This window comes from Malaclemys terrapin, chromosome 13 (genome assembly GCF_027887155.1).
Source record: "Malaclemys terrapin pileata isolate rMalTer1 chromosome 13, rMalTer1.hap1, whole genome shotgun sequence".
NCBI lineage: Eukaryota > Metazoa > Chordata > Testudines > Emydidae > Malaclemys > Malaclemys terrapin.
This window is the reverse complement of record NC_071517.1, coordinates 40,508,810-40,577,804: the sequence shown is the minus strand read 5'-3', so window position 1 is coordinate 40,577,804 and position 68,995 is coordinate 40,508,810. Positions and strand designations below refer to the sequence as shown.

Below are 68,995 nucleotides of genomic sequence, written 5' to 3'. Positions count from 1 at the left end.
CCGCCTTACTTGTGACCCGCAGTCAGAGCCGGCGAGGGGCACTGCGCCCTGGCCTTGGGGGGGGTGCCTTGCCTGAGGCGCAGGACCCTAACCTGGTGGGGAGGGAACGCCCAGGGACACGGCTCAGGGAGGCTGCAGCTTCGGACCCAGCGGGCGAGAAAGAGCAGGTGGCCATCCCTGTCCCAGCTGCTGAGTTCCAGGCCGAGTTACAGAGAGATCCCTCCTTGCGGAAGATAAGGGACCTGGCCGACCTCAATGCGGTACAGACCATGGGACGAGGTGGCCGGAAAAGGTTCCTGTGGGAGAAGGGGTTCCTGTACCGAGAATGGGCTCCCCCAGGGAAAATGGAGTCGGGGGGATCAGGAGGAAGCTGGTGGTACCCGAGAAGTATCGCCGCCAGCTGCTGTGCCGGGCCCATGACATTCCTCTCTCAAGGCACCAGGGAACCTGGCGTACCCAGCAGAGGCTGCTACGGAGCTTTTACTGCCCTGGGGTCTTTGTTACTGTCCGACAGTACTGCGGATCCTGTGACCCCTGTCAGAGGGGGAGGAAGGCCTGGGACAAGGGGAAAACAGCTTTAGGACCCTTGCCCAGCATAGAGGAGCCTTTCCGGAGGGTGGCCAAGGTTAAAAGGGCGGCTCTAAACCAAGAGAGCCCAAAGCACAGACCTCCAGACTGGAGCGCTGGGAGAAGACCACAGCCCAGTTGGAGCCCTCGAGGTATGGGGGTGGGAAAAGGGCACAGGCCGCATAAACCTTCCCACATGCGAACTGCGAGTGCCATCAAGCACCCCCAACCTAAGGGGGGGCATGAAACTGGAGGGGCCTGGTGTAATTCTCACCAAGGAATGGGAGGGATGCGGGGGCATCCATGGGAACGGGGGTAGGTTCGAACTTCCCCAGGTCACTGGCTAAAGTGACCCTGCTCAGTTCGGTCTCGAAGGGGGGAGAGATGTGACGAACTGGGCCTGTTCTTGCTGGGGTGTGTGAATGCTGACAGGCGAGTGTGGCTAGGATGGTCTGCATCGGGGGATGGGAGTCTGCCCGAGGGAACATACCTGAGCTTGTAACATGAGAACCCAGGAAGGGGTTGGAGGCCAGGTGACTCCGGGGCCCGGGAAACTGAACAAAGGCTGTGGGAGGGGTCGCTGAAGGCAGAGTGTGGGAAGCGAGCTGGAGAGATGGCTGGGAGGCAAAGATGGCTCTGACCCCCCAAAGGGGGGTGGGCTGGGATGCCCTGGGACCCCAAGCTGGACCTAACTGAGAGGTATCCTGTTGTCTGTGCCTGCAAGACCTGTCTTGGACTGTATTCCTGTCATCCAAATAAACCTTCTGCTTTACTGGCTGGCTGAGAGTAATGGTGAATCGCAGGAAGCCGGGGGTGCAGGGCCCTGAGTTCCCCAACACTCCGTGACACCAATGCATTGTAGTTTCCTCAGGAAGTCGGTGGTGTCTTGAAGATAGTGTTACCGAAATATCAGGTCCACCTAGCTGAGAGCCAATAACAGCCGGACAGGGATAAGGAAGACTTGCTTTATTCTGCAGAAGAAGAGAGAGCTTTGCACCTTGGTACAAAAACTCTGTCTTACACACATTTTACAGATCCTTTATACACATTCAGACCAAGGTCCTTGCAGTGTTAACACTTGATTGGTGGTGGTCCGACCCGTGCTTTTGCTATCTGGTCGGTGAAAACCAGCTTGGGACCAGCTCCAACTACCTTAAGGCCTTGAAGGGAAAACAGTTGAAAAGTTCAGGCTACTGTGTACTTGAAGTGTCTGCTTCCCCCTAATGGCCACTGGTTGACATAAAGGCTGCTCTGTTAAGGGGGGGTGACTAGTAACTTTCACAGTCCCCCCTTCGAGCCTGACAAATTCAAAAATTGTCAGGCCTGTTACGCAATTTGCAATCAAGCTGGAGGGACAGATACTGGGTTTTCTTACGGACAGCAGAGCTTTTGATCATAGCATTACATAGGCATTTGGCACATTGTATCATTGTCCAAATAACACATAGAAAAAAAGAAAGAAAAGAATCCATTTAACAATTGTTCGAAAGAGCCCCGTAAACCATGACCCAAGGTCTAGAAGCAGATTCTCAAAACTAAAGGTGTGATCAAGAGATACAGCATGGAAAACAACAGCAGCATTCTTAATGGCTTGTAAATCCTGCTCAATTAAGCCAGAATGATTACATAGAAACAATATTTTTCCCCGATGCGAGCACAAGTCCCCCCCTAATTGGTTCATATGCTTGGAAGGAGCATTGAGAATGTTTGCACTTCCACCCAGAAAGTTTCCAAGTATGTCTCCATGGCCACAGATCAGATGGTACTCCTGATGTGTCTGTAAGGGCAGTGGGCCAAGCCTGATGCTCTAGATCATTCCGAATGGCCATTAGCTGGTCATTCAGGAAATCCTGAATTTCTGAACATGCTAGATCCCACTGCAATGCCTTCCCAGCCTCAGTGATATTCAATACCGTTTCTGTCAGCAACTTCTGGGTCATAGAACTAAGGGCGGAGATAATATGTAACTCACCAATTCCAGCCTGTACCTGGGTTAGCTGTGCCCCAATTTCTCATCATGTTTTGGTTCTTAAAAATATTCCAAACTGCTGCTGCACTATTGGCCCCATCTCATAGGGATCCGGTCAAGTCACTTTTCTTTCTAGAGGAAATAACCCAAGCCCTCTGTTGTGCTAATCTAATGGCAGCCCCCTGTGAGCAATTTGGGTATGTAGAGGTGATCTGGAAATTGGATAAGGGTAATGAAAATTTAACAGTCCCTAGTGTAGTGTTAATCACAGTTCATTGATATCCTAATACATTTCTTTTTTGTGTAGTACTATACCACATTCCCAAGCATGGGTTCCACAAGTTTCTTCCTGCCAGTGTATAATTCTTTGTTTCTTCACCAGGGTCAGTTCTTAATGTCTCTTGTAGGCAGGAATCCCTGGACTTTGGTAGTTCCAATGAAGCAAGTGTTCCTTCTTCTCTTTTCCTGAAACAGTCATGGTTCAGCATTATACAGGGGAGAGGTTACTAGCACATCACCCTGTAATGGTTTTGTGTCTTCTAAAAAAATTCAAAGGCACAGTAGGTCTGTCAGTGGATAAGGGAGAGGTTACTAGCACTTCACCTTGTCTTTTTTTCCTTTTTCCTGCTGTCCAGAAGGCACAGCAGAGCTAGAAGGAGAAATAGGCTTATCAGTCGGAGAGCCCTCCCGAGGTGGAGGGGTCTTTTTACAGTGAGAAGCATGGGTCCATTCCAGGTAGGCAGTCCTTGGCACTTCACAGCGGTGTTGGTGGTTAACAGCACTTAGAAAGGGCCTTTCCAGCATGGAGCCAAAGCAGTCTTTTGTTGATGGACTTTACATAGACTCAGTCTCCTTGTTTCAATGAACAGCAGGGCTGCTAGGGTCTTTGGGTAGCACTTCTTTTATCTGTGAGAAAAGAAACCTAACGCATTTCATTAATGCCTGGCAGTGTTTTGCAGATCTCATAGTTGCTTGGGCACATTCAGGCCCCCCTGTTCTTGGCTGTCAGCCAAGTCTTAGCTGTGGGCATTGTCCTGGGATGGGGCCAGCATCTTATCTTTGGACTGAGCTTGCTAGTTATTTTTTTCCAGTTAACTCGTTCTGTTCTTTTTCCTTCTCCCCTTCTTGGGTTCTTTTAACCTACAAAGGAAACTTCCAGTCTTCATTCATACACCTTTTCCCAACAATGAACACATACACATTGCTATTATACAGTACATTAGTCTTATTATTCAATGTATGCCATGTACACCCTTCCAGTAAAAGAACTTTATTACAGAGCTTTGGAGCAACAAACCAGGACAAGCACACCCACTTTTGAGGAGTCCACTCGGTACAACCTCTGGTGTCCAATAGCTTTCCTCCCTCCCCAGCCCTCTGGCTAGAAATCTGAGGTAGCCAGAAGGATCCCATGGGCAATATGGGGAATGGGTTAACCTTCCATGTCCTTGCTTCCAAAGACTGTTGGTATGCAAATTTTAACAACAATTTTGGCCATAGAACACAAAAATAATTCCTATTGTGCCAGTAAATGCATGGTACGTTGAATGCTATTCAGCTGGCATCCATTTTCTCTGATGATCTGAAAGACATAAGAACAGAGGTCTACCCCTTCTGAGCAGTCAGTCAAGGGTATGTCTGTGTAGATTTGTTCCCGTGCTATAGCAGGGAGTTTCTTGAGGAGTTGGTGTAGTTTCTTTTGGTATGTCTCAGTGGGATCGGAGGATAGTGGCCTGTAGAAAGTGGTGTTGGAGAGTTGCTTGGCAGCCTCCTGTTCATAATCCGACCTATTCATGATGACTGCAGCCCCTCCTTTGTCAGCCCCTTTGATTAGAATGTCAGGCTTGTTTCTGAGGCCGTGGAAGGCGTTGCGTTCTGTGCGGCTGAGGTTATGGGGCAAGTGATGCTGTTTGTTCACAATCTGAGCCTGTGCACGTCTGTGGAAGCACTCTGTGTAGAAGTCCACTCTGTCATTTCGACCGTCAGAAGGAGTCCACGTAGAATTCTTCTTCTCGTATTGTTGATAGGAGGGTTCCTTTGGGTCAGTGCGCTGTTCAGTGGTGTGTTGAAAATATTCCTTGAGTCGGAGACGACAAAAGTAGGCTTCCAGATCACCACAGAATTGTATCATGTGCGGGTGGGTGGTGGGGCAGAAAGAGAGTCCCCGAGATAGGACAGACTCTTCTGCTGGGTTAAGGGTGTGTTTGGATAGATTAACAATATTGGTGGGTGAGTTAAGGGTACCCTTGTTGAAGCCCCCTGTGGCGTGTAGGAGTTTAGATCGTTTACTGCCCTAAAGAGGCATCAGAAAATAAACACACGAGAGAGAACCCATAAGTGTTTGGACTGTGGGAAAGGTTTCACAGAGATCAGCACTTCTTACACATCAGACACTTCACACAGGAGAGGGTCCTCGTAAGTTCTTGGACTGTGGGAAAGGTTTCATACTAAGCTCACAACTTATTAGACATCAGAGAATCCACACAAGAGCCAGACCTTATATATGCTTGGAATGTGGGGAAAATTGTAACTGTAGCTCAAAACTCACTCAACATGAGAAAACCCACATGTGAGAAAGACACTATAAATATTTTGAAAGTAGGAAAAGTTTAATTGGAGCTCTCGTCTTATTGCACACCTCACATTCCTTCTTAAGACAAACCTCAGAATTGCCTCGACTGTCGGAAATGTTTCCTGTAGAAGTCAGCCGTTATAACACATCAAAGGATCCACACAGGAGAGAGACCTCATCAGTGCTTGGACTGTGGGGAAAGCTTCATTCAGCGATCACCCCTTATTAAAAGTCAGAGAATCCACAGAGGTACGAGAGAGCCTAGGAATAGCCGGACTGCAGAAAAAGATTCAATTTGACTTCACACCTCAGTGACCCACACAGCAGAGAGGCCTTGAATGCGGGGGAAGCATTAGGTGCTCCCGGAGTATCAAGCATCTAGAAATCTGTACAGGGAAGAAACCGCTGAGATGTTCTCAGTGCGGAAAACGCTTCAAGTGGAGCTAACACCATGTTGGACATCCGAGACTCCCCCACACAGCAGGGAAATTCTCTCAGGGCCCTGACTAGGCCATAGGAATAACCTCATTTCCTCGTTCCCACACACGTCAGGGGCTTTTGGCTCCCAAGCATCCAGCTGCCCATGACTGGGGTGAGGATCCAGCAGCAGCCAAGCATCAGCTGGTCAGTGACCCACTGGCTCTGCCTGGTCTAAGCAAACCCCAGGCAGAGGAGGAGACGCCCCGATCAGCCCCTCCCCCCTGCTGCAGCCCTGGCTGCTGAGCTGATGGGCCACAGGTCGGGGAAGGGAGAGAAAGAAACTCCACCAGCTGCTCCCTCTGCCTGGCTGAAGTTCCCCCCTCTCCCCATCCCTGCCAGCCAGGATCCCCCTGCCATGGAGATGAGGAGAAGGACACTTGGGCCAGACCCCACCTTCACTCTAGACACCTGTCCCCAACCCCCATCTTCCACCAGCCCCTGAGCTGGGCTTCCCCACTGACTTGAGCTGTTCCCTTTTGGGCAAGTGTCCCTGGGGGCTGGTAACTCCTCCCCTCCCCAAATCCCCCAAGGTGCTGGGCTCTGGGGGAATCAAATGTTAAGGGATCAGGACTTCGGGTTCTGAAGATGTCTCTGGGGATTGAATGGCTGGGGCTGGTGCAGCTTGATATCAGGGGGAACTGGGTGCGGGGGTATCACGTGTTTGGGGATCATAGGATAAACGCATTCAGACAGCACCACTGAGAGGCACTGATTCCCACAGGACCTTTTGTCAGAGGCCTGGAGATCCCACCTCTGCCTCCGCAGCATCAGCCTCTGAAGTTCTGGCTAGGCTAGGAGGTGAGGTCGGGATTAGCCAGCAGATCTCTGTGACCCTCCACCAGATTTCCTAGTGTAAACTCACTCTGAGCATCTTATGTGCTGTGACCAGTGTTGCCTCATTTTTTACATCCATGTGTGGAATGAATTTGGTTCTATGCACCCGTATGTGTGTAACCCTTCTGCCCATCTAAGTTGGCAGCAACAAGGGCCGGGTTCTGTATCTAGGGGTTCCGTTTCAATAACGCAATGCAAAACCGGCTCGAGCCCCCACCCAGTGACCTGGGACAATTACATACCACCCCCTGGGCGCCTCTAGGAGGCGATACTTCCCCTTTCGCAAGCACGGAGTCTGAGTGTAACAGAAAATGTTTAATAACATGAGGTAAACAACATCAGCATTAAATTGGAAAAACAACACAAACAGGCTTCATGAGCAAAAAACCCACCCCAGCAAATTGGGCTGTGTCCTTTCCCTTTGGTTCTTGAAACCAGCAACCCAAGAATCACCAAGGTCCCAAAAGTCCAACAACCCCAAAGTCTCTTGGGTCCAGCAACCCAAGGATCACCAAAGTCCCAAAAGTCCAACAACCCCCCAAAGTCTCTGTCCCTGGTCAGTGCAGCCCCAGAGTTCAAATGGGGGGTGGGGGGAGGAGGCACGCAGGGTGTTATGGGGCACCTTACATGATCCGAGACCGACTGGCTGCCTTTCTGTGGGTTTCCGCCGCAGCCTTCTCCACGAGCTGCTCTGCTCCACTCCACCAGCTGTCCTGTGAGCCGCTCCCGCCGTCCACGAACTGCTCTGGCAGCTGCTCCGCTCTGCTCACCGACCTGTGAGCCACTCAGCTCTGCTCCACTTCAGCTGTTCCTTGGGCCGCTCCCACAAGGCTCCGCTCTGCTCCTCCAGCCGCTCCGCTCTGCTCACCGCCCTGTGAGTCGCTCAGCTCCACTCCAACCGTCCCTGTGCGGCTCCAATCTGCTAGCTGCTCCACCAGCCGCTTAGTATCTTCAGGCTCCCCCACTAGTTAACACAGTCTCAGTGATCTCAGCTCTTAATAACTTTAGCTCTTTTGTGATTTCAGCTCTTAGCAATAGTACCCCAGTGCTAGTGCACCATTAAGCCAAAGTGAATTCAGCTGAGCTGCCTGTAACTAGACTCCTAATGGAATCAAAGTTAGCTCTGACATTCAACAGTGGAGAGAGGAGGTAGTGCAATTGGTGTTTCAAACCCTCAAAGAGAGCCCATATCATCAGATATAAATACCTGACCCCATCCTCTCTCAATTCACTGGGTTTGGTAACCCATGCCCCTTGTCAAGCAAGTGCTACTTAGGTAATGGTGAAGGACTCACTCAGTCCTTCTGTCATACAACAGTTCCACTGGCCTTGATTCACAGAATCAGGGTAACAAAACTTTATTCTTCCTGCCCCAATAATAGAGAAACTGGGTATCCCACACCAGCCAAAGTAACCACTTGGAGTTGCTGTTGTTTCAGGCCAGGCGAGTGGCTGTGCCTATGCAAACCAGATCAGCCCCTGGAGTTCTTTTCCACACTCGCCATAATTCACCACCAGATGTCAGGGTAGAGCTCATCCTGACTCTGCTTACATGTGCATCATCTCCATACTAGTTCATATGGGGGTGGGGCCAAGAGGTTTGGAGAGTGGGGGGGGGCTCCGGGCTGGGACAGAGGGATTTAAATTAATGGAGATATCCTATCTCCTGGAACTGGAAGGGACCTTGAAAGGTCATCGAGTCCAGACCCCTGCCTTCACTAGCAGGACCAAGTACTGATTTTGCCCCAGATCCCTAAGTGGCTTCTTCAAGGATTGAACTCACAACCCTGGGTTTAGCAGGCCAATGCTCAAACCACTGAGCTATCCCTCCAGGGGTGAGGGCTCTGGCCAGGTGTGCAGACTGTGGGATGGGGCTGCAGATGAGGAGTTTGGGGTGCAGACTGCGGTGGGGAGAGGACTCCTCCCAGCCCTCTCTCACCACAGCTGCTTGGGACTGGGTGAGAGGCACCTCTCCCCAGCCGTGGCAGCTCCTGTGGCTGGGGCGAGGGAGGAGTTCCTCTCCCCAGCAGCTCCAGTGGACCTGGACCAAGCCTGGGGAGGGGCTCCTCTCCTTGCTTTCCTTCACGGCCCTCGATAGCCAGCTGGTCACGCCCTCCCCCTGTCCCACCGTGTCCTGCGTTGGCATGACAGAGAGTTGCCCCACTCACCCCACACTGATCCCTCTTGTGATAACCTCTGCACCCCATGTTCACCACTTGTGTAGGGTTATGATATTTTGTGTGCAAAGTGTGCCTGGTGAGGGATCATTGGAAAACTCATGATCTGCTGAATATTGTGCCGTTGAAATGCGTGTGACACCAGTGCATGTAGAATGGTGAGATTTTAATGTATGTTTGTTGCTACGCTGACCATATTCCAGGTGCCCCAAAAGAAGACACTGATGGGGGGTGGGAGCTGATGGGGGGTGGGAACTGACGGGGGGTTGTAGAGTTAGAGGTGCTGGAGGGGGTGCGGTGGGGATACTCATGAGGTGAGGGCAGTGTTGGCAGCTGTCACAGTGGCAGAGTGCTGGCAACAGCTGTCAGTCAGCACCGACCTGCGGGACACTCCCCCAGGACTGGGAGTCTGGGCCTGGGTGGGTGGGATCTCGCAGCAATCAATCAGCTGTGGATGCAGGGCAATTGGCTAGTTGGGAAGGTGAATAATCAGGGATGTTTCTGAGTTTCAGCACTTGTGCTCTGCAAACACCCCCGGACATTTGTTGTTATGGCAAAACCCCTCAGCAGGCTCAAACAAGAGGATCTGTCCATAAAGACCAAGACATATGTCAAAGTTTTTGTTACTGAAATATGTCATAGTTCAAGGGATTGTCTCACTCAAAGTCCTGAGAGATGACAAAGGACCGACTATGGGTATTAGAAAACTCTTATCTGGCCGTCCATCACCAAGAGGAAGAAAGGGGTAAACAAAGAAATTTATAATTCACCTGAAGGATGCTTTGGAGCTCACACACACCAGGAAGTTGCCTGACCCCATGACTGTTGGCCCCTTAATGAAACTTAGTGCACAGGGGAGGGGTTGGTTGGCTTCTCCCAGTACCAAAAGACAGGAAGATCCAATGAAAAAAGAAAACCCTGAGGCAGGCAGGCCAATAAGGGAGTCAGGTGCCAGTTCTCTGTGTGAGCTGGAGCTGCCTACCAGAGAAGGGCAGAGCTAAGGGGAGAGGAGCAGCCAGAGCTGGGTTGGAGGCAGAGGAGTAGAAGCATTGATGCAGAGGGAAGCTGCGGCTGGAGCAGTCTGGAGCTGGGTGTGGTGAGCAGCTGGGGAGAGCGAGGGAGGGAACCTGGGCAGCGTGGGATGACATCATGTTTTCCTTTCCTCTTTCCCATTTTTTCCTTAATTTTTTTTTTATTACTTGCTGTTTAATAAATCGTATTTGTTCTGAACTTTACGCAATGCTGAATAGCGGCATTGGGGATGCGTCCGGAGTGAAAAGAGCACCCCAGAGTGCGGATACGACACCCTAGCCTCTGTCCTGAGTGATCGCAATAAAATTGGGGCTGCAGACCCTGCAGGAATCTTGGGGCCAGCCTTGTCGGGGTTTCAGACACCAGAGTGGAAGGGGAGTCCTTGAAGTCAGGCAGGTCTCAAGGTAAAGGGAGTGGGAGCGAGGACTCAGCTCCTTTTGCTATTCGATTCTATCAGCGTGGTGTATAAGCCAGAAGAGTTCCCCACAATACTAAGACCGTTTCCCCTGCTTACCTCTGCATATTTATTGGTTTCTCGTAAAGTGATTTAGGATTACAGGGGAAAGTGTCAGAGCGGCCACCAGTGAAAGTTGCTGGCCACACTCTGAGGCCACCAAATTTGGTCGTGAGAATCCCTGGGCTAGTTGCTCATGATGGGCCCTTCTGACCTTAGAGCCTGTGAGTGGAACAGGAGCCGGACACAGAGATGCTGCAGAGCGATGGGTTGATCGCTAGGACCCAGGAGCAGCTGGGAGGCGGCTCTGGGGGGAGCGATCGCTGGGCTCAGGCCCGGCAGCAGGAAGTGACTCGCAGCCGCTGCGGGGACTCTGGCTCCAGGCTCCTGGCGAGATCCCCGAGCCCCGGCGGCTGGTGCTGGGAGCCCGGAGCCCGGGCTGCAGCCGGGAGAGGGGAATCTCCAGCAGGGCCCTTCCCGCTGCTCCCCAGGAGCCTCTCCCAGGGCAGAGCCCCCAGCCCGGCCAGGCCCCTTCCCGGCCCGGCCCCTGCCCCAGGGGGCCCCGCTCGGAGGGAAGGTGAGAGAGACCCGCCCCCAGAACACCCGAGCTGCAGGGGGAGGAGGATAAAGAGGGGCGGGGGGTGAGGGCAGGTGGGGGGAGCGGGGTGGGGGCAGGAGGCGGGCGCTGGGGATGCGGGGGGCAGGCTGGGATTGGGGCGGGGGTTCAGTGAAGGGAAGATGGGGCGATGCGGGGAGATTGTGGGGCTGAGGGGAGCGAGGCTGGAATTGGGGAAGATGTGAGTGGGGGGCACTGCGAGGGAAGGGGTGTGTGGGGAGACTGGCGGGGGACAGAGGCAAAAACCCAGTCCCCCCACACCCTGCTCCCAGTGTGTTATTGTCAGACACACCCGTGCTGGTGGGGTCTGTGTCTCCTGAGTTTTGCGGTCGCCCAGGGCCCTGGTCTGATTTCTGGGCAGGATTCGCATCTCAGCCACACCGGAGTCACTGCTGCTTTGGGCAGGCAGGGAGTGTGGATGGGCCAATGGGATCAGCCTCTGCCTGCCTGTCCCTGGGGGCTGCTGGGGGAGTCCAGGGCAGCTCATTCTTTAGGTGATGCCACCAGAGGGCTCCTGCTGCTCCTAAGGGAGAGGAGTTTACACGGAAGTGTGTGAAAATCTCCCAAAGTGGCCCCTTTAGTTCTGCTTTTTTTCTAGCATTTGGCTTAGAGATACTGTTACTGGGAGGGTCTGAAGAGTCTGGGAGGGAATCACGGTGTTACATGGACTGAAGCCCCTTCTGTAACCTCCCCCATCACCCTTCTTGCCCTGACAGGCTGAGGAATCACGTCCACGTTTTTCTCCAGATGGGCCCGTCTTCCATGAGACAGGGAACGGAAATGTCTGTGATGGAGCCAGCTCAGGTAGGGGATTATCAGGGAGCTCCTGGGCAGGGGCAGGGAGGAGACAGGGTGTGATAAACCTGCTGATTTTCTGAGTGGGCCCATTGGTGATGGGGGAGGGGAGATGGGACATTCCCCCATTTCTCAAACAGGATATAACACCATTGCACAGGGCTGGGAGTGAGACCCCACTAGCCACAGGCTGCTGTGAAATATGAAGGGAAGCTGTTGGGATTCCTGTCCCTGGCTCAGAGCTCTGCTTCCCGTATCAGCCTGTGTCTCGCAGATGTGTGGGAAATGAGGAGACCCTGCCCTGCTCCGTGTGCTGGGGGGAGACAAGTAGCTCTCACCTTCTCCCCATCCCCTGAAGGCTCCTGGCTGCTCTGAGCAGGGTGGGGGTGGGATTCTGCGACTCTGTCGCTCCCAGAGCTTCCATTTCTTTATCCTTCCTCCTGCATGACTAGTGGGATTGTGGCTGAAGCATCAGGTAATGAGTGGGGGCTTTTGGTGTTCCAGATGCCGGTGACCTTCGAGGAGGTGGCTGTGTATTTCACTCAGGGGCAGGGGGCTCTCCTGGACCCTGCTCAGAGAGCCCTCTACAGGGACGTCATGCAGGAGAACTACGAGACGGTGACCTCACTGGGTAAGGGATTCTTCTCCCCTCAGTTATTCGAAGTCGTGGGGTCTGCATGTCTAACTCTGGTCAGGTTCTTCCCTGGTCAGTTAGCTCAGAGGCGAATGGGTTCCATAATGCACAGCTGCCGTGTGAGAGAGACTTGCATCTCTGTGCCCTCTCCAGTGGGACATGGGTGTCAAAACACAATGGATAAGCTAAACCATCCCCACCCTCCAGCTTTCAAAGGGGCATAAATCCATCATTGTCCTGTCTGTGTTGTTTCACAGCTGCACAAACAATCCCTGTTCACCTCCCTCCTTGGGAATAGCTCCAGCCATGAGGAGGGCTCTGGGCTCGGCAGGTTTAGAAAGAGGCAGGGGTTTAAGTCCAGAGCTGTGTGTGAGTCAGCAAGGCCCCCAGAGTGCACAGATCTTGGGAAAGCCTAGTGAGGGTGTAGTAATCATTCAACTCACCTCCCCAGACAACTTCCTCTGCGCAAGGGACTCCGTGACCATTTTCCCGTCCTCTTGGCTTCCACATTCCTCCAGCAGAGCGCAGGGACAGGTTCCACTCACGGAATGTCCTTTCTGACAAATACTCCACCAGTGCTCCATGCACCCTAATCTGGTCTGATTTCACCCTCTGCACAGGATTCCCCCTTCCCAAACCTGAGCTGATCGCCCGGCTGGAACGAGGGGAGGAGCCCTGGGTGTCCGATCTCCAAGTCTGCGAGGAAAGAAGGCTTCCGAGAAGCACCCGTACAGGTGAGGACTGACACAGAAACCATCTAGGGAATGAAGGAAAAAGCTGAGAATCCCAGAATATGGTGTGAGTAAGCACCCTCAGTTCTTCCTCATCTCAGTCAGGATAGGGCTTCAGTCATCAGATATAGCTCACGCCATTCCACCCAGCCTCTAATCTGCAGGAGTTTGCTTTGCAGCTTTCCTTCTCTGTGAATGTTTGGGTGGGATGTGGAGGCGGAGTCCCGTTGCTCAGTCTTTGTGTTGGGTTTTCCCTTTGTGCTATTCCTCTTTCTCCCCAGCACAATGACTCCTGTCTGGATTGTGTCTCTCCCAGCAGGTGCTGAGCGAGGGAGTGAGAATGAGGCGGGGAATCATCATGAGGAAGTTCCTGGGGAAGTGGAACCGCAGGGGACCTTTGTGGGAAGAGCTGAAGGGAATTTTTCCCAGTGCTTGGAGCAGGCAGAAGCCTGGGGAAGTTGGCATAGGTCAGAGAGGCTTCTGGGACACCTCCCAGGGAAGAAAGTGGATGAATCTGTTTACGGTGGGGGAGGAGAGGAGGATCCCACAGCGCCGCAGACAAATCCCAAGAAAGAGCCACCCTGGCACTACCTTCAGTCTCTCGAGTGCGGGAAATGTTTCATATCAAAGACACAAATAATTAGACATCAGTTAAGCCACACAGGGGAGAGACCCCACAACTGCTTGGACTGTGGGAAAAGTTTCACAGAGAGGGCAAACCTTTTTCAACATCAGGCATTACAAACAGGAGCGAGACCCCACAAGTGCTTGGACTGTGGGAAAAGTTTCATAAGAAGGTCACACCTTGTTTATCATCAGGCAATCCACACAGGAGAGAGACCCCACAAGTGCTTGGATTGTGGGAAAAGTTTCATAGAGCGGTCAAACCTTGTTTATCATCAGGCAATCCACACAGGAGTAAGACCCCACAAGTGCTTGGACTGTGGGAAAAGTTTCATACAGAGGTCAGACCTTGTTAAACATCAGGCATTACACACAGGAGAGAGACCCCACAAGTGCTTGGACTGTGGGAAAAGTTTCATACAGAGGTCACACCTAGTTCACCATCAGGCATTACACACAGGAGCGAGACCCCACAAGTGCTTGGACTGTGGGAAAAGTTTCATACAGAGGTCACACCTAATTCGCCATCAGGCATTACACACAGGAGCGAGACCCCACAAGTGCTTGGACTGTGGGAAAAGTTTCATAGAGCGGTCAAACCTTGTTAAACATCAGGCAATCCACACAGGGGAGAGACCCCACAAGTGCTTGGACTGTGGGAAAAGTTTCATAAGAAGGTCACACCTTGTTTATCATCAGGCAATCCACACAGGAGAGAGATCCCACAAGTGCTTGCACTGTGGGAAAAGTTTCATAGAGCGGTCAGACCTTGTTAAACATCAGGCAATCCACACAGGCGAAAAGCCCCACAAGTGCTTGGACTGTGGGAAAAGTTTCATACAGAGGTCAGACCTTGTTAAACATCAGGCATTACACACAGGAGAGAGACCCCACAAGTGCTTGGACTGTGGGAAAAGTTTCAGACAGAGGTCACACCTAGTTCGCCATCAGGCATTACACACAGGAGAGAGACCCCACAAGTGCTTGGACTGTGGGAAAAGTTTCATAGAGCGGTCAGACCTTGTTAAACATCAGGCAATCCACACAGAAGAGAGACCCCACAAGTGCTTGGACTGTGGGAAAAGTTTCATACAGAGGTCACGCCTAGTTCGCCATCAGGCATTACACACAGGAGAGAGACCCCACAAGTGCTTGGACTGTGGGAAAAGTTTCATAGAGCGGTCAGACCTTGTTAAACATCAGGCAATCCACGCAGGAGAAAAACCCCACAAGTGCTTGGACTGTGGGAAAAGTTATTTACAAAGATCAAGCCTTGTTCAACATCAGGCAATCCACACAGAAGAGAGACCCCACAAGTGCTTGGACTGTGGGAAAAGTTTCATAAGAAGGTCACACCTAATTCGCCATCAGGCATTACACACAGGAGCGAGACCCCACAAGTGCTTGGACTGTGGGAAAAGTTTCATACAGAGGTCACACCTAATTCGCCATCAGGCATTACACACAGGAGCGAGACCCCACAAGTGCTTGGACTGTGGGAAAAGTTTCATAAGAAGGTCACACCTTGTTCAACATCAGGCAATCCATACAGGAGAGAGACCCCACAAGTGCTTGGACTGCGGAAAGTGTTTCATATGGAGGTCTGACCTTATTAAACATGGAAGAATCCACACAGGATCTAAACTTCTGTGACACGTGTCAAGAAAGGTTTAAGCAACTTGCATGTAATTGACTCAGGGTCAACGTTTAGAGAGAGATTTTAAAAGTGTGTCCACCTTAGATAGCTAGAGATTGAAATGTAAATGTGTATTTTCAAAGACTTGGAAGAAGAGGGCAAGTCATGTCTGAGTAACCTAATTGCCTTCTATGACGAGAAAGCTGGCTCTGTGGATGAGGGAAAAGCAGTGGATGTTTTATTCCTTGATTTTAGCAAAGCTTTTATATGATCTCCTACAGAATTCTTGCCAGCAAGTTAAAGAAGTGTGGCCTGGATGAATGGGCCATAAAGTGGATAGAAAGCTGGGTAGATCGACTGGCTCAACTGGTAGTGACCAATGGCTCCATGTCTAGTTGGCAGCTGGTATCAAGAGGAGTGCCCCAAGGGTCGATCCTGTGGCCGGTTTTGTTCAGTATCTTCATTAATCATCTGGAGGATGATGTGGACTGCACCCTCAGCAAGTTTGCCGATGACACTAAACTGGGAGAACTGGTAGATACGCTGGAGGGTAGGGATAGGATACAGAGGGACGTAGACAAATTAGAGGATTGGGCCAAAATAAATCTGATGAGGTTCAACAAGAACAAGTGCAGAGTCCTGCACTTAGGATGAAAGAATCCCATTCACTGCTACAGACTAGGGACCGACTGGCTAGGCAGCATTTCTGCAGAAAAGGACCTAGGAGTTACAGTGGATGAGAAGCTGGATATAAGTCAACAGTGTGCCCTTGTTGCCAAGAAGGCTAACGGCATTTTGGGCTGTATAAGTAGGAACATTGCCAGCAAATCAAGGGACGTGATCGTTCCCCTCTATTCAACATTGGTGAGGCCTCATCTGGAGTATTGTGTTCAGGTTTGGGCCCCACACTAAAAGAAGGATGTGGAAAAATTGGAAAGAGTCCAGCGGAGGGCAACAAAAATGATTAGGGGGCTGGAGCACGTGACTTATGAGGAAAGGCTGAGAGAACGGGGATTGTTTAGTCTACGGAAGAGAAGAATGATGGGATATCTGGTAGCTACTTTCAACTACCTGAAAGTGGGTTCCAAAGAGGATGGATCTAGACTGTTCTCAGTGGTACCAGATGACAGAACAAGGAGCAATGGTCTCCAGTTGCAGTGGGGATAGTTTAGGTTGGATATCAGGAAACACTTTTTCACTAGGAGGGTGGTGAAGCACTGGAATCGGTTACCTGGAGAGGTGGTGCAATCTCCTTTCTTAGAGGTTTTTAAGGTCAGGCTTGACAAAGCCCTGTCTGGGATGGTTTAGTTGGGGAGTGGTCCTGCTTTAAGCAGGGGGTTGGAGTAGATGACCTCCTGAGGTCCCTTCCAACCCTGATATTCTATGATTCTAAGAGGGGTAACTGTAGTAGTCTATGTTTAGCTATCCAAAGTGTTCCTGTATTCTGTTAAATCAGGGATCAATAATTCAGTGATTATGCCCATGTCCCATGCCACTTGCCCAATTCCAGCTCAGTCTCTTTGAATTCGCTGGGGGTAGGGGCTGAAGGATGGAGGGAAAGTTTATAGCTGAAATTTTGCAAGGTTAGTGTTAATCGGATCTGTTCCGCTTTCCTGCTCGGACATTTTCTCTGGGGATCCCAGAGACGGAAAGGAGCAGGTGTTACTATCTTGAGTCCGCATCCCCATGGTGACTCTCTACACTATCAATTATCAAAATGTGGGCAGAGCATCCCAATGGAGGCACAGGAATGTGTCAGGGGAGGCGCGATCAGTGTGGGTTGTTGGGTTTTTTTTTTTAAAGAGCACTGGCTTTCAGCCCCAGTTGGCTGGGGCTCATGAGGAAGGAACAGGCCTATCTGGGAGGTGGGGATAAATGCTCAGGCTCTCAAACCCAGGTGGAGCAGCAGCACAGAAGTCGGGGTGGCAATGGGGTGATAAGTCTGCTGTGAACAGCGATATTGAGGAATATCACTCTTCACGTGGCCACCCTAACTTCTGTGCTGCTGTTGGAGGCCTTCAGAGCTGTGCACATCGCCAATGACTACTCTGCCTTTAGAGCTGGGTGGTGATATATGTGCTTTTCAAGGTGGGGGCGTAAATGACCACAGACACCAAGGTGGGGGTGGCAATGAAACACATCTGAGAACCACTGGTCTACACTCTTATGGGCACCACGTTTATAAAATGATAAATCTTCTGCAAAGTATGGCTTGTGAGGTATCATGGGAAAAGTCATCATCTGCTGAATATTATTGTCCCATTAAAATGTGTCTATCAGCACTGTCCATGGAGCTCTGAGAGTTTGCTGTATGTTTGTTACATGCTGTAAAGCTGGAAAACGCCCACAGACGAGCTCCTCAGAGACAATGTCACCTGCACACCAGCTAGGTGCTACGTGGCCAGTAATTGCTCAGCCGGCCGTTCACCAGCTGTGGAGCTGGGAACAGGAGAGTTACAATTCTCCGGAAGGACGGCTGCACGCTCACTTAGGCCACAGACTGATTGTCGCCTGCCCCCCGGCTGGGGGGTGAACCTCAAAGAGGAGAGTGGTATAAAAGCACAAGGGAGAATTGCCTCCATTTTTACCTCTCCTCTCCCATCTTTACAGAAGGCAACAAGATGGCTTGAAAGGCAACAGGGAGGGTGGATCAAGGCTGGAAGGAAATCCAGCTTGGGTTTAAGAACTGTGAACTGCCTGCAACAGCGGGTGGGATGCGAAAACCTGCTTGCTTCACATTTTCCTTAGTTTGGTATAATTTAGGTTTTAAAATGCATGTTTTAATTTTATAGTTTTAACCGTTTCTGACCTTTAACATCTTTCTCCCTTGTAATCCCTGAAAACCCCCTTGCTCCAGTTACTAAACTGGTTTTAGTGTTTTGTCTGGACCTGTGTGTTTTCATTGAAGCGTTTGGGGGATTTGACTGGAGAGAACAAGGCTATGGCCTAATCCGGCCCCTTTATGGGGGCGACCCACTAATTACTGAGTTTGTCCAGTGCAGTGGACAGACTGAGCAGTCCAAGATGCACATTCCCGGGGTGCAAGGCTGGGAATAGAGAACTGGCTGATGTTGCTGTGTCGTTTGGTACATTCCTGAGTGTCTGGCTGGTCGCACTCAGTGCAGTGCAGCCAGGAGTGACTTTGAAGGCTGGTGGCTGTGTGTGAGCAGAGCGTGGTGGGGGTTGTTGTTCACACAGGGAAGCAGCCGGGTGGATATGATTTAAATCACTAGTCAGGAAGACTCAATTTAATCATGGTTTTCTACGTAAAAATGTATTCTTGTTGGTTGTTATAACCTTAATACATATTCTTCACAACCAGGGCCGGTAGAAGGATGTTTCGCGCCCTATGTGAAACTTCCACTTTGCACCCCCCCGTCCCTGAGCCCCCACCCTGGAACGACCCCCCCTCCCTGCAGCTCTCCCCTTCCGCCCTGAGGCTCCCCGCACAGCAGCTCCGCCCTGAGGCACCCCCCCACCCCAGCTCACCCCTGCCCCACCTCCTCCCTGAGCCCGCCGTGCCTGCTTCACTTCTCAGCTTAGGCTCCACAAGCCTGGGAGGCAGGAGAAGTGAAGAAACCACAGCATGCTTGGGGAGGAGGTGGGGCAGGGGTGAGCTGGGGCGGGGAGTTCCCCTGCGTGTCGCCCCACCCCGCTTGCTGCAGGCGGCCCTCCCCGCTCTCCACTGCCTCAGGTCCCTCCACTTAAATGCCAGCGGCGACTGGGGCTGCTGAAGATGCGTCCGCCGTGGTTGATGTTGAAGGAAATGGTGCCCCCCAAATCCTAGCACACTAGGCGACCACCTACATGGCCTAAACGATTCCACCGGCCCCGTTCACAATGCAGAGATAGATGTAGGTTTCATTTCTAGAAGGTACACACTATACATTTTTAAACAGTGATTTATTTTGAAAACTTTTCAGATTGTCTGATATAGCTGTAAAACTAATGAATGTTTGTTTGGTTATTTCATTACCAAAGGTAATTGAAGCAGATATTTATGAAGTCATTAGGAGGTGAACTATTTAACTAAAACAACAACGTTCAGTATTCTGGATTTGTTTCTTCAACAGCAAACATATAATATTTTAACAGAAAAGTGTATGTCCCTCTCTTCTCACATTTGTCTCCAGACTTCTCCTTCTCCAGATCTATTCTGCCTCCAACAGTCTTGTATTCATTGAACTTTTTGAAACTTTGCAAGTTTGGAGAGCGGTAAGGGATTAACTCTTTGTACACTAATTTGCAGAGGAACAATAGAGGTGAGGTCTGTTATTTCTCACCTCTACATATTAATTTATTTTAAAACATTTTTACTGTTAACAAGTATGTTACCTTTGGAGACACAAAGACAAAGTTTGAGAACTGGCAAACTAAGCATCTCTCATGGTATCTTCTAGACTGAGCACTGAGTCCCATAGGGTAGATAGAAAGATTTACCTAAGTAATCTATACAGAAGCCTGTGGATCCCCATAAGACTGGGTCCTTAATGCATGAACTACAGGAACTCATTTACAAAAGTTTTCTTAAACATGACATGTCTATATTGTCTCATACTATAGAATTAGAATGTATAATCCCTATTCTATGATGAGAGATCTTTGAGCTATAATGTATCTTTTTCTTTAGATAAAATGTTTTTTGAGGAAAAAAATTATCAAAATAATCCGAATTAAATAAAAAAAATCTGATTTTCTTGATTTTTTTTTAAATCATTGATTTTTATTCACTCTGGGAAGCAGTGTAAAACATGCCCTGGGATGGAGAATTAAGTAGTTCAACAGTCCAGATTGTACCCTGGGAAATGTCTCACACCCGCTGTCTCCTGGCACCATTGTGCCTTCATCATCCTGATTCTGAAAGGCAAGTTACGCAGGGCAAACCAGAGAAGAGGAACCAGCCAACATCCTCAACTCCACCGACGTTGGTTTTGGCTAAATCCTGAACTCCCCCTGGCATGGCAGACTTGAGGTTCTGCTGCCAACCTTCCCCTCATGCATCTGTTTCCTTCCCAATGGTCAGGGGTGAAAGTAACTTAAAGGACTTAGCAAAGGGCTGAGCAAACTTTTGGGCTCGAGGGCCACATGAGGGTTGTAAAATTGTATGGAGGACCAGATAGGGAAGGCTGTTCCTCCGCAAACAGCTTGGCCCCGCCCCCTATCCGCCCTCTCCCACTTCCCAGCCCTTGACTGCCCCCCCTCAAAATCCCCAACCCCATCCAACCCACCCCCACTCCTTGTCTCGTAACCACCCTCTCCGGAGACCCCCACCCTAACTGCGCCGCCCAGAAACCTCCCACCCAACCCCCCTTGCTCCCTGTCCAATGACAGCCCTATCCCCGCCCACCCTCTGACAGACTCCCAGGACTCCCACGTGCCATCCAACCCCCCCTGCTCCCTGACCGCCCCCTCCAGAGACCCACCCACCCCTAACCACCACCCCGGAACCCCAACCGCTATGCAACCCACTCTGCTCCCTGTTCCCTGATTACCCCCGGTGAGCTGCTGCCACTTATCCAACCCCACGGCCCTATCTCCCCTACCATGCTACTGAGAGCAGCGTGTCTGGCTCCGCAAGGATCTAGACACACTGCTCCGCGGAAGCGCACAGCCCCACCCCCAGAGCGCTGCCCACACGGTCAGACTTTGTCATCAGGCAATCCACACAGGAGAGAGACCCCACAAGTGCTTGGACTGTGGGAAAAGTTTCATGTGAAGGACAGACCTTGTTTATCATCAGGCAATCCACACAGGAGAGAGACCTCACAAGTGCTTGGACTGTGGGAAAAGTTTTATACAAAAGTTTTTTGGTTGAAGGATGGCTACTTTTAAATCTGTTATTGAATGTTCAGGGATATTGAAAAAAGGAATAGAGGGTCCTGTGGCACCGTTGGGACTAACAGAAGTACTGGGAGCATAAGCTTTTGTGGGCAAACCTTGCATCTGAAGAAGTGAGGTTCTTACCCACGAAAGCTTATGCTCCCAGTACTTCTGTTAGTCCCAAAGGTGCCACAGGACCCTCTGTTGCTTTTTACAGATTCAGACTAACACGGCTACCCCTCTGATACAGGGATATTGAAGTGTTCTCCTACTGGCTTTTGTATGTTACCATTCCTGATTTGTGTCCATTTATTCTTTTACGTAGAGACTGTCCGGTTTGGCCAATGTACATGGCAGAGGGGCATTGCTGGCACATGATGGCATATATTATGTTAGTAGATGTGCACCTGAATGTGCCCCTGATAGTGTGGCTGATATGGCTGGGTCCTATGATGGTGTCGCTAGAGTAGATATGGGGACAGAGTTGGCAACGGGGTTTGTTGCAGGGATTGGTTCCTGGGTTAGTGTTTCTGTGGTGTGGTGTGTAATTGCTGGTGAGTATTTGCTTCAGATTGGGAGCTGTCTGTAAGCGAGGACTGGCTTGCCTCCCAAGGTCTGGAGAGAAGCTGGAGGCAGGTAGGTAAGTATAGCGGTCAATAGGTTTCTGGTATAGGGTGGTGTTTATGTGACCATCACTTATTTGCTGTGGTATCCAGGATCTATTGTGTGGACTGGTCCAGGCTGAGGTCGATGGTGGGGTGGAAATCGTTGAAATCCTGGTGAGGGAGGGTTTCCTCTCCCCAGCAACTCCATTGGATCTGGGCCAAGCCTGCAGAGGGGCTCCTCTCCGTGCCTGCCTTCACAGCCCTCGATAGCCAGCCAGTCATGCCCTCCCCATGTCCTGCAGTGTCCTGCATTGGGATGACAGAGAGTTTCTGTGCCCCACTCGCCCCACATGGATCCCTCTTCTGATAACCTCTGCACCCCATGTTCACCACTTGTGTATAAAGAAGAACAGGAGGACTTGTGGCACCTTAGAGACTAACAAATTTATTAGAGCATAAGCTTTAAGTGGGCTGTAGTCCACGAAAGCTTATGCTCTAATAAATTTGTTAGTCTCTAAGGTGCCACAAGTCCTCCTGTTCTTCTTTTTGCGGATACAGACTAACACGGCTGCTACTCTGAAACCTTTCACTTGTGTATGGTTATGATATTTTGTGTGCAAAGTGTGCCTGGTGAGGGATCATTGGAAAACTCATGATCTGCTGAATATTGTGCCGTTGAAATGCGTGTGACACCAGTGCATGTAGAATGGTGGGGTGGCAGCTGACAGGGGATGTAGAGTTAGGGGTGCTGGGGTGACCGTTCCCACCGCTTACCTCTGTGAATATTTATTGGTTTCTCATAAAGTGAGTTAGGATTATGGGGGAAAGTGTCACAGCTGCCACTAGTAAGAGTTGCTGGCCACAGTCTGAGGTCGTGAGAACCCCTGGGCTAGATGCTCATGATGGACCCTTCTGACCGTAGAGCCTGTGAGTGGAACAGGAGCCGGACACAGAGATGCTGCAGCGCGGTGGGTTGATCGCTAGGACCCAGGAGCAGCTGGGAGGCGGCTCTGGGGCAGCGATCGCTGGGCTCAGGCCCGGCAGCAGGAAGTGACTCGCAGCCGCTGCGGGGACTCTGGCTCCAGGCTCCTGGCGAGATCCCCGAGCCCCGGCGGCTGGTGCTGGGAGCCCGGAGCCCGGGCTGCAGCCGGGAGAGGGGAATCTCCAGCAGGGCCCTTCCCGCTGCTCCCCAGGAGCCTCTCCCAGGGCTGAGTCCCCAGCCCGGCCAGGCCCCTTCCCGGCCCGGCCCCTGCCCCAGGGGGCCCCGCTCGGAGGGAAGGTGAGAGAGACTCGCCCCGCCCCCCGTCACCCCCGGGCTGCAGGGGGAGGAGGGAGCAGGAGGCGGGTGCTGGCGATGCGGGGGGCAGGCTGTGATGGGGGCGGGGGTGCACTGAAGGGAAGATGGAGGGATCGAGGGGATTGTGGGGTGGAGGGGAGCGAGGCTGGAATGGGGGAAGATGTGAGTCGGGGGCACTGCGAGGGAAGGGGGTGTGTGGGGAGACTGGCGGTGGACAGAGGCAAAAACCCAGCCCCCCACACCACACCCTGCTACCAGTGTGTTATTGTCAGACACACCCGTGTTGGTTGGGTCTGTGCAGGGCCGGCTCTAGGTTTTTTGCCGCCCCAAGCGAAAAAAAGTGTGGCTGCCCCCACCCCAGAGCTCCCTCCCTGCACCCTTCCGCTGCCCCAGCCCTGGGCTCTCCCACCCACCCGCACCCACTGCCATCCCAGCCCTGGGCTCTCCCCCCTCACCACGTGCGGCCCGAGCTCTGGGCTCTCCTCCCCCATCCGCACCCCCTGCCATCCCAGCCCTGGGTTCTCCCCGCCCCTCCACCTGCACCCTCCTTCCGCCCCAGCCTTGGATCACTGGTAACTCGCTCCCAGGGTGGGTCATTCAGCAGGAATTTTGGATGTTCACAGAACACAGACAGGATTGGTTCCCATATGGTTACAGCCCCCCACACCCACACCCTGCTCCCAGTGTGTTATTGTCAGACGCACCCGTGCTGGTTGGGTCTGTGCAGGGCCGGCTCTAGGTTTTTTGCCGCCCCAAGGAAAAAAAATGTGGCTGCCCCCACCACAGAGCCCTGGGCTCCCCCCCTGCACCCTTCTGCTGCCCCAGCCCTGGGGTCTCCCCCCCACCACGTGCAGCCGGAGCTCAGGGCTCCTCTTTTCCCCCGCACCAGTGCCCGCCCACCCACACACCCCTTCCTGCCCCAGCCCTGGGCTCTTCCCTCCATCCACCTGCACCCTCCTTCCGCCCCAGCCCTGGATCACTGGTAACTTGCTCCCAGGGCGGGTCATTCAGCAATTTTGGATGTTCACAGAACACAGACAGGATTGGTTCCCATATGGTTACAGAACTGCAGTAAAGTGGAACCATTTTCAGCTTGTGTGATTGGAGGATATCTGGATGCATATTATAAGCCTGTTCCCCATCAAAGAGGAAAAGTTGAAGTGTCTTTATTATTCCTTTGTTCCACTCTTTGTTTCTGTGGGGAATTTGCCAATGCGATATCACTGTCTTCCTTTCAAACAAATAAAACTGAAAAAAAAAAAAAAAAGGCAATTGCTGTTGAAAATAGCAATTCTGGTCCTAAAAACCACAGGGAAGCATTTCTTGCTCAATTTTATCCTACTTTTTCTACAGCAAGTTACAGTGGATCAGTATATTTGATTTGGGAGAACTAAAGTAACAGCTGCCCAAATTGAGCTTGAGCACTCCTGAATTTTGAGGTGTTCAAATCTGGAAGGCAGGTGCTAGATTCCCTTTCTGAATATTAGCTAAATCTGGAAAGGAAAAGTCAATTTCTGCTTCCATGGCTCAGTGGAAGTGGAAATCCTCCTACGGGCCTGATACTGTATCTAAAGCTGCCCAGGTCCAGAGCCTCCCCTCCCTTACTTTTCATTTTAAATTCTAGTGGGATCCACATACCTCCCTTGCTAGGCTTCAGATAGAGAGGTGCACTGTCCATTTAGTCCACCCAATTCCTTCTTTGGGGGCTGCAAGGTGAGGTCACACCAGTATCCCTAATCCAGTCTGGGGAAGTCTTCTGAAGGGAATATCTGGGCCAAAGCTTTTTTCTACTCCTTGGGCACACTTGTTGCCTATTCACAGTGCCACCCGGCTCTAGCAATGAGCTCTCCCTTCACAACAAGCTGCAGCATGAGGTTTCAGCTACCATACTCCCTCCCCCTCCCTTTCCTGTTAATAGAGGCCAAGGGAATGCTGGGAAATGTAGTTCTTTCCCTGCTCCAGGACTGGCTCTATAGGCAGGGAACTAACCAAGGAACAACAGCTCCCAGGGCCCCCTGTTGGCTCTCAGCTCCCAGGCTGGATCCCTGCCCGCTGGTGTCCCTGCAAATGGGCTGCCCCAAGTTGCTGCTTGCTTTCCTGGTGCCTAGAGCCGCCCCTGGGTCTGTGTCTCATGAGTTTTGGGGTCGCCCAGAGCCCTGGTCTGATTTCTGGGTGGCCCCTTTGGTTCTGCTTTTTTTTCTAGCATTTGGATCAGAGATACTGTTACTGGGAGGGTCTGAAGAGCCTGAGTGGGAACCGGGGTGTGACATGGACTGAAGCCCCTTCTGTAACCTCCCCCATCGCCCCTCTCGCCCCGTCAGGCTGAGGAATCACGTCCACGTTTTGCTCCAGATGGACCCGTCTTCCAGGAGACAGGGAAGGGAAATGTCTGTGATGGAGCCAGCTCAGGTAGGGGATTTTCAGGGGCAGGGAGGAGACAAGATGTGATAAACCTGCTGTTTTTCTGAGTGGGCCCATTGGTGACGGGGGAGGGGAGACGGGACATTCCCCCATTTCTCAGACAGGATACAACCCACTTACACAGGGCTGGGAACATTTTCAAGCCTCCCAGTGCTGGAGTGAGATCCCATTAGCCTGAGGCTGCTGTGAATTATGAAGGGAAGTTGTCAGGTTTCCTGTCCCTGTCCCTGGCTTAGGGCTCTGCTTCCCATATTAGCCTGTGGCTGGCACGTGTGTGGGAAATGAAACGACCCTGCCCTGCTCTGTGTGCTGGGGTGGACAAGGAGCTCTGATCTTCTCCCCAGGCCCTGAAGCCTCCTGGCTGCTCTCAGCAGGGTGGGGGTGGGATTCTGCTACTCTGGCCCTCCCAGAGCTTCCATTTCTTTATCCTTCCTCCCACGTTACTAGTGGGATTGTTGCTGGGGCAGCAAGTACTGAGTGGGGGACTTTTGTTGTTTCAGTTACCAGTGACGTTCGAGGAGGTGGCTGTGTATTTCACCCAGGGGCAGGGGGCTCTGCTGGACCCCGCTCAGAGAGCTCTCTACAGAGACGTCATGCAGGAGAACTACGAGACGGTGACCTCGCTGGGTAAGGGATTCCCATTCCTTCTTATACTAGAAGTAGGGAGACTAGGTGAGAGAGGTGAAATATGAGGACGCGGGGGGGAGCCAAACAAAAAACAAAAAACAAGCCGGCGGTGAAGGAAAACGAAAGAAACCGCCGGAGCACAATAAAAATTGGTGGGGGCTGAGAACCCACCGGCGGCTCCACGCCCCGTCCCGCCCGCACCAGATTGCCTCCGTTCCGTCTCCACCTCCCACCTCGGGGAGGGAGGTGGGCAGCACGCAGAGCCCCTCCCGCAGCCAGAGGGACCCGCCAGGGGGCCAGTTGAGTCCCAACAGGGTCGAGGGGCGTGGGGGGCGGTGGGCTTGCTGCCGGCGCCTACAAGCCCCACCCCCGCAGCACGCAGCATAGACCTCCTCACCGCCTCTGTGCGTGCCTGGGGAGTGGGGCTACAGCACTCTGCAGGCTCATGCCGGCCGGCGGGGAAGAGCCAGGTGTTCATTTGTGCTTCCCCAGGCCCAGGAAGAAGATGTGAGTGGCGACGGCTTTCGTCCTCCAACAGACGGTCCCCTGATATCAGGACATAGTGCGTCCCAGCCGATGTAAGGTTGGGACACGGGACAAATACCCTAAAATCGGGCCTGTGCTGATAATATCGGGTCGTCTGGTCACCCTAACTAGAAGCCGTGGGGTCTGCGTGTCTGAATCTGGTCAGGTTCTTCCCTGGTCAGTTAGATCAGAGGCGAGTGGTTCCATAATGCACAGCTGCCGTATGAGAGAGACTTGCATCTCCGTGCTCTCTCCAGTGGGACATGGGTGTCAAAACCCAATGGACAAGCTAAACCATCCCCACCCCTCCAGCTTTCAAAGGGGCATAAATCCAGCATTGTCCTGACTGTGTTGTTTCTCGGCTTCACACACAAACCCTGTTCACCTCCCTCCTTGGGAATAGCTCCAGCCATGGGGAGTGCTCTGGGCTCTGCAGGTTTAGAAAGAAGCAGGGGTTTAAGTGCAGAGCTGTGTGTGAGTCAGCAAGGCCCCCAGAGCGCACAGATCCTGGGAACGCCTAATGAGAGTGTAGTAATAATTCAACTCACCTCCCCAGACAACTTCCTCTGCACAAGGGGGCTCACTGATCGTTTCCCCGTCCTCTTGGATTAACCGCTCCTCCAGCAGAGCACAGGGACAGGTTGCACTCACGGAATGTTCTTTCTGACAAATACTCCACCAATGCTCCACGCATCCTGATCTGGTCTGATTTCACCCTCTGCACAGGATTTCCAATTCCCAAACCTGAGCTCATCTCCCGGCTGGAACGAGGGGAAGAACCGTGGGTGCCCGATCTCCAGGCCTGCAAAGAAAGAAGGCTTCCGAGATGCACCCATACAGGTGAGGACTGACACAGAAACAATCTAGGGAATGAAAGAAGTTGAGAATCCCAAAATATGGTGTGAGTAAGCACCCTCAGTTCTTCCTCATCTCAGCCAGGACAGGGCTGCAGTCATCAGATATAGCTCACGCCATTTTATCCAGCCTCTTAGCTGCAGGAGTTTGCTTCCCAGCTTTCCTTCCCTGTGAGTGTTTGGGTGCGATGTAATGGCAGAGTGCAATTACTCAATCTTTGTGTTGGGTTTTTCCTCGGTGCTCTTCCTCTTTCTCCCCAGCACAATGACTCCTGTCTGGATTGTGTCTCTCTCAGCAGGTGCTGAGCGAGGGAGTGAGAATCAGCAGGGGAATCATCATGAGGAAGTTCCCAGGGAAGTGGAACTGCAGGGGACCTTTGTAGGAAGAGCTGAAGGGAATTTTTCCCAGTGCTTGGAGCAGGAAGAAGGCTGGGGTAACTGGCACAGGTCAGAGAGGCTTCTGGAAAACCACGCAGGGAAGAAAGTGGATGAATCTATTAACGGTGGGGGAGGAGACAAGGATCCCAGAGCGCAGCAGACAAATCCCAAGGAAGAGACACCCGGGCACTACCCTCAGTTTGCGAAAGAATTCATTGTGACACATCAGACAATCTATACTGGAGGGAAACCCCCTCAATGCTTGGACGATGGGGAAAGTTTTAATAAGCTCTCAGATCTTAATAACCATGGGAGCAGCCACACTGAAGAGAAACCCTCTCAATCCCTCGAGCGGGGGAAATGTTTCATTTCGAAGACACAAATAATTAGACATCAGTTAAGCCACACAAGGGAGAGACCCCATAAGTGCTTGGACTGTGGGAAAAGATTCATAAGAAAGTCAAACCTTGTTAAACATCAGGCAATCCACACAGGAGAGAGACCTCACAAGTGCTTGGACTGTGGGAAAAGTTTCATACAGAAGTCACACCTAGTTCGTCATCAGGCAATCCACACAGGAGAAAGACGCCACAAGTGCTTGGACTGTGGGAAAAGTTTCATAAGAAGGTCACACCTTGTTAAACATCAGGCATTACACACAGGAGCGAGACCCCATAAGTGCTTGGACTGTGGGAAAAGTTTCATACAAAGGTCAGACCTTGTTCATCATCAGGCAATCCACACAGGCGAAAGACCCCACAAGTGCTTGGACTGTGGGAAAAGTTTCATAAGAAAGTCAAACCTTGTTACACATCAGGCAATCCACACAGGAGAAAGACCCTACAAGTGCTTGAACTGTGGGAAAAGTTTCATAACAAAGTCAACCCTTGTTCAACATCAGGCAATCCACACAGGAGAGAGACCTCACAAGTGCTTGGACTGTGGGAAAAGTTTCATGAAAAGGTCAGACCTTGTTAAACATCAGGTATTACACACAGGAGCGAGACCACACAAGTGCTTTGACTGTGGGAAAAGTTTCAAAAGAAAGTCACACCTAGTTCGTCATCAGGCAATCCACTCAGGAGAGAGACTCCACAAGTGCTTGGACTGTGGGAAAAGTTTCAAAAGAAGGTCACACCTTGTTAAACATCAGGCAATCCACACAGGAGAGAGACCCCACAAGTGCTTGGACTGTGGGAAACTTTTCATACAGAGGTCACACCTAGTTCGTCATCAGGTAATCCACACAGGAGAGAGACCCCACAAATGCTTGGACTGTGGGAAAAGTTTCAAAAGAAGGTCTGACCTTGTTCAACATCAGGCAATCCACACAGGAGCCAGACCTCACAACTGCTTAGACTGTGGGAAAAGTTTCATACAGAGGTCAGAGCTTGTTAAACATCAGGCAATCCACGGAGGAGAGAGACCCCACAAGTGCTTGGACTGTGGGAAACTTTTCATACAGAGGTCACACCTAGTTCGTCATCAGGCAATCCACACAGGAGAGAGACTCCACAAGTGCTTGGACTGTGGGAAAAGTTTCAAAAGAAGGTCACACCTTGTTAAACATCAGGCAATCCACACAGGAGAGAGACCCCACAAGTGCTTGGACTGTGGGAAACTTTTCATACAGAGGTCACACCTAGTTCGTCATCAGGCAATCCACACAGGAGAGAGACCCCACAAGTGCTTGGACTGTGGGAAAAGTTTCAAAAGAAGGTCACACCTTGTTACACATCAGTCAATGCACACAGGAAAGAAACCCCACAAGTGCTTGTACTGTGGGAAAAGTTTCATGAAAAGGTCATACCTTGTTCAACATCAGGCAATCCACACTGGAGAGAAACCCCACAAGTGCTTGGACTGTGGGAAAAGTTTCATGAAAAGGTCATACCTTATTAAACATCGGGCTATCCACACAGGAGAGAGACCCCACAAGTGCTTGGACTGTGGGAAAAGTTTCATACAGCGGTCACACCTTGTTACACATCAGGCAATCCACACAGGAGAGAGACCCCACAAGTGTGTGGACTGTGGGAAAAGTTTCATAGAGAGATCAAACCTTGTTCAACATCGGGCAATCCACACAGAAGAAAGACCCCACAAGTGCTTGGACTGTGGGAAAAGTTTCATAGAGAGATCAAACCTTGTTCAACATAGGGCAATCCACACAGAAGAAAGACCCCACAAGTGCTTGGACTGTGGCAAAAGTTTCATAAGAAAGTCACACCTTGTTTTTCATCAAGCAATCCACACAGGAGCCAGACCTCACAACTGCTTAGACTGTGGGAAAAGTTTCATACAAAGGTCCGACCTTGTTAAACATCAGGCAATCCACACAGGAGAGAGACCCCACAAGTGCTTAGAGTGTGGGAAAAGCTTCAGAAGAAAGTCAAAACTTGTTCAACATCAGACAATACACACAGGAGAGAGACCCCACAAATGCTTGGACTGTGGGAAAAGTTTCTTATGGAAGTCAAACCTTATTCAACATCAGGCAATCCACACAGGAGAGAGACCCCACAAATGCTTCGACTGTGTGAAAAGTTTCATAAGAAGGTCACAGCTTGTTAAACATCAGGCATTACACACAGGAGAAACAGTCCAAGCACTTGTGGGCTCTGGGAAAAGTTTCATATAGCGGTCACACCTTGTTAAACATCAGGCATTGCACACAGGAGAAAGACCACACAAGTGCTTGGACTGTGGGAAAAGTTTCATAGAGAGGTTATACCTAGTTCGCCATCAGGCATTGCACACAGAAGAGAGACCACACATGTGCTTGGACTATGGGAAAAGTTTCATAAGAAGGTCACACCTTCTTTATCATCAGGCACTCCACACGGGAGAGAGAGCCCACAAGTGCTTGGACTGTGGGAAAAGTTTTATACAGATGTCACACCTTGTTCAACATCAGTCAATCCACACAGGAGAGACTCCAGAGGTTCTTGGACTGCTGGAAATGTTTCATATAGAGGTCTAGCCTCATTAAACATGGAAGAATCCACACAGGATCTAAACTTCTGTGAGACATGGCAAGAAAGGGTTAAGCAACTTGTATGTAATTGACTCAGAGTCAACATTTAGAGAGAGATTTTAACAGTGTTTCTGCCTGAGATAAGCTAGAGTTTGAAATGTAAATGTGTATTTTTAAAGACTTGGAAGAAGAGGGCAAGTCATGTCTGAGTAACCTAATTGCCTTCTATGTTGAGATAACTGGTTCTGTGGATGAGGGGAGAGCAGTAGATGTGTTATTCCTTGATTTTAGCAAAGCTTTTGATATGATCTCCTACAGTATTCTTGCCAGCAAGTTGAAGAAGTATGGGCTGGATGAATGGACCATAAAATGGATAGAAAGCTGGATAGATCGTCGGGTTCAATGGGTACTGATCAATGGCTCCATGTCTAGTTGGCAGCCGGTATCAAGTGGCGTGTCCCAGTGGTCGGTCCTGGGGCCGGTTTTGTTCAGTATCTTCATTAATGATCTGGAGGATGATGTGGACTGCACCCTCAGAAAGTTTGCAGATGACACTAAACTGGGAGGAGTGGTAGATATGCTGTAGGGTAGGGATATGATACAGAGAGACGTAGACAAATTAGAGAATTAGGCCAAAATAAATCTGATGAGGTTCAACAAGGACAAGTGGAGAGTCCTGCACTTAGGATTAAGAATCCCATTCATTGCTACAGACGAGGGACCGAATGGCTAGGCAGCATTTCTGCAGAAGAGGACCTCGGGTTTATGGTGGATGAGAAGCTGGATATAAATCAACAGTCTGCCTTTGTTGCCAAGAAGGCTAAGGGCATTTTGGGCTGTTAAAGTAGGGGCATTGCCAGCAGACCGAGGGATGTGATCGTTCCCCTCTATTCAACATTGGTGAGGCCTCATCTGGAGTATTGTGTCCAGTTTTCGTCCCCACACTACAAGAAGGATGGGGATTGGTCCTGCTTTAAGCAGGGGGTTGGACTAGATGACCTCCGGAGTTCCCTTCCAACCCTGATATTCTGTGATTCTAAGAGGGGTAACTGTAGTACTCTATGTTGAGCTATCCAAAGGGTTCCTGTATTCTGTTATTTCAGGGATCAATAATTCAGCCATTATAACCGTCGCCCGTGCCACCTGCCCTATTCTAGCTCAGTCTCATTGAATTCGCTGGGGGTAGGGGCTGAAGGATGGAGGGAATGTTTATAGCTGAAATCATCAAAATGTGTTTTGCCAGGTTAATGTTAATCGGATCTGTTCCGCTCTCCTACTCGGACATTCTCTCTGGGGATCCCGGAGACAGAAAGGAGCTGGTGTTACCTTCTTGGCTACCAATCCCCACGGTGACTCTCTACACTAGCAATTCTCAAAGTGTGGGCAGAGCCTCCCAATGGAGGCACAGGAATGACTCAGGGGAGGCGTGATCAGTGTGGGTTGTTTGGGTTTTTTTAAAGAGCACTGGCTGTCAGCCCCAGTTGGCTGCGGCTCATGAGGAAGGAACAGGCCTAGCTGGGAGTTGTGGATCAATGCTCAGGCTCTCAAACCCAGGTGCAGCAGCAGCACAGAAGTAAGAGTGGCAATGGGGTGATAAGTGTTGTGAACAGCGATATTATTGAATATTATTTTTCAGGTGGCCACCCTAACTTCTGTGCTGCTATTGGAGGTCTTCAGAGCTGTGCACATCGCCAGCAACCACTCTGCCTTTAGAGCTGGGTGGTGATATATTTGCTTTTGAGGGTGGGGGCGTAAATGACTACAGACACCAAGTGGGAGAGGGCGGCAATGAAACACATCTCAGAACCACTGGTCTACACTCTTATGGGCACCACGTTTATAAAATGATAAATCTTCTCCAAAGTATGGCTTGTGAGGTATCATGGGAAAAGTCATCTTCTGCTGAATATTATTGTCCCATTAAAATGTGTCTATCAGCACTGTCCATGGAGCTCTGAGAGTTTGCTGTATGTTTGTTACATGCTGTAAAGCTGGAAAACGCCCACAGACGAGCTCCTCCAAGACAATGTCACCTGCACACCAGCTCGGTGCTACGTGGCCAGTAATTGCTCAGCCGGCCGTTCACCAGCTGTGGAGCTGGGAACAGGAGAGTTACAATTCTCCGGAATGACGGCTGGATGCTCACTTAGGCCACAGACTGATTGTCGCCTGCCCCCCGACTGGGGGATGAACCTCAAAGAGGAGAGTGGTATAAAAGCACAAGGGAGAATTGTCTCCATTTTTACCTCTCCTCTCCCATCTTTACAGAAGGAAGCAAAATGGCTTGAAAGGGAACAGGGGCCTTGGACTGGGGAGGGTGGATCAAGGCTGGAAGGAAATCCAGCTTGGGTTTAAGAACTGTGAACTGCCTGCAACAGCGGGTGGGGTGAGAAAACCTGCTTGCTTCTCATTTTCCTTAGATTGGTAAAATTTAGGATTTAAAATGCATGTTTTAATTTTATAGTTTTAACCGTTTCTGACCTTTAACATCTTTCTCCCTTGTAATCCCTGAAAACCCCCTTGCTCCAGTTACTAAACTGGTTTTAGTGTTTTGTCTGGACCTGTGTGTTTTCATTGAAGTGTTTGGGGGATTTGTCTGGAGAGAACAAGGCTGTGTCGTAATCTGGCCTCTTTATGGGGGTGACTAGGGTTACCATACGTCCGGCACTTCCTCTCCCGCTGCGGCTCTGCTCCACTCCTCCCCTCTCAGATTTACAGAGCCAAGCTGCCCGAGCCAGCGCTACTGGCTTCGGGCAGCCCCCCCCCGCCTCCGGACCCCGAGCCCCCAGCCAGGCACTTCTCCTACCCGGCTCCAGCTGAGCTGCTCCCGTGGTGCAAGGTCCGGAGGCAGGGGGGGGCTGCCCGAAGCCAGCAGCTCGGCTCTTACAGTCTGAGAGTAGAGGAGCAGCTCAGCTGGAGTCCAGGTAGGAGAAGTGCCTGGCCAGCAGCTGGGGTCCGGAGGCAACGGGGCTGCTCGAAGAGTCAGGGAGCAGCAGCAGTCGCCGGAGCCTGCTCTAAGGTAAGCCAGGGATGCCAGCAAAGCTGGGAGTACCTAGGGTTACCATATGTCCGGATTTTCCCAGACATGTCTGGCTTTTTGGGCTCCAAACCCCCGTCCGGGGGGAAATCCCAAAAAGCCGGACATGTCCGGGAAAATCAGGACATGCGGGCGGCGGTGGTGGGCCGGGGGCCGGGGGCGCCCAGCGCCGGCGGGGCAGAGCGCCGGCGCTGCCGGGGAGCCTGGGGCGCCGGCGCTGCCGGGGGCCGGCTTGGCAGAGCGCCGGCCGGCGCTGCCGGGGGACCGGGGGCCGCCGGGGCAGAGTGCCGGTGCTGCCGGGGAGCCGGGGGCACCAAGCGCTGGCGCTGCTGGGGGGCCGGCGGGGCCGAGCACCAGCCGGTGCTGCCGGGGACCGGGAGCGCAAAGAGCCGGTGGGGCCAGGGGGTGCTCGGCCGGGGGCCGGGCCAGGGGGTGCTGAGCGGGCCGGGGGGCCGGCGGGGCTGGGGGATGCTCGGCCGGGGGTTCGGCGGCCGGCGGGGCCAGGGGGTGCTCGGCCGGGGGCCGGCCCAGGCTGGAAATGCCGGGGGGGGACAGCCTGGGCCGCTCCTCCTCCCCCCACACTCCCCCTTACCTGCTTCAGGCTTCCCGCAAATCAAATGTTCGCGGGAAGCAGGGGAGGGGGCGGAGTTGGGGCGGGGACTTTGGGGAAGGGGTGGAGTTGGGGCGTGGGCGGGGCTGGGGGTGGGGCCGGGGTCCGGTGGAGTGTCCTCCTTTTGGAGGCTTGAAATATGGTAACCCTAATTTATGAAGTCATTAGGAGGTGAACTATCTCCAATTCAACAGGTTAATCATTAATAGTTGCAGGATTTTCTTGCCATGCTGTATTAGGAGGAGAACATCACCAGACTGACATTTAAATTCTTTTATTTAACTAAAACAACAACGTTCAGTATTCTGGATTTGTTTCTTCAACAGCAAACATAATATTTTAACAGAAAAGCATATTTTCCTCTCTTCTCACATTTGTCTCCAGACTCTTCCTTCTCCAGATCTAGTCTGCCTCCAACAGTCTTGTATTCATTGAACTTTTTGAAACTGCAATTTTGGAGAGCGGTAAGGGATTAACTCTTTGTACACAAATTTGCAGAGGGACAATTGAGGTGAGGTCTGTTATTTCTCACCTCTATATATTAATTTATTTTAAAACATTTTTACTGTTAACAAGTATGTTACCTTTGGAGACACAAAGACAAAGTTTGAGAACTGGCAAACTAAGCATCTCTGATGGTATCTTCTAGACTGAGCACTGAGTCCCATTGGGTAAATAGAGAGATTTACCTAAGTAATCTATACAGAAGCCTGTGGATCCCCATAAGACTGGGTCCTTAATGCATGAACTACAGGAACTCATTTACAAAACTTTTTTTAAACATGACATGTCTATATTGTCTCATACTATAGAATTAGAATGTATAATCCCTATTCCATGATGAGAGACCTTTGAGCTATAATGTATCTGAATTAAAACTATCTTTAGATAAAATGGTTTTTGAGGAAAAAAATTATCAAAAAAATCCGATTTAAATAAAAAAAATCTGATTTTCTTGATTTTTTTTTTTAAATCATTGATTTTTATTCACTCTGGGAAACAGTGTAAAACATGCCTTGGGATGGAGAATTAAGCAGTTCAGCAGTCCAGATGGTACCCTGGGAAATGTCTCACACCTGCTGTCTCCTGGCACCATTGTGCCTTCATCATCCTGATCCTGAAAGGCAAGTTACGCAGGACAAACCAAAGAAGAGGAACCAGCCGACATCCTCAACTCCACCGACGTTGGTTTTGGCTAAATCCTGAACTCCCCCTGGCATGGGAGACTTGAGGTTCTGCTGCCAGCCTTCCCCTCATGCATCTGTTTCCTTCCCAATGGTCAGGGGTGAAAGTAACTTAAAGGACTTAGCAAAGGGGTGAGCAAACTTTTGGGCTCGAGGGCCACATGAGGGTTGTAAAATTGTATGGAGGACCAGATAGGGAAGGCTGTGCCTCCGCAAACAGCTTGGCCCCACCGCCTATCCATCCCCTCCCACTTCCCAGCCCCTGACTGCCCCCCCTTAGAATCTCCAACCCCATCCAACCCACCCCCACTCCTTGTCTCTTGACCACCCTCTCCGGAGACCCCCACCCTAACTGCCCCACCCAGAACCCTCCCGCCCAACCCCCCTTGCTCCCTGTCCAATGACAGCCCCATCCCCTATCCACCCCCTGCCCCCTGACAGACTCCCGGGACTCCCACGCCCCATCCAACCCCCTCTGCTCCCTGACTGCCCCCTCCAGAGACCCCCCCCCCAACCACCACCCCGGAACCCCAACCGCTATGCAACCCACCCTGCTCCCTGTTCCCTGATTGCCCCCCGGGAGCTGCTGCCACTTATCCAACCCCACATCCCTGTCTCCCCTATCATGCTACTCAGAGCAGCGTGTCTGGCTCCGCAAGGATCTAGACACACTGCTCCGTGGAAGCGCACAGCCCCACCCCCAGAGCGCTGCCCACGCGGTCAGACCTTGTTTGTCATCAGGCAATCCACACAGGAGAGAGACCCCACAAGTGCTTGGACTGTGGGAAAAGTTTCATACAGAAGTTTTTTGGTTGAAGGATGGCTACTTTTAAATCTGTTGTTGAATGTCCAGGGATATTGAAGTGTTCTCCTACTGGCTTTTGTATGTTACCAATCCTGATTTGTGTCCATTTATTCTTTTACATAGAGACTGTCCGGTTTGGCCAATGTACATAGCAGAGGGGCATTGCTGGCACATGATGACATATATTACGTTAGTAGATGTGCAACTGAATGTGCCCCTGATAGTGTGGCTGATATGGTTGGGTCCTATGATGGTGTCGCTAGAGTAGATATGGGGACAGAGTTGGCAATGGGGTTTGTTGCAGGGATTGGTTCCTGGGTTAGTGTTTCTGTGGTGTGTAGTTGCTGGTGAGTATTTGCTTTAGATTGGGGGCTGTCTGTAAGCAAGGACTGGCCTGACTCCCAAGGTCTGGATGGAAGCTGGAGGCAGGTAGGTAAGTATAGCGGTCAGTAGGTTTCCGGTATAGGGTGGTGTTTATGTGACCAGCACTTATTTGCTGTGGTGTCCAGGATCTCTTGTGTTGACTGGTCCAGGCTGAGGTCAGTGGTGTGGTGGAAATCGTTGAAATCCTGGTGAGGGAGGGGTTCCTCTCCCCAGGAACTCCAGTGGACCAGGGCCAAGCCTGCAGAGGGGCTCCTCTCCCTGCCTGCCTTCACGGCCCTCGATAGCCAACAGGTCCCGCCCTCCCCATGTCGCACCGTGTCCTGCGTTGGGATGACAGAGAGTTTCTTTGCCCCACTCACCCCACACGGATCCCTCTTGTGATACCCTCTGCACCCCATGTTCACCACTTGTGTAGGGTTATGATATTTTGTGTGCAAAGTGTGCCTGGTGAGGGATCATTGGTAAACTCATGATCTGCTGAATATTGTGCCGTTGAAATGCATGTGACACCATTTCATATAGAATGGTGAGATTTCAATGTATGTTTGTTGCTAGCCTGACCATATGCCAGGTGCCCCAAAAGAGGACACTAATGGGGGGTGGGAGCTGATAGAGTGTGTAGAGTTAGGAGTGCTGGAGGGGGTGCTGTGGGGGTACTCATGAGGTGAGGGCAGTGTTGGCTGCTGTCACAGTGGCAGGGCGCTGGCAGCAGCTGTCAGTCAGCATCGATATGCGGGATGCGCCGCCTCCCCTCAGGGCTGGGAGTCTGGGCCTGGGTGGGCGGGACCTGGCAGCAATCAATCAGCTATGGATGCAGGGCAATTGGATAGTTGGGAAGGTGACTAATCAGGGATGTTTCTGAGCTTCAGCCCTTGTGCTCTGCAAACACCCCCGGACATTTCCTGTTATGGCAAAACCCACTCAGCAGGCTCAAAGACGGAGATCTGTCCATAAAGACCCAGACATATGTCAAAGTTTTTGTTACTGAAATATGTCATAGTTCTGGGGATTGTCCCACTCAAACTCCTCAGAGATGACAAGGGACCGACTGTGGGTGTTAGAAAACCCTTATCTGGCCGTCCATCACCAACAGGAAGAAAGGGGTAAAGAAAGAAATTTATAATTCACCTGAAGGATGCTTTGGAGCTCACACACACCATGAAGTTGCCTGACCCCATGACTGTTGGCCCCTTACTGAAACTTAGTGGGGGGGGGTTTGGTTGGTTTCTCCCAGTACCAAAAGACAGGAAGGGCCAATGAGAAATGAAAACCCTGAGACTAGTCCCCAGGGCGAATGGAGAGAGGCCAAGGCACTAGGTCAACCTCGTTGACAGGGCAGGCAGGCCAGTGAGGGAGTCAGGTGCCAATTCTCTGTGTGAGCTGGAGCTGCCTGCCAGAGAAGGGCAGAGCTAAGGGGAGAGGAGCAGCTAGAGCTGGGTTGGAGGCAGAGGAGTAGAAGCACTGATGCAGAGGGAAGCTGGGTCTGGAGCAGTCTGGTGATGGGTGTGGTGAGCAGCTGGGGAGAGCGAGGGGGGACCCTGGGCAGCGTGGGATGACATCATGTTTTCTATTCCTCTTTCCCATTTTTTCCTTAATTTTTTTAATTACTTGCTGTTTAATAAATCGTATTTGTTCTGAACTCTATGCAATGCTGAATAGCGACATCAGGGATGCGTCCGGAGTGAAGAGAGGACCCCAGAGTGGGGATACAACACCCTAGCCTCTGTCCTGAGTGATCACAACAAAATTGGGGATGAAGACCCTGCAGGAATCTTGGGGCCAGCCTTGTCAGGGTTTCAGACACCGGAGTGGGAGGGGAGTCCGGGAGGTCAGTCAGGTCTCCAGGTAAAGGGAGCGAGGACCCAGCTCCTTTTGCTATTCCATACAATCAGGGTGGTGTATAAGCCAGAAAAGTTCCCCACAATAGTAAGACTGTTCCCCCCACTTACCTCGCTGCATATTTATTGGTTTCTCGTAAAGTTAGTTAGGATTATAGGGGAAAGTGTCAGAGCAGCCACCAGTGAGAGTTGCTGGCCACACTCTGAGGCCACCAAATTTGGTCGTGAGAATCCCTGGGCTAGTTGCTCATGATGGGCCCTTCTGACCATAGAGCCTGTGAGTGGAACAGGAGCCGGACACAGAGATGCTGCAGCGCGGTGGGTTGATCGCTAGGACCCAGGAGCAGCTGGGAGGCGGCTCTCGGGGGAGCGATCGCTGGGCTCAGGCCCGGCAGCACGAAGTGACTCGCAGCCGCTGCGGTGACTCTGGCTCCAGGCTCCTGGCGAGATCCCCGAGCCCCGGCGGCTGGTGCTGGGAGCCCGGAGCCCGGGCTGCAGCCGGGAGAGGGGAATCTCCAGCAGGGCCCTTCCCGCTGCTCCCCAGGAGCCTCTCCCAGGGCAGAGCCCCCAGCCCGGCCAGGCCCCTTCCCGGCCCGGCCCCTGCCCCAGGGGGCCCCGCTCGGAGGCAAGGTGAGAGAGACCCGCCCCCCCGTCACCCCCGGGCTGCAGGGGGAGGAGGGAGCAGGAGGCGGGTGCTGGCGATGCGGGGGGCAGGCTGTGATGGGGGCTGGGGTGCACTGAAGGGAAGATGGGTGGATCGAGGGGATTGTGGGGTGGAGAGGAGCGTGGCTGGAATGGGGAAAGATGTGAGTGGGGGGCACTGCGAGGGAAGCAGGGGTGTGGGGAGACTGGCAGTGGACAGAGGTAAAAACCCATCGCCCCCCACACCACACCCTGCTCCCAGTGTGTTATTGTCAGACGCACCCGTGCTGGTTGGGTCTGTGCAGGGCCGGCTCTAGGTTTTTTGCCGCCCCAAGGAAAAAAATGTGGCTGCCCCCACCACAGAGCCCTGGGCTCCCCCCCTGTACCCTTCTGCTGCCCCAGCCCTGGGGTCTCCCCCCCACCACGTGCAGCCCGAGCTCAGGGCTCCTCTTTTTCCCCCGCACCAGTGCCCGCCCACCCACACACCCCTTCCTGCCCCAGCCCTGGGCTCTTCCCTCCATCCACCTGCACCCTCCTTCCGCCCCAGCCCTGGATCACTGGTAACTTGCTCCCAGGGCGGGTCATTCAGCAATTTTGGATGTTCACAGAACACAGACAGGATTGGTTCCCATATGGTTACAGAACTGCAGTAAAGTGGAACCATTTTCAGCTTGTGTGATTGGAGGATATCTGGATGCATATTATAAGCCTGTTCCCCATCAAAGAGGAAAAGTTGAAGTGTCTTTATTATTCTTTTGTTCCACTCTTTGTTTCTATGGGGAATTTGCCAATGCGATATCACTGTCTTCCTTTTAAACAAATAAAACTAAAAAAAAAAAAAAAAAGGCAATTGTTGTTGAAAATAGCAATTCTGGTCCTAAAAACCACGGGGAAGCATTTCTTGCTCAGTTTTATCCTACTTTTTCTACAGCAAGTTGCAGTGGATCAGTATATTTGATTTGGGAGAAATGAAGTAACAGCTGCGCAAATTGAGTTTGAGCACTCCTGAATGTTGAGGTGTTCAGATCTGGAAGGCAGGTGCTAGATTCCCTTTCTGAATATTAGCTAAATCTGGAAAGGAAAAGTCAGTTTCTGCTTCCATGGCTCAGAAGTGGAAATCCTCCTACGTGCCTGATACTGTATCTAAAGCTGCCCAGGTCCTCTAGCAGAGCCTCCCCTCCCTTACTTTTCATTTTAAATTCTAGTGGGATCCACATACCTCCCTTGCTAGGCTTCAGATAGAGAGGTGCACTGTCCATTTAGTCCACCCAATTCCTTCTTTGGGGGCTGCAAGGTGAGGTCACACCAGTATCCCTAATCCAGTCTGGGGAAGTCTTCTGAAGGGAATATCTGGGCCAAAGCTTTTTTCTACTCCTTGGGCACACTTGTTGCCTATTCACAGTGCCACCCGGCTCTAGCAATGAGCTCTCCCTTCACAACAATCTGCAGCATGAGGTTTCAGCTACCATACTCCCTCCCACTCCCTTTCCTGTTAATAGCGGCCAAGGGAATGCTGGGAAATGTAGTTCTTTCCCTTCTCTAGGGCTGGCTCTATAGGCAGGGAACTAACCAAGGAACAACAGCTCCCAGGGCCCCCTGTTGGCTCTCAGCTCCCAGGCTGGATCCCTGCCCGCTGGTGTCCCTGCAAATGGGCTGCCCCAAGCAGGTGCTTGCTTTGCTGGTGCCTAGAGCCGCCCCTGGGTCTGTGTCTCATGAGTTTTGGGGTCGCCCAGGGTCCTGATCTGATTTCTGGGCAGGATTCACATCTCAGCCACACCGGAGTCACTGCTGCTTTGGGCAGGCAAGGAGTGTGGATGGGCCAATGGGATCAGCCTCTGCCTGCCTGTCCCTGGGGGCTGCTGGGGGAGTCCAGGGCAGCTCATTCTTTAGGTGATACCATCACAGAGCTCCTGCTGCTCCTAAGGGAGAGGAGTTTACACGGCAGTGTGGGGAAATCCCCCAAAGTGGCCCCTTTAGTTCTGCTTTTTTTTCCTAGCATTTGGCTCAGAGATACTGTTACTGGGATGGTCTGAAGAGTCTGGGGGTAATCGGGGTGTGACATGGACTGAAGCCCTTTCTGTAACCTCCCCCATCACCCCTCTCGCCCCAACAGGCTGAGGAATCACGTCCACGTTTTGCTCCAGATGGGCCCGTCTTCCAGGAAAGAGGGAAGGGAAATGTCTGTGATGGAGCCAGCTCAGGTAGGGGATTATCAGGGGCAGGGAGGAGACAGGATGTGATAAACCTGCTGTTTTTCTGAGTGGGCCCATTGGTGACGGGGGAGGGGAGACGGGACATTCCCCCATTTCTCAAACAGGATACAACCCCCTTGCACAGGGCTGGGAACATTTTCAAGGCTCCCAGTGCTGGAGTGAGACCCCACTAGCCTGAGGCTGCTGTGAATTATGAAGGGAAGTTGTCGGCTTTCCTGTCCCTGTCCCTGGCTTAGGGCTCTGCTTCCCATATTAGCCTGTGGCTGCCACGTGTGTGGGAAATGAAACGACCCTGCCCTGCTCTGTGTGCTGGGGTGGACAAGGAGCTCTGACCTTCTCCCCAGGCCCTGAAGCCTCCTGGCTGCTCTCAGCAGGGTGGGGGTGGGATTCTGCTACTCTGGCCCTCCCAGAGCTTCCATTTCTTTATCCTTCCTCCCACGTTACTAGTGGGATTGTTGCTGGGGCAGCAAGTACTGAGTGGGGGACTTTTGGTGTTTCAGTTACCAGTGACGTTCGAGGAGGTGGCTGTGTATTTCACCCAGGGGCAGGGGGCTCTGCTGGACCCCGCTCAGAGAGCCCTCTACAGGGACATCATGCAGGAGAACTACGAGACGGTGACCTCACTGGGTAAGGGATTCCCGTTCCTTCAGATACTAGAAGTAGGGTGACTGGATGAGAGAGGTGAAATATCAGGACACGGGGAGGGAGCCAAACAAAAAACAAAAAACAAGCCGGCGGTGAAGGAAAACAAAAAAAACCGCCGGCGCACAGGAAAAATTGGTGGGGGCTGAGAACCCACCGGCGCCTCCACGCCCCGTCCCGCCCGCACCAGATTGCCTCCGTTCCGTCTCCACCTCCCACCTCGGGGAGGGAGGTGGGCAGCACGCAGAGCCCCTCCCCCAGCCAGAGGGACCCGCCAGGGGGCCAGTTGAGTCCCAGCAGTGCTAGCCTTACCTGGAGCGGCTCCCAGGAAGCATCCAGCAGGCAGGTCCCGTCCCTCTGGCTCCTAAGGTCGAGCGGGTCAGGAATGGTCGAAGGGGGTGGGTGGGCTTGCTGCCGGTGTCTACAAGCCCCACACCCCAGCACTCAGCATAGACCTCCTCACTGCCTCTGTGCGTGCCTGGGGAGTGGGGCTACAGCACTCTGCAGGCTCATGCCGGCCGGCAGGGAAGAGCCAGGTGTTCATTTGTGCTTCCCCAGGCCCAGGAAGAAGATGTGAGTGGCGACGGCTTTCGTCCTCCACCAGACGGTCCCCTGATATCAGGACATAGTGCGTCCCAGCCGATGTAAGGTCGGGACATGGGACAAATACCCTAAAATCGGGACTGTGCTGATAATATCGGGTCGTCTGGTCACCCTAACTAGAAGCCGTGGGGTCTGCGTGTCTGAATCTGGTCAGGTTCTTCCTTGGTCAGTTAGATCAGAGGCGAGTGGTTCCATAATGCACAGCTGCCGTATGAGAGAGACTTGCATCTCTGTGCCCTCTCCAGTGGGACATGGGTGTCAAAATCCAATGGACAAGCTAAACCATCCCCACCCCTCCAGCTTTCAAAGGGGCATAAATCCAGCATTGTCTTGACTGTGTTGTTTCTCGGCTTCACACACAAACCCTGTTCACCTCCCTCCTTGGGAATAGCTCCAGCCATGGGGAGTGCTCTGGGCTCTGCAGGTTTAGAAAGAAGCAGGGGTTTAAGTGCAGAGCTGTGTGTGAGTCAGCAAGGCCCCCAGAGTGCACAATCCTGGGAACGCCTAGTGAGAGTGTAGTAATAATTCAATTCACCTCCCCAGACAACTCCCTCTGCACAAGGGGGCTCACTGACCATTTCCCCATCCTCTTGGATTAACCGCTCTTCCAGCAGAGCACAGGGACAGGTTGCACTCACGGAATGTTCTTTCTGACAAATACTCCACCAATGCTCCACGCACCGTGATCTGGTCTGATTTCAACCTCTGCACAGGATTTCCAATTCCCAAACCTGAGCTCATCTCCCGGCTGGAACGAGGGGAAGAGCCGTGGGTGCCCGATCTCCAGGCCTGCAAAGAAAGAAGGCTTCCGAGATGCACCCATACAGGTGAGGACTGACACAGAAACAATCTAGGGAATGAAAGAAGTTGAGAATCCCAAAATATGGTGTGAGTAAGCACCCTCAGTTCTTCCTCATCTCAGCTGGGACAGGGCTGCAGTCATCAGATATAGCTCACGCCATTCTGTCGAGCCTCTTAGCTGCAGGAGTTTGCTTCCCAGCTTTCCTTCCCTGTGAGTGTTTGGGTGGGATGTGGTGGCAGAGTGCAATTACTCACTCTTTGTGTTGGATTTTTCCTCGGTGCTATTCCTCATTCTCCCTAGCACAATGACTCCTGTCTGGATTGTGTCTCTCCCAGTAGGTGCTGAGCGAGAGAGTGAGAATCAGCAGGGGAATCATCATGAGGAAGTTCCCGGGGAAGTAGAACTGCAGGGGACCTTTGTAGGAAGAGCTGAAGGGAATTTTTCCCAGTGCTTGGAGCAGGAAGAAGGCTGGGGTAACTGGCACAGGTCAGAGAGGCTTCTGGAAAACCACGCAGGGAAGAGAGTGGATGAATCTATTAACGCTGGGGGAGGAGGCAAGGATCCCAGAGCGCAGCAGACAAATCCCAAGGAAGAGACACCCGGGCACTACCCTCAGTTTGCGAAAGAATTCATTGTGAGATCACAGCTTGTGACACATCAGACAATCTATACTGGAGGGAAACCCCCTCAATGCTTGGACGATGGGGAAAGTTTTAATAAGCTCTCAGATCTTAATAACTATGGGAGCAGCCACACTGAAGAGAAACCCGCTCAATCTCTCCAGTGGGGGAAATGTTTCATTTCGAAGACACATATAATTAGACATCAGTTAAGCCACACAAGGGAGAGACCCCTTAAGTGCTTGGACTGTGGGAAAAGATTCATAAGAAAGTCACACCTTGTTAAACATCAGGCAATCCACAGAGGAGAGAGACCCCACAAGTGCTTGGACTGTGGGAAAAGTTTCATACAGAAGTCAAACCTAGTTCGTCATCAGGCAATCCACACAGGAGAAAGATGCCACAAGTGCTTGGACTGTGGGAAAAGTTTCATAAGAAGGTCACACCTTGTTAAACATCAGGCATTACACACAGGAGCGAAACCCCATAAGTGCTTGGACTGTGGGAAAAGTTTCATACAAAGGTCAGACCTTGTTCATCATCAGGCAATCCACACAGGAGAAAGACCCCACAAGTGCTTGGACTGTGGGAAAAGTTTCATAAGAAAGTCAAACCTTGTTAAACATCAGGCAATCCACACAGGAGAAAGACCCTACAAGTGCTTGAACTGTGGGAAAAGTTTCATAAGAAAGTCAAACCTTGTTCAACATCAGGCAATCCACACAGGAGAGAGACCTCACAAGTGCTTGGACTGTGGGAAAAGTTTCATGAAAAGGTCAGACCTTGTTAAACATCAGGCATTACACACAGGAGCGAGACCCCACAGGTGCTTAGACTGTGGGAAAAGTTTCATACAGAGGTTACAGCTTGTTAAACATCAGGCAATCCACACAGGAGAGAGACCCCACAAGTGCTTGGACTGTGGGAAACTTTTCATACAGAGGTCACACCTAGTTCGTCATCAGGCAATCCACACAGGAGAGAGACTCCACAAGTGCTTGGACTGTGGGAAAAGTTTCAAAAGAAGGTCACACCTAGTTCGTCATCAGGCAATCCACACAGGAGAGAGACTCCACAAGTGCTTGGACTGTGGGAAAAGTTTCAAAAGAAGGTCACACCTAGTTCGTCATCAGGCAATCCACACAGGAGAGAGACCCCACAAGTGCTTGGACTGTGGGAAAAGTTTCAAAAGAAGGTCACACCTTGTTAAACATCAGGCAGTCCACACAGGAGAGAGACCCCACAAGTGCTTGGACTGTGGGAAAAGTTTTATAGAAAGGACAGAACTTGTTAAACATCAGGCTTTACACACAGGAGAACGACCTCACAAGTGCTTGAACTGTGGAAAAAGTTTCATAAGAAGGTCACACCTTGTTCAACATCAGTCAATCCACACAGGAGAGAAACCCCACAAGTGCTTGGACTGTGGGAAAAGTTTCAAAAGAAGGTCACACCTTGTTAAACATCAGGCAATCCACACAGGAGAGAGACCACACAAGTGCTTGGACTTTGGAAAAAGTTTTATAAGAAAGTCAAACCTTGTTCAACATCAGTCAATCCACACAGGAGAGAAACCCCACAAGTGCTTGGACTGTGGGAAAAGTTTCATGAAAAGGTCATACGTTATTAAACATCGGGCTATCCACACAGGAGAGAGACCCCACAAGTGCTTGAACTGTGGGAGAAGTTTCATAAGAAGGTCACACCTTTTTTATCATCAGGCATTACACACAGGAGAGAGACCCCACAAGTGCTTGTACTGTGGGAAAAGTTTCATACAGCGGTCACACCTTGTTACACATCAGGCAATCCACACAGGAGAGAGACCCCACAAGTGTGTGGACTGTGGGAAAAGTTTCATAGAGAGATCAAACCTTGTTCAACATCGGGCAATCCACACAGAAGAAAGACCCCACAAGTGCTTCGACTGTGGGAAAAAATTCATACAGAGGGCACACCTTTTTCAACATCGGGCAATCCACACAGGAGAGAGACCCCACAAGTGCTTGGACTGTGGGAGAAGTTTCATAAGAAGGTCACACCTTGTTTATCATCAGGCATTACACACAGGAGACAGACCCCACAAGTGCTTAGACTGTGAAAAATGTTTCATAACAAGGTCACAACTAGTTCGCCATCAGGCAATCCACACAGGGGTGAGACCGCACAGGAACTTGGACTTAGGGGAAAGTTTTATACAAAGATCAAACCTTGTTCAACATCAGGCAATCCACACAGGAGAGAGACCTCACAAGTGCTTGGACTGTGGGAAAAGTTTCATACAGAGGGCACACCTTATTGAACATCAGGCAATCCACACAGGAGAGAGGCCTCACAAGTGCTTGGACTGTGGCAAAAGTTTCATAAGAAAGTCAAATCTTGTTCAACATCAGGCAATCCACACAGGAGAGAAACCCCACAAGTGCTTGGAGTGTGGGAAAAGCTTCCGAAGAAAGTCAAAACTTGTTGAACATCATGCAATCCACACAGGAGAGAGACCCCACAAGTGCTTGGACTGTGGGAAAAGTTTCATACAAAGATCTGACCTTGTTAAACATCAGGCAATCCACACAGGAGAGAGACCCCACAAGTGCTTGGAGTGTGGGAAAAGCTTCAGAAGAAAGTCAAAACTTGTTCAACATCAGACAATCCACACAGGAGAGAAACCTCACAAGTGCTTGGACTGTGGGAAAAGTTTCACAGAAAGGTCAAACCTTCGTAAACATCAGGCAATCCACACAGTAGAGAGCCCCACAGGTGCTTGGACTGTGGGAAAAGTTTCATACAGAGTTCAGAGCTAGTTCGTCATCAGGCAGTCCACACAGGAGAGAGACCCCACAAGTGCTTCGACTGTGTGAAAAGTTTCATAAGAAGGTCACAGCTTGTTAAACATCAGGCATTACACACAGGAGAAACAGTCCAAGCACTTATGGGCTCTGGGAAAAGTTTCATATATTGGTCACAGCTTGTTAAACATCAGGCATTGCACACAGAAGAGAGACCACACATGTGCTTGGACTATGGGAAAAGTTTCATACAAGGTCAGACCTTGTTAAACATCAGGCATTACACACAGGAGAAAGACCCCACAAGTGCTTGGACTGTGGGAAAAGTTTCATAGAGATGTCACAGCTAGTTCGCCATCAGGCATTACACACAGGAGAGAGACCACACTATGGGAAAAGTTTCATAAGAAGATCACACCTTCTTTATCATCAGGCACTCCACACGGGAGAGAGAGCCCACAAGTGCTTGGACTGTGGGAAAAGTTTTATACAGATGTCACACCTTGTTCAACATCAGTCAATCCACACAGGAGAGACTCCAGAGGTGCTTGGACTGCTGGAAATGTTTCATATAGAGGTCTAGCCTCATTACACATGGAAGAATCCATACAGGATCTAAACGTCTGTGACACATGGCAAGAAAGGGTTAAGCAACTTGTATGTAATTGACTCAGAGTCAACATTTAGAGAGAGATTTTAACAGTGTTTCTGCCTTAGATAAGCTAGAGTTTGAAATGTATATGTGTATTTTTAAAGACTTGGAAGAAGAGGGCAAGTCATGTCTGAGTAACCTAATTGCCTTCTATGATGAGATAACTGGTTCTGTGGATGAGGGGAGAGCAGTAGATGTGTTATTCCTTGATTTTAGCAAAGCTTTTGATATGATCTCCTACAGTATTCTTGCCAGCAAGTTAAAGAAGTATGGGCTGGATGAATGGACCATAAAGTGGATAGAAAGCTGGCTAGATCATCGGGTTCAATGGGTAGTGATCAGTGGCTCCATGTCTAGTTGGCAGCCGGTATCAAGTGGCGTGTCCCAGTGGTCGGTCCTGGGGCCGGTTTTGTTCAGTATCTTCATTGATGATCTGGAGGATGATGTGGACTGCACCCTCAGAAAGTTTGCAGATGACACTAAACTGGGAGGAGTGGTAGATATGCTGTAGGGTAGGGATATGATACAGAGGGACGTAGACAAATTAGAGAATTAGGCCAAAATCAATCTGATGAGGTTCAACAAGGACAAGTGGAGAGTCCTGCACTTAGGATCAAAGAATCCCATTCATTGCTACAGACGAGGGACCGAATGGCTAGGCAGCATTTCTGCAGAAGAGGACCTCGGGTTTATGGTGGATGAGAAGCTGGATATAAATCAACAGTCTGCCTTTGTTGCCAAGAAGGCTAAGGGCATTTTGGGCTGTTAAAGTAGGGGCATTGCCAGCAGATCGAGGGATGTGATCGTTCCCCTCTATTCAACATTGGTGAGGCCTCATCTGGAGTATTGTGTCCAGTTTTGGTCCCCGTACTACAAGAAGGATGTGGAAAAGTTGGAAGTCCAGCGGAGGGCAACGAAAATGATTAGGGGGCTGGAGCACATGACTTACGAGGAGAGGCTGAGAGAACGGGGATTGTTTAGTCTATAGAAGAGAAGAATGATGAGGGATTTGGTAGTTGCTTTCAACTACCGGAAAGGGGGTTCCAAAGAGGATGGATCTAGACTGTTCTCAGTGGTACCAGATGACAGAACAAGGAGTAATGGTGTATAGTTGCAGTGGGGAAAGTTTAGGTTGGATATGAGGAAACACTGTTTCCCTTTCTGGGATGATTTAGTTGGGGATTGGTCCTGCTTTAAGCAGGGGGTTGGACTAGATGACCTCCGGAGTTCCCTTCCAACCCTGATATTCTATGATTCTAAGAGGGGTAACTGTAGTAGTCTATGTTTAGCTATCCAAAGGGTTCCTGTATTCTGTTATTTCAGGGATCAATAATTCAGCCATTATAACCGTCGCCCGTGCCACCTGCCCTATTCTAGCTCTGTCTCATTGAATTCGCTGGGGGTAGGTCTGAAGGAGGGAATGTTTATAGCTGAAATCACCAAAATGTGTTTTGCAAGGTTAATGTTAATCGGATCTGTTCCGCTCTCCTGCTCGGACATTCTCTCTGGGGATCCCGGAGACGGAAAGGAGCTGGTGTTACCTTCTTGGCTACCAATCCCCACGGTGACTCTCTACACTAGCAATTCTCCAAATGTGGGCAGAGCCTCCCAATGAAGGCACAGGAATGAGTCAGGGGAGGCGTGATCAGTGTGGGTTGTTTGGGTTTTTTTAAAGAGCACTGGCTGTCAGCCCCAGTTGGCTGGGGCTCATGAAGAAGGAACAGGCCTAGCTGGGAGGTGGGGATCAATGCTCAGGCTCTCAAACCCAGGTGGAGCAGCAGCACAGAAGTAAGAGTGGCAATGGGGTGATAAGTGTTGTGAACAGGGATATTGACGAATATCACTCTTCACGTGGCCACCCTAACTTCTGTGCTGCTATTGGAGGTCTTCAGAGCTGTGCACATTGCTAGCGACTACTCTGCCTTTAGAGCTCGATGGTGATATATGTGCTTTTGAGGGTGGAGGGGTAAATGACCACAGACACAAAGAAGGCGGGTGGTGATGAAACACATCTGAGAACCACTGGTCTACACTCTTATGGGCACCACGTTTACAAAATGATAATTCTTCTCCAAAGTATGTCTTGTGAGGTATCCTAGGAAAAGTCATCACCTGCTGAATATTATTGTCCCATTAAAATGTGTCTATCAGCACTGTCCATGGAGCTCTGAGAGTTTGCTGTATGTTTGTTACATGCTGTAAAGCTGGAAAACGCCCACAGACGAGCTCCTCCTAGACAATGGCACCTGCACACCAGCTAGGTGCTACGTGGCCAGTAATTGCTCAGCCGGCCATTCACCAGCTGTGGAGCTGGGAACAGGAGAGTTACAATTCACCAGAAGGACGGCTGGATGCTCACTTAGGCCACAGACTGATTGTCGCCTGCCCCCCGACTGGGGGATGAACCTCAAAGAGGAGAGTGGTATAAAAGCACAAGGGAGAATTGCCTCCATTTTTACCTCTCCTCTCCCATCTTTACAGAAGGAAGCAAAATGGCTTGAAAGGGAACAGGGACCTTGGACTGGGGAGGGTGTAAGGAAATCCAGCTTGGGTTTAAGAACTGTGAACTGCCTGCAACAGCGGGCGGGATGCGAAAACCTGCTTGCTTCTCATTTTCCTTAAATTGGTAAAATTTAGGATTTAAAATTCAAGTTTTAATTTTATAGTTTTAACCGGTTCTGACCTTTTACATCTTTCTCCCTTGTAATCCCTAAAAACCCCCTTGCTCCAGTTAATAAACTGGTTTTAGTGTTTTGTCTGGACCTGTGTGTTTTCATTGAAGTGTTTGGGGGATTTGACTGGAGAGAACAAGGCTGTGTCCTAATCCGGCCCCTTTATGGGGGTGACCCACTAATTACTGAGTTTTTCCATCACCGTGAACAGACCGAGCAGTCCAAGATGCACATTCCCGGGGTGTAAGGGATGGAGAATTAAGCAGTTCAACAGTCCAGATTGTACCTTGTGGAATGTCTCACACCCGCTGTCTCCTGGCACCATTGTGCCTTCATCATCCTGATCCTGAAAGGCAAACGAAGGAGGGCAAACCAGAGAAGAGGAACCAGCCGACATCCTCAACTCCACCGACTTTGGTTTTGGCTAAATTCTGAACTCCCCCTGGCATGTTAGACTTGAGGTTCTGCTGCCAGCCATCCCCTCACGCATCTGTTTCCTTCCTAATGGTCAGGGGTGCAAGTAACTTAAAGGACTTAGCCCAGGGGTGAGCAACATTTTTGGCCCAAGGGCAACATGAGGATTATAAAATTGTATGGAGGGCCAGGTAGGGAAGGCTGTGTCTCTGCAAACAGCCTGGCCCTGCCCCCTATCTGCCCCCTCCCACTTTCCACCCCCTGACTGCCCCCTTCAGAATCCCCAACAGTGACCTCGCTGGGTAAGGGATTCCTGTCCCCTCAGATATTAGAAGTAGGGTGACACAGATGTCTCGGTGAATTACCCAATCCCACATGCATCCTCCCTTTGGACCCGGCAGGATTCGGTATGTGGGAGCCCACACCCCCTCAACCAGTCCATATGCTTGGAAGGAGCACTGAGAACATCCGCACCTCCATTCAGATAGTCTCCAAGTATGTCTCCATGGCCACAGATCAGATGGTACTCCTGATGTGTCTGTAAGGGCAGTGGGCCAAGCCTGATACTCTAGATCATTCCGAATGGCCATTAGCTGGTCATTCAAGAAATCCTGAATTTTTGAACATGCTAGATCCCACTGCAATGCCTTCCCAGCCTTAGTGATATTCAATACCATCTCTGTCAGCAACTTCTGGGTCATAGAACTAAGGGCGGAGATAATATGTAACTCACCAACTCCAGCCTGTACCTGGGTTAGTTGTGCTCCAGAAAGAAGGCCAATGGCCAATGGCCTTCTCTAGTTGGAACAATTTCTCAACATGTTCTTGGTCCCTCTGGCTGATGGAGGGGCTCTGCATGTGCACCCCTCCCTCCCTGAGGGGGGAGGTGGAGACTGAACTGAGGCAAGTTGGTGCGGGGGGGGCGGGGCGTAGAACTGGTGGGTTCTCAGCCCCCACCAATTTTTCCTGTGCTCTGGCGGGTTTTTTTTGTTTTGTTCCACCGAAGGCTTGTTTTGTTTGTTTTTTTTGCTTCAGGGCAGGGGAAAGCAAGTCACAAAGTTCCATGAAAGTGCCCTTACGCATGCGAAAGTTTCGCAGCCACTGGGAATCGTCCCACACATGCAACACTATGCAGTCCCACCCGGCTGTGCTTGTTTCCCGGGCCCAGAATCGGCATTCCATGACATCAACCTGCCCCAGTAACACCATGATTTGCACATTGCTGGGGAGGTCTATGTCCATATCAATTTCTTCATCACTCTCGTCGCCACACTGCAATCGCCTCCTCGCCTGGTTTTGCTTTGGCATGTTCTGGCTCTGCGTATACTCCAGGACAATGTGCGTGGTGTTCTTAGTGCTCATAATTGCGGCGGTGATCTGAGCGGGCTCCATGATCCCAGTGCAATGGCATCTGGGCTTGAAAAAAGGCCCGAAACTATTGTCTGATGGAGGGAGGGAAGAAGGGAGGGGTGAGTGAGGATGTGGCTTACAGGTAATTAAAATCAACAAGGGTGGCTGTGCATCAGGAAGAAACACTAACAACTGTCACACAGAATGGCCCCCCCAAAGATTGAACTCAAAACCCTGGGTTTAGCAGACCGTGGATTTCATGGAGGGAGGGGGAAGCAAATGAATATAGAACAAATCTGGTCCATTTACTGTTTGCATCCACTCCATCTATCTTTTACATCTTAGGCTGGCAGCAGATGGTGCAGCATGACTGATAGCCATCGGCATCTTCTGGGTGCTTGGCAGAAGATGCTGTACTACGACTGTCAACCATGATCGTCAGGACGGTGCAATAGGACTGCCGGCAGGACTGAGTCTCCAGAAGACAAAACATGTCTGCCCAGGCACCTCTGACCGAACTCACTGAGGAGTATGACGACGATGGATATCAGTCATAATACACCATCAGCTGCCAAAAGGCAAGGAGCTGCTGCTGTATAGCAATGGAGCCCCACGTCTGCTAGCACCCAGATACTCGATGATAGCTACCAGTCATACTGCACTCTCTACTGCCAAAAGGCAAGGAGCTGCTGCTGTGTAGCAATGCAGTACCACGTCTATCAGCACCCAGATAGCCGATGACAGCTACCAGTCATACTGCACCGTCTACCGCCAAAAGGCAATTAGCTGCTGCTGTGTAGCAATGCAGTACCACGTCTGCTGGCTCCCAAATGACATATGGTGACGGTAAGCTGAGCTGAGCGGGCTCCATGCTTGCCGTGGTACGTCGTCTGCACAGGTAACCCAGGTAAAAAGGCGCGAATTGATTGTCTGCCATTGCTCTGACGGAGGGGGAGGGGCCTGACGACATGTATCCAGAACCCCCCGCGACACTGTTTTTCCATCATCAGGCACTGGGATCTTAACCCAAAATTCCAATGGGCGGCGGAGACTGCAGGAACTGTGGGCTAGCTACCCACAATGCAACGCGCCGGAAGTCGACGCTAGCCTCGGTAGCCTTGTACAGTGGACGCGGTCCGCCGACTTAATGCACTTAGAGCATTTTATGTGGGGACACACACAATTGACTGTATAAAAACGATTTCTATAAAACCGACTGTGATGGGTTGGATCACAAAAACCCCCTTGGGAGCTGCCACCCGATGTGCAAAGACTACCCCCGCTTCTGCTTTCCCTGCCAGCTCAGGACTCCAGCACCCTGTCTTGCTGAGCAGGACACTCCCGTCTGGCTCCAGACACAGATCCAGGGTATGAATCACTTGTCCCAAAGCTGCAAGTTTACCTGAAAACAGCTCGCAGTAGTGTGCTTGTCTTTAGCACTCAAATGCCGACTCCCAATGGGGTCTAAACCCAAATAAATCCGTTTTACCCTGCAGAAAGCTTGTGCAGGGCAAACTCATAAATTGTTCGCCCTCTATAACACTGATAGAGAGATATGCACAGTTGTTTGCTCCATCAGGTATTAATACATACTCTGAGTAAATTACTAAATAAAAAGTAATTTTATTAAATACAGACAGTAGGATTTAAGTGGTTCCAAGTAGTAACAGACAAAACAAAGTAAGTCACCAAGCAAAATAACATAAAATGCGCAAATCTATGTCTAATCAAACTAAATACAGATAATCTCACCCTCAGAGATGGTTCAGTAAGTTTTTTCTCAGACTGGACACCTTCCAGGCCTGGGCACAATTCTTTCCCCTGGTACAGCTCTTGTTGCAGCTCAGGTGATAGCTAGGGGATTCTTCATGATGGCTCCTCTCCCCCTCTCTTCTCTTCCACCCCTTTATATATCTTTTGCATAAGGCGGGAACCCTTTGTCCCTCTGGGTTTCCACCCCCCCCCCCCCCCCCCACTGGAAAAGAACCTGGTTAAAGATGGATTCCAGTTCAGGTGACATGATGACATGTCACTGCAAGACTTCATTACTCACTTGCCAGCACACACATATAAAGGAAGACTCACAGGTAAATACAGCCATCTGCAGACAATGGGAGTCATCAAGATTCCAAACCATCATTAATGGTCCACACTTTACACAATTACAATAGGCCCTCAGAGTTATGTCTTATACTTCTAGTTTTAGATACAAGAGTGGTACATTTCTACAAATAGGATGATCACACTCAGTAGATTATGAGCTTTATAATGATACCTTACAAGAGACCTTTTGCATGAAGCATATCCCAGATACATTACATTCACTTATATTTTTATAAAACAATATAGACTGCACAACGTCACACCGTCTTCTATAAATTCAACCTAATTTCATAGTGTAGACATACCCTAAACAATTACTGGCCACTTAGCTGGTGTGCAGGTGCCATTGTCTCTGAGGAGCTCATCTGTGGGCGTTTTCCAGCTTTACAGCATGTAACAAACATACAGCAAACTCTCAGAGCTCCATGGACAGTGCTGATAGACACATTTTAATGGGACATTAATATTCAGCAGGCAATGACTTTTCCTATGATACCTCACAAGACGTACTTTGGAGAAGATTTATCATTTTGTAAACGTGGTGCCCATAATAGTGTAGACCAGTGGTTCTCAGATGTGTTTCATTGTCCCTCCATTCTTTGTCTCTGTGGTTATATAGGCCCCCACCCTTAAAAGCACATATCTTACCACCTAGCTCTAAAGGCAGAGTAGTTGCTGGCGCTGTGCACAGCTCTGAAGGTCTCCAATAGCAGCACAGAAGTTAGGGTGGCCACGTGAAAAGTGATATTCAACAATATCGCTGTTCACAGCAGACCTATCACCCCACTGACACCCCTACTTCTGTGCTGCTGCTCCACCTGGGTTTGAGAGCCTGAGCATTGATCCCCAACTCCCAGCTAGGCCTGTTCCTTCTTCATGAGCCCCAGCCAACTCGGCCCGACAACCAGTGCTCTTTAAAAAAAAACCAAACAACCCACACTGATCACGCCTCCCTTGACACATTCCTGTGCCTCCATTGGGAGACTCTGCCCACACTCTGAGAATTGTTAGTGCATAGAGTCACTGTGGGGATTGGTAGCCAAGATGGTAACACCTGATCCTTTCCGTCTCCGGGATCCACACAGAAAATGTCCGAGAAGGAGAGCGGAACAGATCCGATTAACATTAACGTTGCAAAACACATTTTGGTGATTTCAGCTATAAACATTCCCTCCATCCTTCAACCACTACCCCCAGCGAATTCAATGAGACTGAGCTGGAATTGGGCAGGTGGCATGGGCAACGGGTATAATCGCTGAATTATTGATCCCTGAATTAACAGAAGACAGGAACCCTTTCGATAGCTAAATATAGACAACTACAGTTACCCCTCTCAGAATCATAGAATATCAGGGTTGGAAGAGACCTCAGGAGGTCATCTAGTCCAATCTCCTGCTTAAAGCGGGACCAATCCCCAACTAAATCATCCCAGCCAGGGCTTTGTCAAGCCTGACTTTAAAAACCTCTAAGGAAGGAGATTCCACCACCTCCCTAGGTAACTCATTTCAGTGCTTCACCACCCTCCTAGTGAAAAAGTTTCTCCTAATATCCAACCTAAACTTTCCCCACTGCAACTGGAGACCATTACTCCTTGTTCTGTGATCTGGTACCCTTGAGAACAGTCTAGATCCATCCTCTTTGGAACCCAATTTCAGGTAGTTGAAAACAGCTACCAAATACCGCATCATTCCTCTCTTCTGTAGACTAAACAATCCCCGTTCTCTCAGCCTCTCCTCATAAGTCATGTGCTCCACCCCCCAATCATTTTTGTTGTCCTCCGCTGGACTCTTTCCAATTTTTCCACATCCTTCTTGTAGTGTGGGGCCCAAAACTGAACACAATACTCCAGATGAGGCCTCACCAATGTTGAATAGAGGGGAATGATCATATCCCTCGATCTGCTGGCAATGCCCCTACTTGTGCAGACCAAAATACCGTTAGCCTTCTTGGCAACAAGGGCACACTGTTGACTTATATCCAGCTTCTGATCCACTGTAATCCCAGGTCCTTTTCTGCAGAACTGCTGCCTAGCCATTCGGTCCCTAGTTTGTAGCAGTGAATTGTATTCTTTCATCATAAGTGCAGGACTCTGCACTTGTCCTTGTTGAACCTCATCAGATGTATTTTGACCCAATCCTCTAATTTGTGTACGTCCCTCTGTATCCTATCCCTACCCTCCAGAGTATCTACCACTCCTCCCAGTTTAGAGTCATCTGCAAACTTGCTGAGTGTGCAGTCCACGTCATCCTCCAGATCATTAATGAAGATACTTAACAAAACCAGCTCCAGGACTGACCCCTGGGGCACTCCGCTTGATACCGGCTGCCAACTAGGCATGGAGCCATTAATCACTACCCCTTGAGCCTGTCGATCTAGCCAGCATTCTACCCACCTTATAGTCCATTCATCCAGCCCATACTTCTTTAACTTGCTGGCAAGAATACTGTAGGAGATCATATCAACAGCTTTGCTAAAATCAAGTAATAACAGATTCATTGCTTTTCCCTCATCCACAGAGCCAGTTATCTCGTCATAGAAGGCAATTAGGTTACTCAGACATGACTTGCCCTCTTCTTCCAAGTCTTTAAAAATACACATTTACATTTCAAATTCTAGCTTATCTAAAGTGGACACTCTCTCTGAGTAAGTTACATGCAAGTTGCTTAACCCTTTCTTGCCATGTGTCACAGAAGTTTAGATCCTGTGTGGATTCTTCCATGTTTAATGAGGTCAGACCTCCATATGAAACTTTTCCCACAGTCCAAACACTTGTGGGGTCTTGCTCCTCTGTGGATTGCCTGATGGTGAACAAGGTTTGACCTCACTTTGAAACATTTCCCACAGTCCAAGCACTTGTGGGGTCTCTCTCCTGTGTGGATTGCCTGATGTTGAACAAGATTTGACTTTCTTATGAAACTTTTCCCACAGTCCAAGCACTTGTGAGGTCTTTCTCCTGTGTGTAATGCCTGATGATTAACAAGGTCTGACCTTTGTATGAAACTTTTGACACAGTCCAAGCACTTATGGGGTCTCACTCCTGTGTGTAATGCCTGATGTTTAACAAGGTGTGACCTTCTTATGAAACTTTTCCCACAGTCCAAGCACTTGTGGGGTCTCTCTCCTGTGTGGAGTGCCTGATGTTTAACAAGGTTTGACTTTCTTATGAAACTTTTCCCACAGTCCAAGCACTTGTGGGGTCTTTCTCCTGTGTGGATTGCCTGATGTTGAACAAGGACTGACCTTTGTATGAAACTTTTCCCACAGTCCAAGCACTTATGCGGTCTCGCTCCTGTATGTGATGCCTCATGTTTAACAAGGTGTGACCTTCTTATGAAACTTTTCCCACAGTCAAAGCACTTGTGCGGTCTTTCTCCTGTGTGGATAGCCTGATGACGAACTAGGTGTGACCTTCTTATGAAACTTTTCCCACAGTCAAAGCACTTGTGGGGTCTCTCTCCTGTGTGGATTGCCTGATGTCTAATTATTTGTGTCTTCGAAATGAAACATTCCCCGCATTCGAGGGATTGACAGGTTTTCTCTCCAGTGTGGCTGCTCCCATGGTTATTAAGATCTGAGAGCTTATTGAAGATTTCCCCATCGTCCAAGCAATGAAAGGGTTTCTCTCCAGTACAGATTGTCCGATGTGTCACAAGCTGTGATCTCACAATGTATTCTTTCCCACACTGAGGGTCGTGCCCGTCTGTCTCTTCCTTGGGATTTGTCTGCTGTGCTCTGGGATCCTTGTTTCCTTCCCCACCGGTAATAGATTCATCCACTCTCTTCCCTGGATGGTGTTCCAGAAGCCTCTCTGACCTCTGCCAGTTTCCCCAGGCCTTTTCCTGCTCCAAGCACTGGGAAAAATTCCCTTCAGCTCTTCCCACAAAGGTCCTCTGCAGTTCCACTTCCCCGGGAACTTCCTCATGATGATTCCCCTCCTCATTCTCACTCCCTCGCTCAGCACCTGCTGGGAGAGACACAATCCAGACAGGAGTCATTGTGCTGGGGAGAAAGAGGAAGAGCACCAAGGGGAAACCCAACATAAAGACTGAACAATTGGACTCCGCCTCCATATCCCACCCAAACACTCACAGGGAAGGAAAGCTGGGAAGCAAACTCCTGCAGCTAAGAGGCAGGATAGAATGGCGTGAGCTATGTCTGATGACTGCAGCCCTGTCCTGGCTGAGATGAGGAAGAACTGACGGCGCTTACTCACACCATATTTTGGGATTCTCAACGTCTTCCTTCATTCCCTAGATTGTTTCTGTGTCAGTCCTCACCTGTACGGGTGTATCTCGGAAGCCTTCTTTCTTTGCAGTCCCGGAGATCGGGCACCCATGGCTCTTCCCCTCCTTCCAGCCGGGTGATCAGCTCAGGTTTGGGAAGGGGGAATCCTGTGCAGAGGGTGGAATCAGACCAGATCAGGGTGCATGGAGCATTGGTGGAATATTTGTCAGAAAGGACATTCCGTGCGTGCAACCTGTGTCTGTGCTCTGCTGGAGGAACGTGGAATCCAAGAGGATGGGGAAACCGTCACTGAGCCCCCTTGTGCAGAGGATGTTGTCTGGGGAGGTGAGTTCAATTCTTACTACACCTTCACTAGGCGCTCCCAGGATCTGTGAACTCTGGGGGCCTTGCTGACTCACACAGAGCTCTGGACATATACCCCTGCCTCTTTTTAAACCTGCATAGCCCAGAGCCTTCCCATGGTTGGAGCTAGTCCCAGGGAGGGAGGTGAACAGGGATTGTATGTGCAGCCGAGAAACAACACAGACAGGACAATGCTGGATTTATTCCCCTTTGAAAGCTGGAGGGGTGGGGATGGTTTAGCTTGTCCCATTGAGTTTTGACACCCATGTCCCACTAGAGAGGGCACGGAGATGCAAGTCTCTCTCATACGGCAGCGGTACATTATGAAACCACTCGCCTCTGATCTAACTGACCAGGGAAGAACCTGTCCAGATTCCGACACGCAGACCGCACGGCTTCTAGTTAGGGTGACCAGATGTCTCGATATTATTGGTAGAGTCCCGATTTTAGGGGACTTGTCCCATCCCCCGACCTTACATTGGTCTGGAAGCACTTTCTCTCGATATAGGGGGATCATCTGGTGGAGGACGCAAGACGGCGCCACTCACCTCTTCTTCCCGGGCCCTGGGGCAGCGCAGCTGAACTCCCGGCGCTCGCCCGCCGGCCGGCAGCAGCCTACAGAGTGCCGAAGCCCCACTCCCATGGCACACACAGAGGCGGCGAGGAGGTCTGCACTGCGTTCTGCAGGGGCCAGGCTTGAAGGTGGCGGCAGCGGGCAGAGAGCCCACCTGCCCCTGCCTACCCAGCCCAAGCCGCACTACCTTAGGAGCCAGAGGGATGGGACCTGCCTGCTGGATGCTTCCTGGGAGCAGCTCCAGGTAAGGCTAGCACTGCTAGGACTCACCTGGCCCCCTGATGGGTCCCTCTGGCTGGGGGAGGGGTTCTGCATGTGCCCCCTCCCTCCCTGAGTGGGGAGGTGGAGACGGAACTGAGGCAAGCTGGTGTGTGGTGGGGGGCGGGGCGTGGAGCTGCCGGTGGGTTCTGAGCCCCCACCAATTTTTCCTGTGCTCTGGCGGTTTTTTTTTTTTTTTGCTCCCACACCCCCCACTGCATCCTGATATTTCACTTCTGTCATCTAGTCACCCTACTTCTAGTATCTGAGGCGACAGGAATCCCTTACCCAGCGAGGTCACCGTCTCGTAGTTCTCCTGCATGACGTCCCTGTAGAGGGCCCTCTGAGCGGGTTCCAGGAGTGCGCTCTGCCCCTGGGTGAAATACACAGCCACCTCCTCGAAGGTCACCGGCATCTGAAACACCAAAAGTCCCCCACTCAGCACCTGCTTCCCCAGCCACAATCCCACTAGTAACGCAGGAGGAAGGATAAAGAAATGGAAGTTCTGGGAGGGCCAGAGTAGCAGAAAGCCACCCCCACCATGCGTAGAGCAGCCAGGAGGCTTTAGGGGGTGGGAGAAGGTGAGAGCTCCTTGTCCTCCCCAGCACACGGAGCAGGGCAGGCTCTTCTCATTTCCCACACACCTGCCAGCCACAGGCTGATACGGGAAGCAGAGATCTGAGCCAGGGATAGGGAAAGGAATCCCAACACTTCCCTTCATATTTCACAGCAGCCTCAGGCTAGTGGGGTCTCACTCCAGCACTGGGAGCCTTGAAAATGTTCCCAGCCCTGTGCAAGGGGGTTATATCCTGTTTGAGAAATGGGGGAATGACCCGTCTCCCCTCCCCCGTCACCAATGGGCCCACTCAGAAAATCAGCAGGTTTATCACATCCTGTCTCCTCCCTGCCCCTGCCCCTGCCCCTGCCCAGGAGCTCCCTGAAAATCCCCTACCTGAGCTGGCTCCATCACAGACATTTCCCTTCCCTGTCTCCTGGAAGACGGGCCCATCTGAAGCAAAAGGTGGACGTGATTCCTCAGCCTGTCAGGGCAAGAGGGGCGATGGGGGAGGTTAAAAAAGGGGCTGGAGTCCATGTCACACTCCGATTTCCCCCCAGGCTCTTCAGACCCTCCCAGTAACAGTATCTCTGAGCCAAATGCTAGAAAAAAAGCAGAACTAAAGGGGCCACTTTGGGGGATTTCCCCACACTGCCGTGTAAACTCCTCTCCCTTAGGAGCAGCAGGAGCCCTCTGATGGCATCACCTAAAAAATGAGCTGCTCTGGACTCCCCCAGCAGCCCCCAGGGACAGGCAGGCAGAGGCTGATCCCATTGGCCCATCCACACTCCCTGCCTGCCCAGAGCAGCAGTGACTCCGGTGTGGCTGAGATGTGAATCCTGCCCCGAAATCAGACCAGGGCCCTGGGCGACCCCAAAACTCATGAGACCCAGACCCAGGGGAGGTTCTAGGAACCAGCAAAGCAAGCACCTGCTTGGGGCAGCCCATTTGCAGGGGCAGCAGCTGGCAGGGATCCAGCCTGGGAGCTGAGAGCCAACAGGGGGCCCTGGGAGCTGTAGTTCCTTGGTTAAGTCCCTGCCTATAGAGCCAGCCCTGGAGCAGGGAGAGAACTACATTTCCCAGCATTCCCTTGGCCACTATTAACAGGAAAGGGAGAGGGAGGGAGAGGGAGTATGGTAGCTGAAAGCTCATACTGCAGCTTGTTGTGCAGGGAGAGCTCCTTGCTAGAGCTGCTTGACAGTGTGAATGGGGAACAAGTATGCTGAAGGAGGAGAAGGCTTTCGCCCAGATATCCCCTTCAGAAGACTTCCCCAGACTGGATTAGGGATACGGGTGTGACCTCACCTTGCAGCCCCCAAAGAAGGAATTCAGTGGCCTAAATGGACAGTGCACCTCTCTATCTGAAACCTAGCAAGGGAGGTATGTGGATCCCACTAGAATTTAAAATGAAAAGTAAGGGAGGGGAGGCTCTGCTAGAGGACCTGGGCAGCTTTAGATACAGTATCAGGCACGTAGGAGGATTTCCACTTCTGAGCCATGGAAGCAGAAATTGACTTTTCCTTTCCAGATATAGCTAATATTCAGAAAGGGAATCTAGCACCTGCCTTCCAGATCTGAACACCTCAAAATTCAGGAGTGCTCAAGCTCAATTTGGGCAGCTGTCACTTCAATTCTCCCAAATCAAATATACTGATCCACTGTAACTTGCTGTAGAAAAAGTAGGATAAAATTGAGGAAGAAATGCTTCCCAGTGGTTTTTAGGACGGGAATTGCTATTTTCAACAGCCATTGATTTTTTTTTTTTTTAAGTTTTTTTGTTTGAAAGGAAGACAGTGATATCGCATTGGCAAATTCCCCACAGAAACAAAGAGTGGAACAAAGGAATAATAAAGGCACCTCAACTTTTCCTCATTGATGGAGGACAGGCTTATAGTATGCATCCAGATATCCTCCAATCACACAAGCTGAAAATGGTTCCACTTTACTGCAGTTCTGTTACCATATGGGAACCAATCCTGTCTGTGTTCTGTGCACATCCAAAATTCCTGCTGAATGACTCACCCTGGAAGCAAGTTATCAGTGACCCAGGGCTGGGGCGGATGGAGGGTTCAGGTGGAGGCGGGAGAGAGTCCAGGGCTGGTGTGGCAGAGGGTGAGGCTGGGGAGAGCCCAGGGCTGGGGCGCAGGGGGTGGAGCTGAAGGGAGTGGGGGGGAGCCATATTTTTTTTTGCTTGGGGCAGCAAAAAACTAGAGCCAACCCTGCACAGACCACACCACCCCAGGTGTGTCTGACAATAACACACTGGGAGCACGGTGTGGGTGTGGGGGCTGCGTTTTTGCCTCTGTCCCTCTCCAGTCTACCCACACACACCCTTCCCTCGCAGTGCCCCCCACTGACATATTCCCCCATTCCAACCTCACTGCCCTCAGCCGCAGAATCCCCCCCCGATCCCTCCATCTTCCCATCAGAGCACCCCAGCCCCCATCCCACCCTGCCCCCCGCATCCCCAGCACCCTCCTCCTCCCCCTGCAGCCCAGGTGTGCTGGGGCAGGCGGGTTTCTCTCACCTTCCCTCCGAGCGGGGCCCCCTGGGGCAGGGGCCGGGCCGGGAAGGGGCCTGGCCGGGCTGGGGGCTCTGCCCTGGGAGAGGCTCCTGGGGAGCAGCGGGAAGGGCCCTGCTGGAGATTCCCCTCTCCCGGCTGCAGCCCGGGCTCCGGGCTCCCAGCACCAGCCGCCGGGGCTCGGGGATCTCGCCAGGAGCCTGGAGCCAGAGTCCCCGCAGCGGCTGCGAGTCACTTCCTGCTGCCGGGCCTGAGCCCAGCGATCGCTCCCCCCAGAGCCGCCTCCCAGCTGCTCCTGGGTCCTAGCGATCAACCCAGCGCGCTGCAGCATCTCTGTGTCTGGCTCCTGTTCCACTCACAGGCTCTATGGTCAGAAGGCCCCATCATGAACATCTAGCCCAGGGATTCTCACGACCAAATTTGGTGGCCTCAGAGTGTGGCCAGAAACTCCTACTGGTGGCTGCTCTGACACTTTCCCCTAACATCCTAACTAACTTTACGAGAAACCAATAAATATGCGCAGAGGTAAGCGGGGGAAACGGTCTTACTATTGTGGGGAACTCTTCTAGCTTATACACCACCCTGATAGAATCGAATAGCAAAAGGAGCTGAGTCCTCGCTCCCACTCCCTTTATCTGGAGACCTGCCTGACCTCGAGGACTCCCCTTCCACTCTGGTGTCTGAAACCCCGACGAGGCTGGCCCCAGGGTCCCCCCTCACTCTCCCCAGTTGCTCACCACACCTAGCTCCAGACTGCTCCCGACCCAGCTTCCCTCTGCATCAGTGCTTCTGCTGCTCTGCCTCCAACCCAGCTCTGGCTGCTCCTCTCCCCTTAGCTCTGCCCTTCTCTGGCAGGCAGCTCCAGCTTACCCAGAGAACGGGCACCTGACTCCCTCATTAGCCTGCCTGCCCTGTCAACGAGGTTGATCTAGTGCCTTTGCCTCTCTCCATTCGCCCTGGGGCTAGTCTCAGGGTTTTCATTTCTCATTGGCCCTTCCTGTCTTTTGGTACTGGGAGAAGCCAACCAAAACCCCCCCACTAAGTTTCAGTAAGGGGCCAACAGTCATGGGGTCAGCCAACTTCATGGTGTGTGTGAGCTCCAAAGCATCCTGCAGGTGAATTATAAATGTATTTGTTTACCCCTTTCTTCTTGTTGGTCACTGACGGCCCAGTAAGAGTTTTCTAACACCCACAGTTGGCCCTTTGTCATCTCTGAGGAGTTTGAGTGGGACAATCCCCAGAACTATCACATATTTCAGTAACAAAACTTTGACATATGTCTGGGTCTTTATGGACAGATCCTCGTCTTTGAGCCTGCTGAGCGGGTTTTGCCATAGCAGCAAATGTCTGGGGGTGTTTGCAGAGCACAAGGGCTGAAGCTCAGGAACATCCCTGATTAGTCACCTTCCCAACTAGCCAATTGCCCTGCATCCATAGCTGATTGATTGCTGCCAGATCCCGCCCACCCAGACCCAGACTCCCAGCCCTGAGGGGGACGTCCCGCAGGTTTGCGCTGACTGACAGCTGTTGCCAGCACCCTGCCACTGTGACAGCGGCCAACACCACCCTCACCTCATGAGTACCCCCACAGCACCCCCTCCAGCACTCCTAACTCTACACCCCTCATCAGCTCCCACCCCGCATTAATGTCCTCTTTTCTGGCACCTGGAATATGGTCAGCCTAGCAACAAAAATACATTAAAATCTCACCATTCTACATGCACTGGTGTCACATACATTTCAATGCACAATATTCAGCAGATCATGAGTTTTCCAATGATCCCTCACCAGGCACACTTTGCACACAAAATATCATAACCATACACAAGTGGTGAACATGGGGTGCAGAGGTTATCACAAGACACGGTGGGACATGGGGAGGGTGGGACCTGCTCGCTGTCAAGGGCCGTGAAGGCAGGCTGGGAGAGGAGCCCCTCTGCAGCTTTGGCCCAGGTCCACTGGAGTTGCTGGGGAAAGGAACACCTCCCTCACCCCAGCCCAGGACCACAGGAGCTGCCATGGCTGGGGAGAGTTTCCTCTCACCCAGTCCCAAGCTGCTGTGGTGAGAGAGGGCTGGGGGCAGTCCTCTCCCCACCGCAATCTGCACCCCAAAGCCCTCACCCCCACCCCACAGCCAGCACACCTAGCCAGAGCCCTCAACCCTCCGCACCCCATCCCTCTGTCCCAGCCCTGAGCCCCCTCCCACACTCCCAACCCCTTAGCCCCACCCCAACCACATGAATTAAGTTCTCTGCACCAGTAGCTGGCTAATCCCGATCACACATCCTCGCGTAGCCAAAACTTCAGAGGCTGATGCTACGATGCCAGAGGTGGGATATCCAAGCCTCTGACAAAAGGTCCTGTGGGAATCAGTCCCTCTCAGTGGTATGGTCTGAATGCGCTTATCCCAAACACTCGATACCTCAGCACCCAGTTCCCCCGATATCAAGCTCCACCAGCCCCAGCCATTGAATCCCCAGAGATATCCACAGAACCCAAAATCCTGGTCCCTTAACATTTCATTCCCCCAGAGCCCAGCACCCTGGGGGATTTGGGGAGGGGAGGAATTACCAGCCCCCAGGGACACTTGCCCAAAAGGGAACAGCTCAAGTCAGTGGGGGAGCCCAGCTCAGGGGCTGGTGGAAGATGGGGGATGGGTACAGGTGTCTAGAGTGAAGGTGGTGCCTGGCCCAAGTGTAATTCTCCTCATCTCCATGGCAGGCGGATCCTGGCTTGGAGGGGCAGGGAGAGTGGGGGACTTCAACCCCCAATGTTTACCTAGAGCAGTTACGGCCTGCAATCAGGGCCGGCTCTAGGTTTTTTGCTGCCCCAAGCAAAAAAAATTTTGGCTGCTCCCCCCGCGCTTTTTTTTTTGCTTTTACACGTTTGCACTTTGCAGTTTTGTTTTGACTGTTTAAAATTAAATAAAAAATGAAAACAGAATTTGTAGTTAGTGAAATAAAACAATTTCCTACTAGTGTAATTTTAACATTTAATTTTAACAAAAACACAATAACAAACAATTTGAGTTCAACTATACACTGTAATGAAAAACGTTGCTGTCTTCCAGTTTCTCATAAATTAAAAGAATGTATATGAACTGAATTTTTCTGGTTTTTATACTTGCACAGTCTTTTAATAAGTCAGTGACATCTAAATTTTTTACAATAGTACTTTCAATTGAAATTAATGCCAGTCTTGATATGGGATTTTGAGTCATGGTGGACCTCAAATAATTTTTTAGTAATTTCAGTTTTGAGAAACTGCGCTCACCAGAAGCCACCGATACTGGTAATGTTAAAAGAATGCGTAATGCTATAGCAGTGTTTGGAGTGAAAAAATCATTTCTTGCTATAAATTCTAATACTTTTAGAGGAGAAGTTTTAGGACTTATTAGCTCAGATAAAGCTATTAATTCATCATACAATTCTACTGCATCAATGTCAGCAGTGTTATCAGTACGGAGCGCTAAATGTAGGTCTTGGCACTGCTTCATGAGGTCTTCTTTGGAAAACTGATTTTTAATATATCCAATATTGTATAAAAATTCAAAAGTTTCACAATGACCATGCAACTGACAAAATCTTTCTTCAGTGGAAGTTATAGCTACATCCAAAATACAATAGAAACATTCAACTTTAAACCTTTCGTTTGGATCGAGAATAGGATCATCATGAGCCTCATAACAAAACTGTCTTGTTTTTTTCCGAGGACGAATGAATTGTTGGGGTGCAAACGTTGGTTCAAAATCAAGATCCTCTGCTATTGTTGTTGCTTCTTTGACAGTTTCTTCAAATCCTTCATCTGAACGGTATTTTTTTAAATATTCCAGCGTTTTATTCAAAATCGTCTTTGTCTCGGATATGTCTATGGTTCTGTTCTGCATAACTTTGCTGGTCAAATTAATTTGATTTAGAATATTGTGCCAAATAACCGTGCAACATGAAAATTGAAACTGCATCATTTTCTGAGCCAATGTTTCAGCTTCATGTCGAAATGAAGGATCATACGACAAGTCCTGGCTTATTTCGAATAGTGCATCGTAAATCTCTCCTGATGAATATCGGAATGGTCTAATAGCGTCTATCCTGCTTTCCCATCTAGTTTGACTCAGAGGTTTAAGTGTGAGTTTTTGTTCAAGATGCTTCTTCAAGACTGCCCAACGGTGTGTGGAAGCACTAAAAAAGTTGTAAATTGCTTGCACTGTTGTAAAATATGAAACGGCATCTTTAGATGATTTGGCGGCATCACTGACAACCAGATTGAGCGAATGCGCATAGCAAGGAATGAAAAAAGCTCGATTGTTTAAATTCAATATTCTTTGCTGTACACCTGCATGTCGTCCTCGCATGTTTGAGCCGTTATCGTACCCTTGGCCGCGCATATTTTCTAAAGGTATTCCATAGTGTTCCAATCTTTGTAGAATTACATCTGTGAGGGCTTTCCCAGTAGTTTTGTTCACTGGTATAAATTCTAGAAAGTGTTCACAAATTTTCACTTCTGCATTTTCATCAGTTTTCAGAAATCGTAAAACTATTGACATTTGCTCGGTTTTGCTCAGATCTTGAGTACAATCAACTATAATTGAGTAATATTTGGCATGTTTCAAATTCGATAAAATTTCATTATGCACTCCATTAGAAATTAATTCTATTATCTCATTTTGTGTATTTTTACCCAAATAATGGGTGTGAATCTCTCCATCTTTCACTCTTCGTACATGCTCAGCCATAACATTATCAAATTTTGCCAATAACTCAACCAATTTTAAGAAATTTCCATTGTTATTCTCATATAAAATATCCGAGGCTCCATGGAATGCGAGGCACTGTTTGGCTAGGAAATTAATGATTGCCAGTAAACGTTCCAACACTGCTTGCCAACGTAGAATTTCTGAATTTAGTTGACATTGCTGTACCGCATCGATTGTTGTACCGGTACGTAATCTGTTTGACAGCTCAATCCAATTTGTCAATGAGCGTAAATTATTTTTTGATGTTTCATGTTCTTTCAAATGCTGATGCAAATTTCGCCAGTCATTAAAACCTGCAGTTGCCAGAAAAATGTCCGAGTTACAGAACAGTTTGCAGCAAAAACAAAAAACTACATCTTTGGTCTGTGAATACACTAACCACGATCTATTAATTTGTTCCCCATTTTTCATTTTTTTCTTCATACTGGATGGCATAAATCAACAATTTGACTCATTAAATGGATATTCAAATGTAGGATCTAGTTTTGAAGGACCTTTTCTCACAATAATAATTTGCATTGTATCAGTAATTATTGTCGGCCATGTACTTGGATCCGATCCTATGTCAGTCTCTCCACCTTCCAATAATTGTTCCTCAGTTTTAGATTTGTATAACAGTTCTTCATTTCTGGACTCTTCAGCTGAAGTAGTAAATCTTTGGATGGATTGTGATTGTTCATCTTTATCAGTTAGTGAAGATAATCTTTGGTCAGATTGTTGTTCATCTTTATCAGTTTATAAAGGCAATCTTTGGTTGGATCGGTCTTCATCAGTTGATGAATAATCACCTTCAGTGCATTGCTTAGAGCTTTCTCCTTGATTGTCGACTTTTTTAAAATACTTTTTTGAAGTACAAGATAGTTTTTCTAATTCTTTTTGCCTTTTCTCTCTTTGTTGCCGGTAAGCAGCACCAGAAAGTCATTTTCATTTTTGTCCCGGCATTTTCGCCCTATAACCACTGGCACCGACGCGAAACGGAAATTAGCGCGAATGGCGCCGATAGGTCAGCACAGTACACACACGTAATCGAGATTTGAGTGACCATGTCACAACATGACATGATATTTTTCACGTCACACTCCTATTGCACTACTGTACTTGCCGTAGATAAGGCACTAGTCACTGGGGCGAGAGAGCTCCCCACGAGCTCGGATACACACTGGACCCAGCCCTGCTGGTGTTTTCCCAGCGCTGAGGCCACCCAGCTAGGAGCCCGAGGGGCATGCAATGGAGAGAGCTCTGGGGCTGGAGGAGCCAAGGAAGAGGTGCTGGGCTTGCTGGGCAGATGCTGCTCCTCTCTGCCAGGTCGCTCACCCCCTGCAGGAGGGGAGGCAGAAGGAGACTCCAGGCACTGGAGTGCTGTGAGGGGCTGGGGAGGGAGGCAGCAGCCTCTGGGGCTCCAGCAGGCAGAAGCTCCCCAGGGGTCCTGGGGACCCTCCTGCCTGGCCAGACTCTTACCTTGCTGCAGATCTGGCCTGAGATGGAGTCATCTCTGGTCACCGCCGCTCCCAGGGCCAGGGGTTGGGGCTGCTGCTGGATCCCAGCCCTGTTCATCCTTCGGCTTCGCCTTGGCCCGGGCACAAGTTGGGCTCAGCCCGGGCTGCCGCTCCGCTCCCCTCTCCCCTCCCCTGGCAGGAGGCGGCACAGGGAGGAGGAGGCAGAGGCAGGGACAAGCCGAGGAGGAGCGGACAGCCCGGGCGCCATGGTCCCCCATCTTCTGCAGCTGGAGCAGGGCCACGCTACCGGCTCCCGCCTGGGGGGGCC

At 50.7% G+C, this 68,995-nt stretch overlaps 4 protein-coding genes across 7 annotated transcripts; 3 read left to right on the top strand and 1 right to left on the bottom strand.

Moving 5' to 3' along the window:
* Nucleotides 1-10,439: 10,439 nt before the first annotated feature.
* Nucleotides 10,440-15,817, top strand: LOC128848448 (zinc finger protein 436-like). Its single transcript, XM_054048451.1, has 5 exons — nt 10,440-10,662; nt 11,418-11,505; nt 12,001-12,127; nt 12,751-12,864; nt 13,181-15,817. Exons 2-5 carry the CDS (start codon nt 11,449-11,451, stop codon nt 15,136-15,138), a joined length of 2,256 nt encoding a protein of 751 aa, XP_053904426.1. The 5' UTR covers nt 10,440-10,662; nt 11,418-11,448; the 3' UTR covers nt 15,139-15,817.
* Nucleotides 15,818-24,999: 9,182 nt separating this feature from the next.
* LOC128848423 (zinc finger protein 850-like) lies at nt 25,000-33,185 on the top strand. Of its 3 annotated transcripts, XM_054048412.1 has the most exons (5): nt 25,000-25,252; nt 25,765-25,891; nt 27,143-27,256; nt 27,567-28,947; nt 29,116-33,185. In XM_054048412.1, the coding sequence occupies exons 1-5, from the start codon at nt 25,196-25,198 to the stop codon at nt 30,287-30,289; spliced, it is 2,853 nt and encodes a 950-aa protein (XP_053904387.1). In that variant the 5' UTR covers nt 25,000-25,195; the 3' UTR covers nt 30,290-33,185. The 3 variants fall into 3 exon arrangements, with proteins under 3 accessions (XP_053904387.1, XP_053904386.1, XP_053904385.1); XM_054048411.1 differs by having other exon boundaries at nt 27,570-33,185; XM_054048410.1 differs by having other exon boundaries at nt 27,567-33,185.
* Nucleotides 33,186-41,278: 8,093 nt separating this feature from the next.
* LOC128848084 (zinc finger protein 850-like) lies at nt 41,279-50,192 on the top strand. Of its 2 annotated transcripts, none has more exons than XM_054047849.1 (4): nt 41,279-41,326; nt 41,839-41,965; nt 43,297-43,410; nt 43,724-50,192. In XM_054047849.1, the coding sequence occupies exons 1-4, from the start codon at nt 41,303-41,305 to the stop codon at nt 46,804-46,806; spliced, it is 3,348 nt and encodes a 1,115-aa protein (XP_053903824.1). In that variant the 5' UTR covers nt 41,279-41,302; the 3' UTR covers nt 46,807-50,192. The 2 variants fall into 2 exon arrangements, with proteins under 2 accessions (XP_053903824.1, XP_053903823.1); XM_054047848.1 differs by having other exon boundaries at nt 43,721-50,192.
* A 3,294-nt stretch (nt 50,193-53,486) lies between these two features.
* Nucleotides 53,487-62,748, bottom strand: LOC128848085 (zinc finger protein 436-like). Its single transcript, XM_054047851.1, has 5 exons — nt 62,485-62,748; nt 60,354-60,441; nt 59,690-59,816; nt 58,260-58,373; nt 53,487-57,943 (listed from the first exon to the last, which is right to left on the bottom strand). The coding sequence occupies exons 2-5, from the start codon at nt 60,408-60,410 to the stop codon at nt 56,667-56,669; spliced, it is 1,575 nt and encodes a 524-aa protein (XP_053903826.1). The 5' UTR covers nt 60,411-60,441; nt 62,485-62,748; the 3' UTR covers nt 53,487-56,666.
* Between the last annotated feature and the right edge of the window lie 6,247 nt (nt 62,749-68,995).

What these genes read in the sequence shown, in the direction of transcription:
- LOC128848448 (XM_054048451.1), top strand. Translation starts at nt 11,449, where the DNA reads ATGGGCCCGTCTTCCATGAGACAGGGAACGGAAATGTCTGTGATGGAG. An exon ending in CTGTGATGGAGCCAGCTCAG is followed by an intron (nt 11,506 to 12,000) that starts GTAGGGGATTAT and finishes TTGGTGTTCCAG; the next exon opens with ATGCCGGTGACCTTCGAGGA. An exon ending in TCCGAGAAGCACCCGTACAG is followed by an intron (nt 12,865 to 13,180) that starts GTGAGGACTGAC and finishes CTCTCCCAGCAG; the next exon opens with GTGCTGAGCGAGGGAGTGAG.
- LOC128848084 (XM_054047848.1), top strand. Translation starts at nt 41,303, where the DNA reads ATGTCTGTGATGGAGCCAGCTCAG. An exon ending in CTGTGATGGAGCCAGCTCAG is followed by an intron (nt 41,327 to 41,838) that starts GTAGGGGATTAT and finishes TTGGTGTTTCAG; the next exon opens with TTACCAGTGACGTTCGAGGA. An exon ending in CGAGACGGTGACCTCACTGG is followed by an intron (nt 41,966 to 43,296) that starts GTAAGGGATTCC and finishes ACCTCTGCACAG; the next exon opens with GATTTCCAATTCCCAAACCT.
- LOC128848085 (XM_054047851.1), bottom strand. Translation starts at nt 60,410, where the DNA reads ATGGGCCCGTCTTCCAGGAGACAGGGAAGGGAAATGTCTGTGATGGAG. An exon ending in CTGTGATGGAGCCAGCTCAG is followed by an intron (nt 59,817 to 60,353) that starts GTAGGGGATTTT and finishes TTGGTGTTTCAG; the next exon opens with ATGCCGGTGACCTTCGAGGA. An exon ending in CGAGACGGTGACCTCGCTGG is followed by an intron (nt 58,374 to 59,689) that starts GTAAGGGATTCC and finishes CCCTCTGCACAG; the next exon opens with GATTCCCCCTTCCCAAACCT.
- LOC128848423 (XM_054048410.1), top strand. Translation starts at nt 25,196, where the DNA reads ATGGACCCGTCTTCCAGGAGACAGGGAAGGGAAATGTCTGTGATGGAG. An exon ending in CGAGACGGTGACCTCGCTGG is followed by an intron (nt 25,892 to 27,142) that starts GTAAGGGATTCC and finishes CCCTCTGCACAG; the next exon opens with GATTTCCAATTCCCAAACCT. An exon ending in TCCGAGATGCACCCATACAG is followed by an intron (nt 27,257 to 27,566) that starts GTGAGGACTGAC and finishes TGTCTCTCTCAG; the next exon opens with CAGGTGCTGAGCGAGGGAGT.